The sequence below is a fragment of the Dipteris shenzhenensis genome, chromosome 6 (genome assembly GCF_047967505.1).
Source record: "Dipteris shenzhenensis isolate YYH24624 ecotype China chromosome 6, Dip_SZ_1.0, whole genome shotgun sequence".
NCBI classification, from domain to species: domain Eukaryota; kingdom Viridiplantae; phylum Streptophyta; class Polypodiopsida; order Gleicheniales; family Dipteridaceae; genus Dipteris; species Dipteris shenzhenensis.
Genome location: NC_141601.1, coordinates 47,098,767 through 47,170,855, shown reverse-complemented (window position 1 = coordinate 47,170,855; position 72,089 = coordinate 47,098,767). Strand labels below are relative to the sequence as shown.

Here is a 72,089-nt window from a genome sequence, read left to right as displayed (position 1 = left end):
TAAATGGGAGTGTGGAATTAGACATGGTGTAAATAGAGGTAAAATCTAAACAAAAACCAAGGACAAGGAAAGTGATTTGAAAGAAGACTTGTTATGAATGATCATAGCTACGTACATTCTTCTCTAAAAACACAATTTAGGACATAAGATTGTCAAGAGGATTTGAGGCATTCATATGCAAAAATGGAAAACACAAAATCATGAAAGACCTTGAGCAAAGATTGAGTAGAAGATATGCGGAATGCAACCATAAGAACCGAGCAAGAAAGGAGGCCTGCACAATCCGATGAGCAAGCTTGCAAAATGTATGTCTCCTTTGAGGGAAGAACAAATGAAATCTTGTGGAAGGCATGTAGCAACAAGACATTTCTTTAACATTGCCCATTTGATCTACCGAGAAGAAGCAGCTTTGGGAGACACCCAAAATATTACGAGACACAATCGTCCCTCTGTAGACAAATCTGCAAGGCCTCTGAGATCTCTTCTGTGCATAAGAAAATGCCACTGATTTCTCATGCAAAATAAAAAATGCTACCTCCATGGCACCCTTCCAAATCAAAATGCATTCAGTATCATAATTTGGGCACCTTTACGGAGAAGCAGCCAAGACCATACACACACAAAAGAAGACAGAAATTATATTATAAGTCCGAAGTTGGCTAACTAGTCCTCAGATTGGCCATAAAAATTAAATAAACTGATGGCCTAATCTCATCAATTAATCCACCAAGAAGATAGTACCATGTAGGACTTACTGGTGGAATTTAGGCATATATTTCGCTTCCATGTCACAGCAGACTACATAAATTTCATCAAGAACTACCAAGGAGTTGCCATTGATTCTCTTTTTGTGACAAAACAAAACCAAAAGCATGAAGCAACTCCAAATCATCAGAATTCTTTAACTTATATATGATCCATCAGCATATTTTTGTTCGAGGAGACATGATGGGAATAGCTTCAAGATTTAATACATTGCTAAAGCAATTGGTATGTTATGCATAGTCCTTACTTTTCCTCAATATGTTTTTTCCTGGTGTTTCCAATCCATGCAGGTTTTTGCAATCAGGGCAATTGTATATCCCTCCATTTCCCAAGTCCTCAAAGCACAAAATAAAAAGCCATGAACATCTCCAATAAAGCTGCTTCATGCAGACCCAAATTTGGTCAAGTTCACAAACTGCAATTGAAGCAATTGTTGTGACAACATAATATCGCCAAAATGAAAGGAAATAGGCCTTTCCATGCATTCCCAAAATCTATAATCCATCAACATACGTAGTTACTAATAAGTAACAAAACTCATCCATAACAACAAACTCAAATAACAAATATTAATTCCAAAAAATCCAGTATTCTTTGTTGAAATATGCACAGAATTAAACAGCAAGATCAACTAAGAGCTTGCAAATTTCGGAAAACGTATGTACAATATTGGATTCTGAAGGAAGTATTTCAATAGTATAGCATCCTGTGAAACTCAAGATTCCAAAGGCAGAGCAATACATTCAAATATTGCTATTCACCCACATAAGATCATAAACCCATGACAAGAAGAGCCTAACGTTGAGACACTTGCTGCTAATTTTGTCGCATTCAGCATGGACCAAGATCTTTCAATTATCACATTGAACCTGAAAACAAATACCAACAAATTTCCTGAAACCATCTTATCTCCAGTATATCTTTTTGCTATCATATCAACTCTCAATCTTCAACAATCTCGAGTTAACACAAACATCTCGTAAGAGCTTTTTTCTTACCCAGTCACCTTTGTCTGTTGGATGCCAAACTTTCTTGCAAATTCCACAATACTACCGCAACTTATAGAGCTAAAGAACCAAATAAACAAGGTGAGGTCAACAGCAAATGTAACTTCTTGACACAAATGAAAAGAATTCACGACAGTATAAGAAATTACTCAAACCTTGAAGCAGTATTTGCAGAGAGGTTGATCCTCAGAGGGAGAAGTTTTGTTTTTCAAAGTCTTTTTCACCATAAATTTCTGTCCACAACTAATGCAGATATTCTTCTTCTTTTCATTGCTACAGACACAGACCTGAAGATTCTCCACTAAGTTAGTCATTTGGGGAAAATTTTCCACAGATCTAAAAAATATTTGACAAATAAATAACGAACAGCTGACAGGGCAAAGAAGTACATGTAAAAATCAAACTGTAAATTTCTTAACGGTAGATTTCGATAGTATAGTTCTGGCGTAGCCATCAATAAACATTAGGAGCTATTTCTCCTTTAACGCATTTCAGATTGTCTAAGACCATATGTAAGTTTTGTAAAGCCTAAGTCACAGGACAAAAACCAAAGTAATCAAGCAGGCAACCACACAAACCAAAATTTCAGATGTGGTTTGCAAATTGAAGAACGGAGGAGTGAGAAGTTTGGGTGTAGCTGAATGCAACTAGTATTTTATTGAAAGAGATGCAATCTCTAACCCATTGACAGTCTATATTGCACCGTCTACTTGGCGTTCACTTCAATGCAAGTACATACAAGGCCTGGTTGAAGGTGAGTAAAAATATAGCCACTACTCTTGAATGCATTCACATGCATGCCATGGCTTTGGGTAGTGAGCTCACCAACCATAACTAGGTAGAACCCCAGCTATGGACGACCATTGTTCTTGGTACATGTAAGCCAAGTGGACAATTACATAGCCCATGATGATAATTGGGGGCTCCACTCATCACTTCGGCAAGTCAAGTGGCACTGTCCAGCTACTCTCCAATTAGCAATGTTGCATGCTTTGCACAGCCACTGTGCATGCCTGCCATATGAACTCATCTAGTGTTCATGCCTGCCATGATGGTTGCCCTGTACCCCTTTCAAGATCCATCAGATGACGTCCCCTATGCCCCTTTAGTGCCTCCCCTATGTACCTTTAGTGGTGCGTATGGGCTGTGCTGGCTCCACCAGCAGCTTCAAAGGCCTCCACAGTTCTAGTACACAACTCTTGTCAGGGCAATAGCATGAAGCCTCAGTCAGCCACTAGCCAGCATTCAATCACATCCAACAGGCACACATATCCATCTGCTATCCAAACAAGACAAGGTTTCAACAATAAATTGAATCTCCAGGACCCCTCCACATTGAGCACTAACATTTCATCACTGATAACTTGCTTCAGCAGACAACAGCATCTGATGTGGCTAATCACTTCATATATCAGATGTCTTCCAGCACATTGCACTACTGTTGAATACAAAAAGGAAGAAATAGTAATCTTCTTGCTGCTCAGCCAATGGTAAGGCACAAGGCTCACTCACTCCAGGCCTCCTTGCTGCTGGAACTGCAGCCAATGTGTAGCACTAAGTGAATGAGAACTGCACCCCCAGGGATTATAGGACTGGTATGCCCTAGGAACTGGCTGCAGATTGGGCCAACCCAGTCTGGCCCTTACTAGTCCTGTGGACCTGGCCATACTTCCATCCACCTTCTACTGCCTTCTAGACCTGCTGCAACAGCACCCAACTGCCTACAGCAGTCTGCTGCTGCTCCAGACTTGCCTTCTGGACCTGCTGCAGTAGTACACGACTCCCTACAGCAGTCTCCTGCTGCCTCCTGCCTGCTCCAGCCACCTGGTATATGATGTCCTTGCTGCTGCCCTGCAGCCATCCTTCTATGCAGACATATCTGCTGCTCAAATGGTAGCCTGCATGCTGCCCATGTGGCAGTCCTGCTACTGCCATCAGATCTGTCCCCATTGGCAACCCCCATGGACTCTCTCTTCCACCCCTATGTCCACCTCATTTGGGGGCTCACAGGTTGGGAGGTAACCTATATAATCCCAACACGACATCAGAGTAGTTGCCCACTGTAGAGAGGCTTTTTAATCCAACAACATGGGAAAACTGAGCCATCCAGAGAGAGAATGATTCTCTCTCTGTAAAATGATCTATCAACAAGAGAACTTTTAGCCGAGGGTGAATGGCCAAAAACGCGTTAGTGTTTTCACCAGAAAGCGTGTAGTGCTTTCACGGCCTGGCTTGGAAAGAAACTGACCATCCAAAAATGTCTAGAAGAAATAAGTATTCAAGTGGAGTGGAATGGCTCAACAAAACTTGGAGTGAAGATAGAACACAGACCACTTCAGCATGGATTGAGGTTTGAAGGACCTAGCAACAGCATAGCAAAGTACAAAGAAACAATCATTGTATTCCAAAAAACCACATATTGTTGGCATCAAAGGATAGAGGGAAATAAACCTTAATCATAGGATCTTAGTAAGAGTCTAGCTTAATGCTCATGTTGTAATTTACAATACTCTGCAATGATTATTTGGAATAGAAGGTAAAACCATAGGTTAAACATCAATCACATATTCTTTGGAGTTGCTAACAACGTTGTTAGTGTCATCACAAATGTACAAATGGGCATTAGTGGAAGCAAAGGAGATGAGGCTAAAGGCAAGGACAAATGTGAGAACGAGCTTAGAAGCCATGGATGCTGCATCTAGTGAGTTATTTCAAAACCCCTTGCCATCTAACATAATCCACCTGGGCTGATCTTTTATTTCACCTTACTCTCCTAATTACGAACACCTCTTAATACAAACAATGCCAAAGCATGGTTGCTCCTGATCCACCTTTTGATTGTGCAACATTTATACCATTTTAGTGTGTCAAAACTTTTGAATCAAAAAGTAGACCTACTTCACTTCTGTTAGTGTTTGTAGCAAAATGCTCACCACAACGCCACAATCATCCTCAACACAACAACGCCACTTACAATGCTCACCACAACTCCATAGACTTCCAACCAATTATGGAATCCTTCTTCACTAATTTTCTGAAAAGGTAAGCCTCAACGAAGCAAGTTTTTACAAAGGTGCCCCTATAACATGCAACAATGCAGAATGGCTCTTTCTGCGCAAAGACTGCTTTCAAGTCTACGACACTCAGAGAGGAGCTACATTTAGATAAGATACAATTAAGAGCCTAAGAGAGAGTTTTTGCTTAGTGCTACCCCGGTAGAAATAAGTAGGTTGCAGAAGTGCTAGTCTCCTTGCCTTTGCCCTGTAGGTTGCAGAAGTATCGCCAATGAGTAGAGCAATTTCTTGCTCCACAAGCTAGCCTTGGCAACCTTGCATTAAGGTTTGCAAAGAATTCTGCTACAAGATTTTTTCTAGTGTTTGTTTCCCACATTTTGAGAGCGTGAGATAAAGCAAGAGAGACTCTTTGATATAATGGATTCTCTACTCGAGTATCAAAAGGACCCATGATTCCTAAATGCAAACTGTGTAAAGGACTACACCCAATGTAAGGAGAAAGAAAAAAGAAAAGGGAACCTACTTGTAGCAACGAAACGGAGGATGTGATTGGCATGACAGAAGATCAAGTCCCCTGAATAACGTACTGGCGCCCAACATTGCAAACAAGCTTCAGCTCAGGCCAGGTTAGCTATATTCGTACGTGTGGCCTGCTTACGAGTCCAACAAATTTCTTTTAACAACAAGCAAAGTTCAATCAATAGGATCTGTTGCTCTAGATCTGGCATGTCTCCGAAAAAACTCATTTGGCCCTTGGACATAGAGCTTGTCAGGACAGTGCTGAGCCTCCGATTCAAGTGCATACTCGCTACTAGAAAAATTTTAGTCCTGTGTCTTGCAAGCAAGGACACCCTTTGTAAACCCGACCTTATGATGGAAATGACACCAAAATTTTTAGGACTTGCATATCTCAAGCTTGCGGGACCAGATTTCCCATAGAAAAACTTCAAATTGATCAAATCCGTAAATCAAGGTAGTCTCGTGTCCTCGCGAGTCTCCCCAAGGCATTTAGCCTCCCAAAATGTTGGATTTTGCGCTTGACGGCTAAACCAAAATGAAGCCACTGCTGGAAATATGATCCAATTGCTAGGACTTACTGCCTTAGCTCCATCTTCGACGTGCGGGCAGAAAGGTAGAGACAAGGGGATTATGGGTGCAGGTTCAGATCATCAGGATTCAAAGGGTAGATTAGATTCCTGGCGGTGGAAGGGAGCATAGTAGACGTTGGAGAGGTGCTCACTCCATTTTCCCCCCAAATACGCTCCCTTCAAACCTAGCTCTTTTGAGCTCCTTCCTTGCACTAATCACCTTTTTGAGGTTGATCACGCCCCCCACAACTTTTAAATCCAAATAGTTCAAGTCATAAATCAGGTCCCCTTGATTGACCATCAAGGTCCTTATTGTTAAGCACAAAGGCATGTTAAAAAAAATTTTAAGTGAATGATATTTAATCATTCATAAGACCTACCCAAGATTTAAGAAAGCAAGCAAAAAGGAATCCATTGGAAATGGTGTGGAGGAAGACTACATGAGATAAAGGAGAGAGAGGGAGAGAGAGAGAGAGAGAGGGGGGGGCGGGGGGGTTGGGGGGTAGGGAGAAAAGGTGGAGATGGTGTGTAGAAAGACTTGAGGAGATAAAGGAGAGAGAGAGAGAGAGAGAGAGAAAGAAAGAAAGAAAGAAAATTTATTAAAGGTCCACGGAAGGCCATACATGGCCTATGGGACACAAAATCATCCGAAAGGAAAATACATCATCAACGATGCGCCAACTAGGTGGCCTCATCGTAATACAGCTAAGATGCCAAAAATGGCTACAAAAATCCTAGATACAAAATGAAATGAAATAGAGTACCAAAAATGCCTAGATACAAAATGTAAAATATGAAATATGAGGAACATCGTCTTCCCTAAGGGGTCTGTGATCCAAAGAAATGATGGAAGTCATGGCCATCGACCATGCCTCCTGCCATGAGTGTGAAGATCTGGGAAAGTGTCAAGTGGGCTGCTGGCGGTGCCAAGTCTCCATGGAGCAATCTCCTCCGAAAATCTGCTATCATCCTCCGTCGTCTAGAAATAAAGCGACGGGTACAGCCTCTATGTAAGATCATCCTGCGGTGCTGCCGGATCATGTCATATGTACATCCTCGGGGTGGAACCATCGGTGCTCTCTGGCAAGATGGGCTATCTCTGTGCTCATGGTCTTGCGCCTCGTCCTGCTCCTCATGAATAACCGGTCTCTGGCAGGGATGCAACGGTGCTCTCTGAGGAATCTCTCTCTGTATCTGGTGATCTCCCTGATGAACAACGCTAAGCAATACTGATCCTCATACTCCATAATCCGAGAGAGAGGTCCAAATCCATGCCCAAATAAACAGTGAAATCTGCCACGGATCTCATAATATAAAGGGCATCTGCAAACAAAGTGCTCCTCAGTCTCCACCTCCCCCATAGTGCAACAAGGGCATATCCTAGTCTCTCGCCTGGGTCTATGTCCGGTAGCTGTATGACGCATCCTGCCGGCCTCAACGTCTAATCTGTGGGAAGATACCCTGAGCTGGCCCAAGGCAATCCTGAGTGAGTGCGACATATGAACGCCGATATATCCTGGGGATATGATGAAGCCATCCTCTAAAATCCTGAGAAAATGGTCACGATATGTGGCCATCTTCGTAGGAAGCTCCGTGGGATGAACCCAAGTGCGAAACGTGTGTAGCTGCAACAAATCTGCCCTGATAACCTGACTGAGCTCATGTCGAGTGAGAGGGAGGTGAGGGGCATCTATGCTGTATCGAAATGGTGGCAGCCTATCCATATAGTGCTAGCCACGGTAATCGTGCTCTGCCTGCTGCTGAGTCTCCGAGTGCCCTGATCCTATGCAAGTATGTAACTGACTGAAATGCTGCATCTAGCGCTAGGGGTGTAGCTCCGAACTCTGCGAACGTAATCTGATGCGGTACCGTGGGCTTCGCTCTGATCAATCTGGAGAACATGATGATCTGTAACCTCTCTACTCGTCTCCAATCTGCAACTCTGAGATCTCCTGCCCAAAAGGGGGTTGCAGGTCTCACCAGCGTATCGAAAAGTAAGGACTTCGTGTTAGGATGCTGAAAATGTGACTGTGCACACTGCCTCTCGAGAAGAGCCAAGGCGGCATACCCTCTACTGATCCTATCTCATGCTGCATGCATCATGGTGAAGACTGGACCTCTAAATGTGGCACCCAAATATGTATACTCCCTGACTAGCTCCACCTCCTGCCCATCAAATGTGAAAGAGAACTCGCCTCTCCTATAAACCTGGTATGACGTGTTGAAGACCATGACTTTGTTCTTCCCAAGGTTTACAAACAACCCTCTGTCCTGACAAAAGCTGTGGAGTGCATGGAGATGTGCCTGTAAACCCTGCTGGGAGGAAGAAATAAGAACCACATCATCTGCATAGAGGAGAATTGGTATCGTGGATCCTACCAGTAAAGAACCTGTACCACCTATCGTCTGTATGTACATCTCTAACTCATCGATATAGAGACCAAAGAGTGTCGGAGACAAAGGACACCCCTGCTTCACCCCTATCATACTGCGTACTTCCCTCGACAGCCCCGCCCGCATCCTGACTCTACCTGTGACTCTCTCATACAAGGCCATGATCGCCCATTGAATCTCCCCACTGAATCCCAAGTCACGAAGTCGCTGGAAGAGTCTAAAACGCGGCACAGTGTCAAATGCCTTTCTGAAGTCCACGAAGCAACAATAGAGCCGTTGCTTACGTGACTTCGCCTCCTCAATCAAAGCCCTGAGTGTGAAGATATGATCTAGAGTCGAGTGCTCTGCACGAAATCTTGCCTGCCCTCTAGCTCTCATGCCTGTCGCCTCGGCATGGTCATTTATATGTCCTTCTAGAATGGTCGCATAAATCTTGGCCATGACATGGCCAATCATAATGGTCCTGTAGTTCGACTCCTCCAAAGGATCCCCCGACTTGTGTATGGGTACTATAGTATTTTCTAGCCAACTAGGTGGAAGACCTGTACAAATGGACTCGTTAAAAAGACGGGAGAGGACTGTAGCTAAGACATCAATCCCATGGATTACATACTCCGCTTGCAATCCATCATGGTCCTTAGCTCTCCCAGTCTTCAAACGATGAGCTGCTGCTCGGACACTGCTGGATGAGAATAAGGTAGAGGAGAGAGAGAGAGAGAGTCAACCACTTTAACATCTGCATTCAAGTCCAATGGAGAAGAGAAGCCACATATCAACATATTGTCCAATAAGAAAAATGCACTTCCCAAAATTCTAAAAATGCCTAATTTTTGCTTTGCCCAAATTGCATTGTTGCTAAGGCTACCCCTAGGGCAGGCCAAAAAAGTTACCAATTTATACTAGAAATGTATAAATGCATTCTAACATTAGATTTAACCCTAAACCTTTTGGATTACTATCTATTTTCTATATATATATAATGTAGTGGACTTTCTATTTTAGATATAGATATAACACTAAACCTTTTGGCACCTCATAATTTGTAGCCCTACTTCATCCTTTTGTTTACAACATCATGAAGCTCCTAATGCCTTGACATGGAGGGTGACTGCACTCATGTCACACATGGTGTAGCATGTAACATTCATGTGCATAGCAATGTCCACCTTTAGTGGGCCTAGATGCTAGCTTTTTATTTCTAGCATAAAATTTGGGTCTGATGATTTATAAACAATTTTGTGATCCCTTGTAGGATCCCTTTAAAGTCTAATTTTCTCAAGCTTGAGGTTTTCTTACCAACATTTCATTTACATGACAAGGTTTATGGATACATCCATGATCTCTCAAACAATGGGGTGCCTCAATGTAAAATTTGTGACTCAAATGAAAAAGCTTCTAGTGTGTGGGTGTTTCCTACTTTTGAATAAGATCATGGTAAAACCTATCCGTAAATACTTTCGACTATTGTAGGAGTATTGTTGCCAGTGCAAATTCCAAAGTTTAAGGATAAGAAGTCCTCAGGGAGGTACATGGGTCCTTTAGAAAACTTCAAGGATTAGACATTTTTAGAAATACAAGTTGACATAGGAAATCCTAAATTTGAAACGGCGTTTAAATGCTAAGTTAGTAGGATGGACAAGAGAGGGCACAACTAAAAGAACATACATAATTGACTAAAATACAATAATATTAGTCGGAATGAATTTACATATATAAATTTTCCATAAACATTAGGCTTAGGGTTAGAGAATGGAAACCCTAGTACTATTTTAGCACTCTCAAGTGTTAATTCTTGTTTACATTTCCACATGATGTTGAGATTCCTCCTCAAATCCTTCCCTTAAGATCATTATGAAGTAGGCAAGTCCATTTACATAGTACAAATGGACCCCAAGCACATCCTCAAAACATTAAAAAATAAAAGCCAATGATGTTCATCCAGATCAGAGATTAGTGTATGCAAGAAAGCATAGCATCTAGGTGGTGCAAGGCCCATAGATATATATATATATATATATATATATAGAGAGAGAGAGAGAGAGAGAGAGAGAGAGAACCAGTCTAAAATTTAAAAAAATGCAAGAAGAGTGCCTACTCATTGCAAAAGCAAAATGCCAATAATAGCATTCCAAAATGTCCCATGACATAAACCACTCTACCCAAATGTCCATGTCTTAATTTACTTCCTTATGTATATATAAATCTATAAGTAATGGAATTAATAAAGACCCATCTATTGAACTCACGTGATATGGTTACATATGGTGAGTGACTCCCTCGAGAAAATCCATTCAAAGATTCAAACCTTTGATTTTTTGATTACAGGTCAATTGCAAGGATTGACTCCCCATTTCCCATTCATTAGTTGGGATTTTGAAGTTCCAACAAAAGTGAGATATTTGCAAATTTCTTGCTGAGTCCGATTATGCAATGACGCCCATGTTTTGACGCATGCCACTTTCTATTTTCACTAGCGGTCATTGCGGTGGGGCCGTGATTTTTACCTTATGCAGATCACTTTGGTTGCATTTTGATCCTTGTACGCTCATTCGTGGTTTGTATTGGGTTGTAGTAGATGCTTTATAGGCCATTTGGATGCATTGTGATCCTTGTTGGATGTGCTAATAGGCCCAGATTGCCCTATGGGATGCTTTATTGATGGACGTTTAGCACACAGATGTTATTTTATGCTGAGGGATAGCTTTGACACATTGAAGTTGATGCATTGATAGTACTATGCTCTCTTGGATGAGATTTTTCTGATACATATGCTCATGGACAATGAGGCATTTTGACACTTATTGGCATTGGGATTGCCACATTGTAGTTGGCATTTTCTTTTGGGCCAAATTTGCTCATATGGATGCATAGTATATGTACATGAGTCAAATGCATTTTGATGCTTTGAGCCTTTGAGGTTTGGTGATATTGCCTTCTATTTTGGCATACACATTTGGGTAAAGCTGGTATTTGGTGTGATTTCTCTCTTGCAGATACTAGCATTTGAAATTTTGTTTCATTTGCATCATAGCATCCTCTTCCATGTCTAAAAAGGAGTTTTTTAGCATTAAAAAGTTTGATGGGATAAAATTTTCTGTGCAAAGAACCGATAAGGGATGTGCTTATTCAAAAGAAGCAGATTAAACCCTTGCCAAGGATTGAAGCTAAGCGTGCAGATATGTTTGAGGATGATTGGAATGAGTTGGACGCATTAGCAAATTCTATTGTTAGACTTCACCTTGTAGAGTCAGTTTATTTCACAGTAGTAAATGAGTAGTAATGAGTAGACTGTAAGAAAACAATACAACATCTATGCTCAACAGATAACAGGATCTCGTACACAAGAGAGAAAAGCAGATAGTATGGAGAATCAAAAATTTGATTACTGTAGAACTGATACAATAGATGGCACTACCTCCCAGCCGTGGGCTCCTGTGAGAGAAGCTTCGATGGCATGCTGGAAATAGTAGAGGACAGAGGCTAGATGCTAATGAATCAGGGTTGGTGTAGCCAATGATTAAATGGGCTTCACGGGCTTGCTCTTATATAGCCACCACTAGTAGTCAGTTAGATCCAATTGGGTGACCGACCCAGTCTGCCCAAAACGGCCGACCGGGGGTTGGTCCCGAAATAGGCCACCGACCACACGATAAAACCGGTGCATAAAATAGAGCAACTTACCTACGGTCTCCGTTTGGCCCACAGCCAATCTGGGGCTTCAAACGAGCCCCGCAACCTGAGAGTGGATTGCCCTGGGAAATGCTCTGTCTACCCTCAGTGCGGTCAGTCATGGGATGCCTTCCCACACTTGCATGTAGCCTAGTCGGCAATGTGCCAACTCCATCCAGCCATGAGGCCACACATGGCCCCCATCTATTGTCCAAACTAGGACTTACCGGATAACCGAGCTACTCAAATGCCTTCTCCTCATATGGGGGCTTACAAGTAGAGTTAGCTAGTTCCCACGTAGTTACACGAGAGTGGAGCATTGATATCTAACACCCCCCCTCAATGTCCACCCGCAAGTGAACTTACTTTTTCGGGCCAATGCCAAGTCAATGAAGATGCCTCTCTAGCAAGTCTTTTCCAAGAGCCTTCATGAAGATGTCTGCAGCATTCTCTGTAGTCGGACAGTACACCAAGTCGACCTCTCCATCCATGATGAGCTTGCGTACAAAGTGATATTGAATCTCAATGTGTTTTGTGCGAGCATGGAACACAGGGTTCTTTGCAATTGCCATGCAACTCTGATTGTCACATGATAACTGTGTAGGCTTGTTCTGCACTGCACCCATGTCCCCCAAAATCCTCCTCAACCACACTGCCTCACAAGAAGCAAAACATGCTGATTTGTACTCAGCCTCGGTAGAAGAAAGAGAAATTGTAGGTTGCTTCTTGTTGACCCATGACACAGCTCCAGATCCAAGTGAGAAACAGTAACCTGTCACTGATCTCTTGCTGTCCACATCTCCTGCCCAATCCGAGTCATAGAATCCGGTCAAGATGTTGCCCTTGGTATAAGTGATGCCGTAATCAAGTGTGCCTTTGATGTATTTCAACACCCACATCCCTGCCCTCCAATGGTTCTCCTGAGGCTTATTGGAAAACCTACTTAGTACACCAATCGCAAAGCTGATGTCAGGCCACGTGTTGCACAAGTAAATCAAATTGCCCACAAGCCTTCTGTACTTCGCTTCGTCCACCAGTGGTGATGAATCCTCATTTGAGAGCTTCACATCAACCTCCATAGGGGTGCCAATTGTCTTGCACTCAGCCATGCCAAATGCCTTCAGTATCTCTCCAGCATACTTCAGCTGTGAAATGAAAATCTGTTTTGGCTCTTGCCAAACTTCAATCCCCACAAACAGAAATGCATCAGTCCGAGGTCTGTCATTTCAAACTCTCTTCCTAGCAAATGCTTTATCTGCGAGATCTTCTCTTCATGGTTCCCTGTTATGACAAGGTCGTCCACATAAAGGACCACGATCATACACTTGCCTTCTTCTGTGAAGATATATAAATTTGCATCAGATGGGCTCCTCCTAAACCCGTTTTGCAGAAAGTAGGCATCAATTCGCTGGTACCACACTTATGGGGCTTGTTTTAGCCTGTAAAGTGCCTTCTTTAGTTTACAGACTTTACCTTCTAAACCGGGCCTGGTGGTTGTTCCATGTATACCTCCTCCTTGAGATCTCCATTCAAAAAGGCAGATTTTACATCCATTTAAAACACGGGCCAACTTTCCTGGGTTGCTAAAGCCAAAACACTGCAAATTGTGGTTAGTCAAGCTATGGGGGCAAAAGTATCCTGATAATCAAAACCATGTACCTGTGCGAATCCTTTTGCCATGAGCCAAGCCTTGTACTTATCCAACGTGCCATTGGACTTGTACTTGGTCTTGTACACCCACTTGGTTCCGATTGCCTTGCGTTTTGGTGGTCGATCCACAAGGTCCCAAGTGTTGTTCTTCATTATGGAGCCATAATCCTACTGCATAGCCTTCATCCACCTATCATCACCCTGTGCCTCTTCAAGACACTTGGGTTCATCAGCACGGATCACCTCTGTCATCAAAGTGTAGTTGGCCAAGTGTTCCTGCGCCCTTCTTTGCTCCTCTAATCTCTTGGACCGGTGGTGTTCGGATGGTTCCTCCTCAATGGCTGGAGGTTCTCTGCCGTCCAAAAGCTACTTTACCCACTTCGGGAATGGCCGTTCCCATTGTGATTCTGCAAGCTCTTCTTCCTCTTCTTTATCTTGAATCCTCCCAAGCACTGTTAAGGGAGTTCGGTCTACTATTGGTGATTGTACTGGATGGATATCCTGGTCCTAGTTGTCTGGGAAGGAAGCATCCTCCTCCAATTGATGCGGCTGTTCTGAGAAGACCACATCATGACTTACTATTACCTTCTTAGTAACATGATTATAGAGACGATAACCCTTCGCCTCTTGATTGTAGCCCAAGAAAATACACTTCCGGCTCTTCGGTTCCTATTTGGTTGTGTTAGCATCAGGGACATGCACAAAATAGTCACATCCAAAAACTCTGAAATGTGCAGCTGAAGGTTTCTTACCAGAAAAGGCCTGCAGTGGATCATCCCATTCACAGCCTTTGTGTAGCTACGATCAGAATGTAAATTGCCGTGTTACATGCTTCAGCCCAGAAAGTCTTTGGCAAATCTTTCCCTTTCATCATACTCCTGCCCATTTCACAGATGACGTGCATCTTGCATTCTGCTACTCCATTTTGCTGTGATGTATATGGCAGGGGTTTCTGCCTCTTGATCTCGTGACTTTTGCAGTAACTTTTGAATTCATTTGATGTGAACTCTCCACCTCTGTCTGATCTCAACTTCTTCACCTTCCTCCACGTTTCTTTCTTGACCATTACATGCCATTCTTTGAACTTACTAAAAGCCTCATCTTTAGTCTTCAGGAAGTATATCCATATCCTTCTAGTATAGTCGTCGATCAGTGTCATGAAGTAGTAGGAACCACCCAAAGCTTCCGTCTCCATCTTTCCACAGAGGTCCATGTGAACGAGCTCTAGAGGAGCCTTTGCCCTACTGGCCTCTTTAGGAAAGGGCTGCCGATGCTGCTTGCCCATCATGCAAGCTTCACATACATCAGGCAGATCTGTAATTTCTGGTAGGTTTGCAATCATTCCACTTTTATGCATCTCCTTTAAAGAACTAAGGTTTAGATGACCAAACCTCTCATGCCACAGCTTACTGTTCTTCACATCCGCTCGAGCATTGAAAGCTGAGAGTTCATAGATATTGTTGCGCCATGTACCTATACCAACGACCTTCCCTTGAAGATCCAAAATCTGTGCACCATTCTTATCAAATTGAACTTTGAGGTCCTGATTCGTGATCGCAGAAATGGACAACAAGTTCCTCTTGATATCTGGCACATAAAGAACATCCAACAACTGTTTTACAACATTTGACTCGAGAGCAATCGTACCTTTTCCTTTTGCTGGACATTTTGCATCATTGCCGACTGCTACCAGGATGTCATTCCCTACCGGCTATAGAGAGGTATACCAATCCTTCCGATTGGTCATGTGGCGCGATGCACCATTGTTAATAATCCAAGGTTCATCCACAGGTACATGAACTGCCTCCGTGCAAATCTCCTCAATTGCTACGAACAACTCTATTGGTACTACCTGTGTGCTATTGCTGGACTCTTTCTTTACTCCGTTCTTCTCATCTGCAATCTTCTTCTGGCACTCATTCTGCTTGTGCCTTGCCTTGTTGTAATAGAAGCACTTGATCTTCTTCTTTCTCTTTTTATCATCAGAAGAAGATGGGTTACCAGAGTCCTTACCCTTACCTTTCTTTGATCTAGCATAGAAAGCCGAATCTTCTCTAGTCCTCATCTTTTGATGCATCTCCTCCTCCAGAAGCATCGCGCTGAAATCCTCAAAGTTGAGGGGCAGATTTTTGTTCTGCATATTCAGCGCCATAACAAGACCGGTGTACTTTAGTGGGAGAATCCGTATGCACCTTCGTGCTAGATTCTCACTGGTGATGGTGATGCCAATTGCAGTCATCTGATCGCACAGATTCTTCACCCTGGTGATGAACTTCTCCGCCGATTCAGACTCAGACAGTTTCTTGTTCATGAGTTGAGTCTCCAGATTCTGAATCCGCATCTGATTCGTGGTTTCATACTGATTTTTCAAGACCGTCCATGCCTCCTCCGTTGTGGTGACATGTTGAATTAACGTCATGACGGAATCACTTACACTGCAGACAATAGAACAAAGTGCATCTGCATTTCTTCTTGTCCATGCGAGAATTTCATCTGCAGTTGGTACTATCTGTTGTCCTACCTTGGCTAGATCCGGTCTCGCAACTAGCTTTACGTCCACCCTAGTAGCAGTATCCCAAAGCTCGTATGCACTTAGGATATGCACTTAGGATGGTCTTCATCTTGAACTTCCAGAGTGGATAGTTAGTGCCGTCCAACTCTCCACTTTCGTCGAACGGTGGGATTCACAGTCTTGTGGGTTGGGCCATCTCTCACAATCTGCTCGCAAATAGAAACACACTACCAAATCTTCTTGCTAGAGTCCAGGCTCTGATACCATGTCAGAAAACAATATAACGTCTATGCTCGATAGATAACAGGATCTCGTATGCAAGAGAGAAAAGCAGATAGTATGGAGAATAAAAAATTTGATCACTGTAGAACTAATACAATAGATGGCACTGCCTCCCATCTGTGTATTCCTGTGAGAGAAGCTTCCATGGCATGCTAGAAATAGTAGAAGACGGAGGCTGGATGCTAAGGAATCAGGGTTGCTGTAGCCAGTGGTTAAATGGGCTTCACGGGCTTGCTCTTATATAGCCACCACTAGTAGTTGGTTAGACCCAATTAGGTGACCGACCCAATCCACCCAAAATGGCCGACTGGGGGTCGGTCCTGAAATAGGCGACCGACCACATGATAGAACCGGTGCGCAAATAGAGCAACTCACCTATGGTTTCCATTCGGCCCACAGCCATCTGGGATCATCTGGGGCTTCAAATGAGCCTCGTAACCCGAGAGTGGGCTATCCCGGGAAATGCTCTGTCTACCCTCAGTGCGGTCAGTCATGGGATGCCTTCCCGCACTTGCATATAGCCTAGTTGGCAGTGTGCCAATTCCATCCAGCCATCAGGCCACACATCGCCCCCATCTGGTGTCCAAACCACGACCTACCGGATAACTGAGCTACTCAAATGCCTTCTCCTCATATGGGGGGCTTACAAGTAGAGTTAGCTGGTTCCCACGTAGTTACACGAGAGTGGAGCATTGATATCTAACACAGACTACAGAAGATTTGTGGAAGAAATTGTGTCACTTATGAGAAGGAAACTGCCTCTAATAAAGTTTACCATATGAAGAGGTTGTTTGAGCTACAAATGAAGGAAGGGGTCTCCATTGCTTCTCACTTGAATTAAATCAATATTATTTTCAGTCCAGCTTTAGGCTCAGAAGCTGAATTTGATGCAGAGACTAAGACAATATTCCTCTTATATTCATTGCCATCCTCATGGGATACCTTCTGTACAGTTGTCAGTAACTCTACACTTGGTGGAGTACTAAAGTTTGATGATGTCATGGGTAGCTTGTTGGCCGACGAGATTAGACGAAAGTCTATAGATGGCAACAAGTAGGATGCAGCCTTGAATGTGCAAAGGGGTAGATCACGGTTTAGAGGGAAGTCCCAAGAAAGAGGGAAGTCTCGCAGCAAATCCAAGGCATGGAACCTTGAGTGTTACCACTGTGGCAAGAAGGGCCACATGAAAAAGGATTACTACAAGGTGAAAAGAGAGAAAAATGATAAGAAAAATAATGGAATTGGAAATAAGAAGGAAGAGAGTTCCAGGGAGGACAAAGGAAAAGTGAAGATCAAGGAGATCTATGCAGTCACTTATGATAGTGACAATGACATTCTCTTCATGTCTAGTCTACTTGCAGACTTGCTTACCACTTCAGATGATACATATTCCTAGGATTGGATTTTGGATTTTGGTGCTTCATTCCATGTTACTCCTCATAGGGAATGGTTCTCCACTTATGACAGTGGAAGGATAGGTTGTGTGCATCTTGGAAATAACTATGCATGTGACAGTGTGGGAGCAAGTGATTTAAATTTCTCTTTTGCAAATGGGTCTACATTTGTTTTGAAAAATGTGAGACGTGCCTTAGCTAACCAAGAGTCTCATTTCAGCGGGTCAGCTAGATGATGCTGGTTTTCAAACCACCTTTGGCTTTCAAAGTTGGAAAATTCAGAAGGGCTCTATGGTTTTGACAAGAGGTGCCAAGTGTGGGACATTGTATCCCTTACGTGTATTAGGGGTTTCTGATCATGCTTTTGCAATAACCGAGTAGCCAAGTACTTCTTTGTGGTATTACTAGTTGTGGCACATGAGCTAGAATGGAATGAAACTCTTATACCATTTGGGTTATGTACTGCATTTGAGTTTTTATGACTTTGAATTTTGTGAGCATTGTCTCTATGGGAAGCAGACAAAATCAGCCCATAAAAGAAGGGGAAAGAAAGAGCTTGAAAAGCTTGGGTACATTCACGTATGTGGTCCCATGCCTACATGATCATTAGGTGGGGCTGAATACTATGTGACATCCATTGATGATGCAGCTAGGAAATTGTGGGCTTATGTTATAGCTCTGAAGAGTGATGTGTTCCAGGTATTTCAGAAATGGCTGGGTACAATACTCAAACTCATATATATATGAATGGCATAGAAGATTAGGGTGTTCTGCACCCACCAAAACTTGTGTGGCTCTCTCTTCTGGCTCTCCCTCTCTCTCACCTTCTTTCGTTCTGCTTTTGTTGTTATGGTCTCTCAAGAATTGGTTAGTACATTTGATATGGCCAAGGATGTTGTGATATAGCTGCCAAAAGGTTGAGGATTATGAAAGCTCCAACAAATTTATGATGGTTTTAAGAAGGGCTAGTTAAATGAATCTAGCAAAGGAGGGATATATCTTTACCAATATGTGCCTTTCAATCATTTTTGACATCACACCAATGGTATCAAGGAGAAAATTCCCCTTTTACCTTACTCTCCCTTCTGGGGCTGAATACTTGAACTCAATTTGTCAAAAATCCTATGTGCTCTCACAACATGATTGCTAGTAGCATGATCTTTGTGGTTCTTTGCAAGTGTAGCAAACAATTGGCTTATATTATCTTGTTCATACATGTTCTCTTCTAGTTTCACCTATTAAGAAGAAACCTCACTTCGTAAGTATTGGATCTCAAGTGGAGGAGCTACAATAATACTCTTTTCTTTTTTGTTACTACACTCTAATGCATGCTCTGTACAATTATAAATTGTAAGTAAGGAGATGGATTGCTTGCTCAACAAAAGATGTGGAGTTTCATTTTAGTACATGAGTCAGCTCTTTGAAACTTATCTGGCGCAAAATTTCCCTTCAAGGACCCTGGCAAAACTTTCTCCATTTCCCTTCTCTCGCTATCGGAGAAGAGGTGTGCAATGTTGAATGCTACTACTGTGGTAAAATGGGTCATATGGTTAAAGACTGCTATAAAAAGTAGAATGACATCATGACTAAAAAATTGCAGTAAGGCAATCATGCATCTTCTAGTAGACAGGATGATGACAGAAATGAGCATATGTTTATGGTGCAGCACATGACCAATTCTGTGACAAGTGCCGAAGAAAGCAATGATGTGTGGTATGTTGACTTAGGTGCATCAAACCACATGACAGGTCATGCAGAATGGATGCAGGATGCAAGGAAAATGGAAAGACCAGAATTTGTGGAGACTGGTGATGATACCGCACATCCTATTGTGCAGATTGGTAAAATTCCTTTGTCTATGCAAGATGGATAAAAGAAATACAGACACATATCACCAAGAACCTGGTTTCTGTTGGTCAAATGGTTGAGCAGGGCTTGCAGTCAGATTTAATGCTCATAGATGCTTTGTTGAGGATATGAAAAATAAAGGTTGCTTGATAGCAAAAGGGAAGAAGAAGGGCAGGATGTTTACGTTGGATGCGGACATACCTAAATTGAGTGCAGCAATGTTTGCACATGGGACCGGTGTAGTTGCAGATATTGATATCTGGCATAAACGCATTGGTCATGTTAATGTACAACGACTTAAATTAATGTAGGCCCAATATATTGTTGTAAGATTGCCTAAGTTCAAGGTTGCAGAAATGCATAAGGTATGTGAAGCCTGTCAATTTGGAAAACAGGCAAGGAAACCATTTCCTAGACATGTTCAAGAGAGTAAGAGGCCATTGGAATTAATCCAATCTAATGTGTGGACTACTAAAGCTGCATCTATTGGAGGCTTTCATTATTTTGTCACTTTTATTGATGACTACAGTAGAAAAGTTTGGGTGTATTTTATGAAAAAGAAAAGTGAAGTTTTTGGGCATTTCAAAGCTTTTAAAGCTATGGTTGAAAAAGAAATAGGCCTGCAAATAAAATGCCTAAGGTTAGATGGAGGGAGAGAGTACCTCTTAAATAAGTTTGCAAGTTTCCTATAGGAGCATGGCATAAAGCAGCAATATTCATGCAGTCATACCCCACAGCAAAATGGACTCGCAGAAAGGAAAAACAGGCATATTGGAGAGGTATCTCGTGCCATGCTCAACTAAAAAGACCTACCAGATTATTATTGGGCTGAAGTAGTTGCTACAACAGTCTACATAATGAACAAGACTCCCATTGCAGCAATACATGGCATGATGCCAGAGGAGAGGTATACTGGTAGGAAACCAGATATTTCTCATTTGAAAGTTTTTGGTTGCATTGCCTATGTTCATGTGCCAGATGAGTTGAGATCCAAGTTGGATCCAAAAGCTGAGAAGTGCATCTTTATTGGTTATTCTCTACAGTAGAAAGGGTATAGATGCTATAACCCTTTTACTCGTAAGTTTACAATGAGCAGAGATGTTGTTTTTGATGAGATGAGCAGCTAGAATAAACCAGTAAATGTGATTGATGATGTAGATGTACAAAATGGTAATGCTGCACAGAATTCATAGCAGCAATCACAAAATATTAGTGGACCTGTAGTGTCCTCTAGCAGTGGTTCACATACTTCACCATGGACAGGCAGATTGAGATCAGGAGGATCTCCTCAAAGCAATGCAGACAATGATATGCAAGTATCACAAAAAGGAAAAGAGAAAGTAGATCAGCCCATGGTTGATGTGAATGCAGGTCACTCTTATGTGGATGGTGAATCCAGTGCCTCAGCAGAACAGAGCCTTGATGATGAATTGGGTATTCCTTCTATTGTTACACCTAAAGTAAGGAAGACAAGGGATGTTTTGAGAGCACCTAGTAGTGAGCCTATTTTACGTAGGTCTACTAGAGCTAGGTATCCTGTGGATAGGCTCAAATATGATGGATTTACAGCCATTCACTATGCCTATATGGTCAAAGTGATGCATGAACAAGAACCCACTTCTTTTGAGCAAGCCATGGGAAAAGAAAAATGGGAGAAAGCCATGGATGAAGAAATGGATGCCTTGGAAGCATATGATACATGGGAATTGGTGCCTTTGCCTAAAGACAATAATGCAATTGGTTGCAAGTGGGTTTATAAGGTGAAGCACAATGCAGATGGTTCTGTGAACAGATACAAGGCAAGATTAATTTTCAAGGGGTACGCACAGACATATGGCATTGATTATGAAGAAACATTCAATTCGGTTATAAGGATGGTAACCGTAAGAGCAGTCATTGCTATGGCTGCATCAAAGGGATGGTCTTTACATCAGATGGATGTAAAGAATGCTTTCTTGCATGGTGATTTGCAAGAAGAGGTCTATATGGAGCAGCCACCAGGTTATGTTCATGCTATTCATCCTGAGTTTGTTTGCAGGTTGAACAAAGCCTTGTATGGCTTGAAGCAAGCACCCAGAGCATGGTCTGACAAGATAGGACAGTATCTTGTCACTATTGGCTTTCAGATTTCCAAGGAAGATTTCACTTTATGTGAGAAAAATAGAGAAAGGCATTATGCTACTTGTCATTTATGTTGATGATTTGATCATCACAGGTGATAGTGATGAAGATATCCTTCATGTGAAAATGCTATTGAAGCAGAAGTTTGAGATGAAGGATTTGGGAGAGCTATGTTACTTATTGGGCATTGAGGTGATTAGATCCACAAGTGGGATATGGCTCTTGCAGAGGCAGTATGGATTGGAACATGCTGTCCAAATATGGGATGGCAAGTTGTAAGCCTATTTCAGCTCCTTTGGAGCAGAATGTGAAGTTGAGTGCGGATGCAAATGAGCTTCTAGAAGACCCTACTATGTACAGACGCATAGTAGGAAGTTTGATTTATATGACTATTACCAAGCCAGATTTGAGCTATGCTATTGGGTTGGTAAGTCAGTTTATGTAGGCTCCAAGGAAACTACATTTGGATGCGGCTAGATGCATACTGAGGTATGTGAAGTCCACATTGCAGTATGGACTATTTTATGAGACTGGGGTTTAGATACAGTTGCATGGATACATTGATGCTAATTGGGATGGTAGTATTTCTTATAGATGATCTACAAGTGGATATATGTTCTCTTTTGGGAGTGCTGCAGTCACTTGGAGCAGCAAGAAACAGCCTACAGTTGCCTTGTCGAGCACAGAGGCTGAGTACAAGGGTGCAGCAATGGCTGCATATGAGGCAGCTTGGTTGCATAAGCTACTTTATGATATGCATCAGTCTACAGATGGGCCAGTTGTCATTTATTGTGACAACATGAGCAGTATACACTTGGCAAATAACCCAGTCTATCATGCTAGAACAAAGCACATTGAGGTGCATTATCGCTATGTGTAGGAGAAGGTTCTAGTAGGTTTTATTGATCTAGTTTATGTTAGCTCAGAGGATCAGGTAGCTGACATATTCACAAAGGCATTGGGTGCAAAGAAGCTGCGTAAGTTCAGAGACCTGCTTGGTGTGCAGGAATTGGGATTGAGCTCGAGGGGGAGTGTTGGGATATCGAGCTCCACTCGTGATATGCCAGGGTGACCGTTGTGCATTTATGTCACCGACTTGTTAGCTGCAGATGCGGTTGGTACACCGCCCATGAATAATAGCTAGATGACAGCTATCTTTATGTACTCCAGTTAGTGGCTCAGTTAGTATGCCACCTTAGTTAGCTGAGTTTGGTTTGAGACCCACATATAGGGTTCATCTATTCTTTTGCACTTAGAGTTCTTTTGGCTTTCACAACTAAGAAGAGGAAAATTGTTTTTAGCCTCCACCTTTGTGTATATTCCCCCATTGTGTATGTGAGAAAGCTGCAAGTGAGACTCCTTCCTTCTCTCCCACTCTCTTCACACTTTTATGCTTGCAACAAAGTGGATTAATGATGTTGTAGTTGTGCCACTTCAAATGATTTTGCTCAAATGGAGAATATTAAAGTGTTAATCATTTTTGGAGCTTCAACAATTAGTACTTTGGAAGTTTGGGATTGAACTCTCTTGATAATATAGTGAGAGGACTACATAGAGATTTGGACTTGGGGAAAGGAAGAGGCGTGACTTTTTCTGAAGTACAAGGAGATAAACAAGTTGAATTACATTCAATGCTCCTTCTCTAGAGTGCAGTGTATATAAGAGAGTGTTCAAACCAATATATGTAGTTTGTCGCTCTTTTACTAGTATCGTTCTTGTTCAGATATGGTCTAAAGTAGAGCCATGAATAGTGGTTGGTTTGTCTATGGCTTGTTCCATGTGTTGTGGTGTCATGAAGTTACATAGTTTCATCATGTTGGGTCCTCTTCTTGTATAGTCTATGTTGAACGCTTTTGGTGATTTGTACACATTTACCATCGCTAAAGGCTGCAATACGCTCGAATGAAAGATTGCGAGCATGCATTGTATGCCATCATTGGAGTAGTACTTCTTTCTTGTAAGATGCAGGTCGTCTTTGAAGTACTCGAACATAGGAAGAGATCAAAGAGTACGAAATGATTGAAATGGTTTTTTCCAATGGGCTTTTCTTGCTCCTCCTACTTTCTTGAGCTTCCCAAAAGCTAGAAAGTCTCAGAAAGAAAAATGAAATTGCATTTTGAGCTCACAAGATGAGTCAGAGAGTCCAAGAATAGGGAATGGCAGCACCCATGAGATGATGATTCCATAAGACACACAAATTTTCGTTTTTTTTCTTCAAAAACCACTCCAAAGACTTGCAAAACCATCAACACGCTTCCACAAGGTTCAAATATCACCTGGGTATCTCAAACAAGTAGCCACAAGCTTTCACAAAGCTACAAATGCCACCCACACAGTTGTATGGATGCGAAATGACCTCCCTGCGGCTCAGCTAGACCACCCACAAGTGTCAAATAGACCACTAGGGCTCTAATACCAATTGAGAGTGCTCTCTACAAAAGTGAACGAAAGAGGGTGAGAGAGAGGGAGAGCCAGAAAAGAGCAACACAAGTTTTTGGTGGGTGCAGAACACCCTAATCTTCTATGCCATCCATATATATATGTGTTTTGAAACCATAATTTCCCTCCTCGAAGTCCTCCCTACAATAATGATCTCTAGGGGGGAAATCCTGAAACCAATCCACCACATCAAGGCAGGCATAAGATATCTCCAACCAAAATACCTCGAATACACTTCCCTTCAAAGCGCCACACCTTCCCTCATCAAAATAGAGTCATCCATCCGATTGGCAAAATAGCCACATGCAAAAATTCCAACATCAAAATAGAGTCCCCCGTCTAACTACTCATCTACAATGATAGTGAGTATGGTGAAATTGATCACAAGCCACGAAGACACACCTGCCAAAGCACCTCTAAACACCATGTGCATGCCACATGTGGACGAATAGATTCGTCACAAATATGAGAGCTACCAAAGAATACCCTATAAAATAATTTACCTTATCCAAGAAAAACCTCACTAATGCCTTCCCCCTATGTCAAGCCAAAAAAGAAATCATATGGTAGAGTGGCTTAGCTTGTAGGAGGGATGGAGATGATACATGAGTATCACCATGGTCTACAATATATCAGCTGAATTAAAACTATCAGTGTTTGCTGAACAAAGCACAAGAAAAGAGGAGAAAAAGCATGAGCGAAGCCCAAGAATGTGAATATGTACCTACAAAATGGTGATTGTCAGGTGCATTCTTAAACTTTTAAGCAACAAAGACACATAACACAGCTATTTCTAACTTGAGTGAAGATCCTTCTCACTAAATCTGCAAGTCGTTAGCCCTAGGATTCTCCTCTATGTCCATATCGTACTCTCAAATGCCATGCAAATACTTTGTATAGATCACCATCTCAACCATGTAAAGAATCTTATGTTTTGGACAATCCTTCCAAAGCTGTGTGTGAAGCCTTCTTTCCTTGCTTTGTCCTTCTCTTCAAGAGTCAAGGAGGCCTTTGGCCAAGCCATACTGCCAAAGGGGATACTTTTCATCACCCAATACTTACAGTTGTTTAGCCTACTTGTAAAATACTTTGTGGCAATATACTTACAATTGCTTGGCTTACTTGGCTTGACTATTGGCTTGTGGCATTGCTCCTTTTTGCACAAATTTCCTCTAGAAAGTTAATTTCTTTGGGAATTTTGTAGTGAGTTCTAGGACATACAAATCCACTAGGCTGCCCCTTACATCTCACAATTTGGTGTAATCTCTATTGTGTCATCCAATGTTTTTGCATACTTACCATTTTTATTATGTCATTCAAGTCAGATTTGTAATCCTTGACTTGAATGAACTATGGAAAGGGCTCAAGAAATTTCATTACAACTCCTCATATTTTATTAGTATACTCTGCTATTGATAAATTCCTCTACCTAAGGTCTTGGTTATCATCCCATGCTCTTGAAGCCTCGTCTAGAGGTAGAAATTGTCTAGTTTAAAACTTTCCAACATGACTAGAGCCATATTGTCATTTTTCTACTTCATCCAACACCTATCTATATCTTTAGTAAATATATTGTGTAGCCTCTTCGATCATCACTATCTTGTCATGAGCTTCACAAATGGCAAATGGCTTGTCCCATTTGTGAATCCATATTTGGATGATGTTTGAGTTTTTATTTGCCATTCTATCAATATCTTCAATGAACATTTATGTGGCATCTCAAATCATCATTGTTGTTCACTAATGGCAAATGCCTTGTCCCACTTTGGAATCCATACTTTAATGATGTCGAAATTTTTGTCAACCATTCTACCCGTGTTTTAGGCCTATAATTTGCCTAGAGGGTCTATCAATCAAGGAGTGAATGGATTTCCATAGCCCTTGCCCCTCATTTGCATGCAACTTTTGTGCCATTAATTGCTCTAAGATCCCGCAAACTTTTGATTCTAGCATTTGACAAACTGAGTTCATGTGCCATGGGACATGATACCTACTAATTGGGCTAAACACTCCATACTATGGGGTTCACATCTTCACCTTCATATCTAATTGGTCATTTCTTTCCATATGCCCCTAGGTTTGACTTTGACCTATGTTGGTTGGTTTGTAATGGGTCTTTTTTTAAAACTCAGCTAAAACCAAAAACTTATCTAGTTCTCCTATACTAGGGAAATCTGTGCAAACTTGATAGTCAAAAGCTACCTCAATCTATGCTAAACGAATAACTATTTGCCTTTCCCTAAATTAGGGACTAAGTGCAAACCAAATTATTGTAAATATTGAAATTGTAGCTTGAATAATAAATAATTCCCAAACCTCAAACAAAGATGATTTAACAAAGGTAGGGAGCCCTAGTCAAAACTCTTATGCAATAGCAATGTTCTTTGCCCTTTCCTATCTCTCTCTCAATATCTTCAAGCTCTATCTTGTCTAAACCCATGTAGTAATGGGGTACTTAGGCTTTGCCTGTATGGGATGAATAAAGATAAAAGGTCAAGTTGCCAAGAATAATTTCCTTGTATTGTTTGTCTCAACATGAACACACAATACTATTAATTTCAAACTACTAGCAATACTAAAAATGAAATCCAACCCATCTAACGATGCGTATTCACTTTGGATGGTAGATGGGAGTCTCATTTCAATGTGGGACCAAGTCTTATAGTTGAAATTACTGCTATTACATATCCAAGACCACATGGAGAAAACACTAGGCTAGCTCATGCAAATGTAGCACTTGAAATGACATTGCACTCTAGAAAAATTCCAAGATGGATTGGTAGAAGCACATTTACAAATTTGAATTTGGTGGTGTCCATTATATTCTTCGAGATGAGAAGGATTTTCCTTGGCATCCTTTGATTTTTTTAATATGGAGATTCATTAAACTCAAGAATCTGAGAAGAAAAGGAGGTCGTGCAAGAAGCTCTTTCTAATGATACAACTTCAAATTGATCCGAATGGGACAACTTAGGTGCTCGGTGCACAACTTCTTATGGGTAGGATCAAATGGCCTGAGAAACACTAGAGGCAAGGTTAGTTGATAGACGATCATCCTATCCCTGGCATTGTAATCCAAAGATGCAAGTTAGATCCCTTTTTGGTGAGTTGGTAGTGCAAGGTCTCATCTTAGGCACAAAGCCCTAGAAGCTTGTGCTCTAGAGAGGGCTTCTCATGCCCACTCCAAACACAAGAGGCCAATGGTAACAATCTCATTGGTGGACCTTCTCAACGGCCCATCTTAGTAGGAAGTGCTTACCATTGATGAGGAGCCTAGATAGGGTTTGGCAATGTCCATCGACGAAGGGACCATTGCGGGCCCAATGTCAGCATCAAGGAGTGGGAGAATGGCTGAGTTATGAACCTCCATAGAAAGAAGTGTGTGGTTGACATTGAAAGAAAGAGAGGACGTCTATGGAAAGAGGTGTGTGACACAAAACAAAAGTTGAAGGAATGTGATGCACAATTTTTTTATTTTTTATACTGAAAGAATGTGATGCACAATTAGCCACAAAACATGTGACTTCATCATGTGTTGCACTCTTCATCATGTGTTGCACTCTACACTAAGTTCCAAGCAACAGCGATAGTAGAGTGATGTCATGTGAATGCCTTGAACGCACAAGGTATTAGAATCTCTTCAATTGCTTGAAGAAAGCTCTGTCTTATAGATCAATACCCACACAATTTTAAAAGGCAACAAGAACCCAAGAATCTTGACTTGGTCCAACAACTAGTAAACTCAAAGAGATCCACTAGCACAATTGCACCGAATGAACCAAGGTAATACAAGCTCTTCAATTGCTTCAAGAAAGCCCTTTGTCTTGGTAGATGAGTTCCCACATAATTTGAAAAGGCAACAAGAACCCAAGAATCTTGACTGGCTCCAGGGACTAGTACTCTCAAACAATTAGAGTGTGTTCTTACACCAATCCAAAGAGGGTTGCGTCCATTTATCAACCTGCATTAAGTTCCTTCAACAAGCAACGTTAAAAGTTAGCTCCAACACTCCATGTGACCCTCTAAGAACAAAGGAATTGATGAAGTCCTCCTGACATGTGAATACCTTAGTAAAGTGTGCCTAGATTTGGAGCTCGAATGTTTGCCTTAAGTATCCCAATTTTCAACTATGCATGTGCAATCCCCATGGACTATCATCTTATAGGATTGAGCATTTGACCCACGATGACAACTACAAAATTTAAAGCTCAATTAGAGTAAGGTGACCATGGAGAAGAATATGGTCTACAAATTGGTAGAGCAGGGACCTATTAATATGACTTTTCAAACACCCCTTCGCGAGAAGGTGAGTATCATCGAAACTCAACTCTAGCAGTTTAAAGCAAGGTCCCAGCATTGATCCACAAACACCTTGTTCAATTTGAGTATGCTAGAAGCCCTCTAGCCAGCAGGGTGGGTGTTAGCAGCAATCAAGCAAGTGAAAAGAGTGGGGAAAGGATCGTCAACATAATTGTAAAGCCTAAGTATACGAGAAGCGCAATCAAAATTTTTCCCTTTTTTCAAACAAAATTAATTGAAGGAGCAGTCAAGCCCCAACCAAGCCAAACCTAAAACACTATAGCAAGGCAATGTTTAAAAAAAGAATTTGCGAAGCAAAGACAAATCCACATTTGTCCTGTTTCTACCTGTGTAAATGAAACGATCTGGAAAGTACATATGTGGACTGTGTATGATCTCTGATATGAAAAAATGTCTGTGTATAGGGTAGGCCACACCCTTAACACAACATGTTGCTTTGTCTCCTCAACTTGTGCAAATCAGTGGGAAGTTTTTCAAAGAGGCATTTCTTCCTGATCAACAACACATCTACCAGAAATCCACCACAAACACAAAAGTAACTATCACCCTTATAAAAATGTGTAAGCCACCATCACCCTTGTCATGAAAAGATAAAATTCAAAAATGTTGATGCTCCTTGCCGTAGAAAATTTAAAGATGCGACCACGTTATCCCACCTTGTCATAAGTGAAAAGTTTTGATACAGCCTTCACAGTTGATATTATACATAAGGTCAATTTCACATGCTTTGTTACACATGCACATAGCCCATCAAACCTATAGCTATCGCAACAGCAATCAGCATCTCGCTTCTCAAGAAATATCTGACCGCCAGCATACATCATCGTCATCATCTATGATATAAACATGAACGTCTAGGGGAAGGAAGCACTAAGGAACGTATTTTACAGAATATCCAAACAGCGAACCTATGCTGAACACATATTGGAGCATATACACACTCAGGGAAGATATTCTAGGGCATCTAAAACACAAAACTATGGTGATCGGATGTCAGTCACGATCCCACTTGTTCACTCCTGCTTGTCAATGGAACATAACGAACAGATGATGCAGACCACTTTTTTAAAGTGCCATCCTGCTGTTTGTCAATAATCTGCAAATCCTGGAAAAAATCACCCACAGGGATAACCATGCGGCCTCCAGGTTTCAGCTGTTGAAGCAATGCCTCAGGAATCTGAGAGGCAGCAGCACCCACATGGATGGCATCATAAGGAGCTTCATCTGGCCACCCATACCTACCATCTGCAAACCAGTGGAGAGCTCACGTTCATTTTCTGCTTTGAATTTCATGATCAGCACCTGCCTCGTTTCCTCGTTACTGTACACCAGGACTACTCTTAACATATAAAAGTGCTTGTCGGATTGTACTGACCTGCGACATGAAATGAAATCCGCCCAGTTTGTAAAAGATCCTCTGCTTTGCTTGCCTTCACATTCTCTATTGACTTCTCCACAAGTTCGGGTATATGCTCTACACCCACTGCAAGCCCTTGCTCCCCGCCCATAAGTCCAAAACACGCTGTCAAGTACCCGGTTCCTGGTTCGTTTTGGTTTCGTTTGTTAGTTTTTTTTGGTGGGAAGCCAAGTGTTAATGCAAGCAAATATCGAGGCATAGGGGTCGTAAGATAATCGTATGATATCCACAGAAGACTATGTGTGAAGGGACAACAGAAAAGCAAACAGAACTTGCCTGAGCCAACATCCAGAGAACGCATGCCAGGTTGCAGATGGTCCTTCAGCAATTCAAGGCAAAGACCGTGCATGTGAGGAGCAGAAATAGTGGCGTTGTAACCTATTGGCATGGGACTATCCATGTAGGCAACTCCTTCTTGAGGGACAAATAGTCCTCTATCAACCTGCTCCATGACATCCTTAACCTTCTTCGACTTTATCACCCCACCATGCTGCAGCGATTCTACCAAAGATTTATTATCGTTTGACCGGCCTCTCCAAAAGTACTGAGCCATTGAAAGAACCGTGATCGTCAGGAAAGAGCCCTCCTAATCCATACCCAACAGTGTCTAAAATAGTCTCAGAGAATCTAAAAGGCGTCTAGCGTTTGATATTCCCTTAATGAGGCCAGAAAACAAGGACCCAATTTGAAAAAAAGACCCACTTCGAAAAAGGATCCGTATTGAAAAAGAGAGAAGTCATGCGAGGAGGAACCTCCATTCTGCGCAATAAAGCAGGGCGGGGCGAGCAAGGGCGGTCAAAATGCAGGCGCGGAACCGAGGAAGGAAGGCGAAAGCCACAGAGACCAGGAACGGCAATTCTTGAGCAAAGTCCAGCAGCAGGCACGGCTATCTGCATAGCATGGAAGACGTGAGAAAGTTCAAAAGACAAGGCGTGTGCAAGCACTATGTAGTTGAAGTCGGCTTGGCATGCCACGTGCAAGTTGAACTCAGCTTTCTTGAATGTTCCTCACCACTACAAGAAGTCCCCAATTTCACGATACAGCAAAATAGATTTGAGCACCATTCTAAAGGCAATATCTTTAAGCAGACAGTATCGTGGGATGAAGTGAAAATTTGGGTTCTTCTTGATTCTACTCTCTAAACATAGTTGTGTATGCTCTAAACATTCCTCGTTTCACTTCTTGTTGGCCTCCCCTTGTGGAAGGGAAGGTCTTACTAAGTGGTTTCCAACCATGTGTCTGCTCTTTTAATATGCAATCACATCTCGCTAGCGCCACACACTCCCTCTCAAAGTAAGAAGTTGCTAGCCTCAGCTTTCTTCTTTTCCTCAACCCTTTGCAAGTGCTCACATCCAACAGTACCTCTGTCTTGCTCCTCCCTCCCCAATGGCTATCCGATCCCCTTTGGTAAGATCTCCCGCGGACCGGTTTGAAAGGCAAAAATGTTCGGTTTCCCCCCCTAGAAATTCCCAATTTGTGATTGGTGTGTTGAGTGGAACATCAATGGATTGCATAGCAAAAGAGATGGTTCGTGTGGTACTCGTGCGCATCCTTGGAGAGACTTCAATGTTCTGGTGCATGGCGGCTTTTGGTGATCGGTGTATTCTATAGTCCGCCTTTCAATTGGTGGTGTTTGATGGCGGAGGTTCTTGTGTTCTGGTGTGTCTTGTCTAATGGCGGCTTGTTCTCTATAGTGTTTGGTGTATTCCATAGTCCATCTTTTGATCCGTGGCATTTTCCTCCTGAGAGGGTTCAGTGCATGGCGAATCAGGTGTTTGGTGTATCCCATAGTGCACCTTTTTTATTGGTATTCCTTGATGGACAAGTTTCTTGTGTTCTGTGGATAGTGTTAGCCAAGTTTGGCTTCTTCTGATCGGATGGCAGATTATTCCAGTGGGGTGCTTTGGTGTTATAGTCAGGATTTAAGAGGCATAGTGCCTGAACACTTGCTCATCATTTGGTGTAGCGTTGTGTTTGTAACATCGTATTATTTATTTCATAGTTCCTTCCTTTCTTATTTCATACTTCGTACTTCATTGCCTTTGCAACATGGGTTACATTCCCTCGACTTAGTACACAAGGCACATGTAATCGACAAATTTGCATTACACGTGCTAGAGTACGTGGACAAAATGCAAGACATACTACATGGAATAATTGACATAGATCACACACAAAACCTGGCATGCATGTATAACCATAGTTGTGGCACCCATGACCACAAAAACAAACTTGTAGGGCAAGCAAGGATACATCACCAAAACACAATGTCAAGTCTACCCAATGTGAATTCCCTTGTTAGCATGGGAAATCAAGGGGATCTCGTTGAAGAGATGTCATGGAGCATTGTTTTCACTATCGCTTGGGGTTCCCTCGACCATCGACTCTTTGCTTGGACATCACCCAAGCTCAAAATCATGCTTACGAGATGGCTTAATGCCGAAAGCTAGAGTATCTATGAGGCGGGAGCCTAGGGTGTCAGCAGTAGCATCAATATCATTGGTGTGCCTATCATCGGAGGCTAGGCTGTGAACACCAACAGGGCCACTCATCTACGTGACCATGGGTTACCCACTCATGTTAAGATCAAAGTATCTAGGAGTTAGATGCAATGGGTGTTTGATGTGAAGGTTTGTACGGGGCTATAAATGAATCACACCAAACAAAAAATAATATGCTACTGACACCTACGGGGATGATTGAGGAAGCCAAAACCATCGATTACCACAAAGAGTGTGATCATGTGTAGTCCATGCCCACTTCCTTGATACATAGTGACCCATGACACATAGTGCTAGGGCAGTACTTGCTGTCACGCAACATCCTCTCACAAGACACTTTTCCATTGTTACTCCTCACATCATTAGCGCCATACCGGACATACAAATTTGCCACTTTGCAAGTCCTTTGCACTAATACCCTTGGAGATAGTTTGTGGAAGTGGGGCTGGCCAAAATCTCTCATGTAATAGCCCAACATTCCAAGAAATGTATGCAAATTCTTTTGTTTCAAACTCCTACACATTATCATACCCCTGACTAGATGATTCTTAAGATCATTTATGTTGTCAGTTGATGGAACTGACTTGTGTATTCTATATGTCCTCATATTCTAGGCACATAGAAGAATTTTCTTTATGTTTGCTCTTTTGGCAGAACAGGACTTGTTGCTATTTTTGAGGATGATCAGTGCATTGTCAGAGATAGAGAAAGGCTTGCTAGATTCTCACTACATGAATCCTTCATCATGGTTTGCATAAGTTCGATACCCATGACAACAGCAAGCAAAGTGCTTGTATGGCAATCATTATGCTAGATTTGGTCACATAAACTATGGAGTTTGCAGCTTCTATGAAATAGTATGACTACATTGGAGACCCCTCTAAATATTTCCTAGTGTAGGGACATTTGTGTCCCATTAAATACAAAAATGATTAGAATTCCCATTTTTCATGGGTGGGCACACCACTTTACCCAATGATGCAGCAATTGATTTTTGAAAGTTCACATGCAGGCCAGTAGCGAATCCATACAATGATAAATCACATATAAGTTACAAGATATCCTTCTCAGCATTCTTAGGAGTAAAGAAGGAATCACCAGCATAAGCTTGTGCAACCCTGGGCTTTTTTCCATGAATCTTCAAACCATGCAAGGTATTTGTAGGCACAAGATGATCTATCTATTAAAGCATCGGATGATTGTTGCATACAACAATGCACAAAGAGGGCATCCTTGACGTACCGAACGATGGAGAGTCCACTGATATAAAAAATGTCCCTAAACAGAGTGTAGGCAGCTCTACTGATACTATAAAGCCAGTAAATAACATGCTTCATTTTTTCACCAAATCCCATACATCACAAGGTTTGCAAAAGAAATTTCCATTGCATAGTATCAAATGTTTTAGCAATGTCTACTTGTAGCAAAAGTTCATTGATCGTGATCCTTTGTCTATCTCTTTTTGTCTATGTCACAAACAAAGATCCAGACATACACACATCTCATATGCTTAGTTATTTACTAAAATCTAACAACAACATCTATTCTTGGGTAGATATGTTGGGATTGATACTTGTGACGTTTTTAGGACATGCCTATTTCCCTTACAAGCATTCCTAAATCATACATTTTACCTTGATCATGGAATATACATGTTACGGATGAACTTCATGAAAACAATTTGCTGCTCATGTTGTATTTCAAAGACTTGCTTGCCCTCTACATAGCTATTGCCAAAGGCCGTGCATGCAATGATGTAAACTTCTTATCTCTTTGTGTACATCAATCTCTTTAAATCCAGATGCCTCTTACTCAATTTGAGCTTCCCAACCATACAATATTGATGTTGTAAATGCTGTGATGGTAGGAGTCATACCCTAGATGCAATAATTTCACAATCGGTTAGGAACCTTCTTTTCTTTAATCTAACAAAAGTGCAACTTCTCAGTTGAAATACTGACATTTGTACCAGAACCCACCTTCAGCTTCTCATCAAAGCATGCTGGGATCACAATCCGATGATGTTGAGCCCATTTCTCCCCTTCAAAAGAGGCCACCCCTTGCCCAATAAGTCATTTGTATTAGGTCTTCCCTCAAGCTTTGGGTAGTGCCTAAATTTGTTGGATAGCATCTCCTGAGCATGTCAAGTTCTATCATAGAAGTTGAACTCCTTTTAGAACATTGATTGGCAACATTGCACTCCCTTGCCCTTCCTTCAAGGATCAAAAATCATGTTGACAATTTTACACTATGCTATCTCCAATCGGTGCTTACCTACTATACTTCCTCCAAGGTTCAAAAATTTACCGATGCATCACGATCTATCAATCATATATGTGCACCCACAACATTGGTAGAAACGATTGTCCATATCATGATAAGGAGTAGCTCCGCAATAAAAACACTAAAGCCTATGAGCATTTCAACAAAGTGAGAGTAAAGGCCATGGTTGTTGTGGAAGAAAAATGTGATGCCAGCATCATTCTTCTATTCCATAAAGACATGTGCTCTACATTCTTCTATTCCATAAAGACATCTACTCTAGTGATGGTGTTTGGGAGGGGCCAAACCATGGTCTTCAGAGCGTTAAGCAAAAGTTCTCCTTCTTGTAGCCCCAAGTTGCATGACACATTGCTCTCGTGACATTTACACCAAATTGAGCACTCATGACACACTTTTTTCCTTTTTGCAATCGTGACATTTACACAAAATTGAGCACTATGGCACTTTTTTCTTTCTTTAGCTTTCTTTGCACTTTAATGAGCTTCCTAGCTTCTAGCTAAATATGCAATCTTGTTTTATCCACTAGAATCACAAAATGTGGCTAATTCTACTCTTAGCATTGCAAAATTTGCTTGAGGCTAGTCATGTTAAGACACCCAAAATCGGAAGATGGATTTAATAATATGTCTCTCTTTTGTAAGAGGGTTTCTTTTTATGAAATATGTGGAATAAAAGGTCACTTTTTATCCAAACAAAAGAAGCATAATTATTATCATCAATAGATGGATGTTGCAAATGGCCATAGCTAATGCAGATGGATTCACAAGAGAGAGAGAGAGAGAGAGAGAGAGAGAGAGAGAGAGAGAGAGAGAGAGAGAGATGTTCTTCCTGGACTGCAATCTTTGTAACTTGAAGCACCATTTTAGAGCTATCTTGGATAAATTGGAGCAAGCCAATGCAAGCGCAATTTCTAGGCTGAGACAAGGCAGGGTATGGAACGTCTTTGAAGGTTCAGATTAAGTTACATCGACTTTTGTACCACAAGTAGCCAATTAATATTTTCCAAGCACAAGATTCTCGAGATAAAAGCTATTCTTTTTGAAGCCAATGTTCTCGCAGGGCTAGTTGTAAACATCTCAATCCATCTTACCATGACCTAGATCAAATGATTCAACCAAAGTCATATCTTCAAACACAATTCATGGAGTCATGTGAAGTGTGATGAGAGCACCAAAAATCCCACCTTGCAATTGTCAACACAAATCAAGGTTTGTTGTCCTGAAGCAAACAAAAAATGAAAATTGGTACAATCTAGACACAAATCAATGACAACATAAGACTGATTCAATGAAGTAGCACCTTAGGACACTATTCAGCACATAATTGAAACTATGTTTTAACCAAAATGCCAGACTACCGACTGACAAGGAGATCCAATTAGACGCTATAGACTATTTTTTACAATGGTAATTGTAGATATTGAACCATCTAAATGCTTAGTTAAGAAATAGATCCTGTTTCAATGGATTTTGAGTCTTAAAGGTGAAAGCACGTAAGCAAGAGAGCAAGGAGTGTAGGGAGGCAAGTTTCCAAAGGAGCTACAAGGATCAAAATTTTAAGCTCGGCTAGATTTTTAGGGAAATCAATAGGGCAATCTTAATTTTTCTCATACACTTAGGTCAATTCAATCTAGTCATCATAACTTAGCTTAACCTCATTGATTTGTAATGGAGGGGAGGGATCTAATTAATTGAGTTCTATATGGGGACATTTAACCTCATTGACTCATGGAGGAGGGGAGGAACCTAATCAATGAATTTTCATTAAAATTTCTCTAGGGGGACATATGGGAGCACATACAAAAAGGTGTTACAAAATGTTATTCTGTCGATACGAGAAAGCTCAGCTTATATGCCCCCTAGAGAACTTTAAATCAAAATTCTTATTATAAAGAAATATTTGCTTATATACAAAAATCTTAGCTTATATAAAAAAAGCTATTACAAAATGTGTTTTATCGACAAAAGAAACCAACTCAGCTAGTGAGCTAGGTACCCAAAAATGCTCACTTGACACTCTGCTCAGCTGGTGAGCTACCTAACTTTTCTAAAAACTACATCTCATTTTGATTGCGCCTGACATCACAAAAACTCACACAAGATCATTTTTGTAGCTTGGTCAACCTAGCGATACGGCCCATATAGAATCCACAAATAAACATCATCGGTGTAGGACTCAAATGCAATTCACAAGTGGACTGAATCAGGCACGTTGCCTATCCAATTAAGGCCCATTAGCATATGAGCCAATCTACGATCGTGGGAGATAGCTAGGAATAAGTACACAATCAATTGAAGGTGGGACATAGCCAGAGGGTGGAGACAAGGGTGGAGCAAGAGGAGGGTGGAGCTATGTGAATTCGACAAGGGTGGTAGAGATGAGGGTAGAGTAGTGTGAAGTAAACAAGCATGGTGGAGATAAGGGTGGGAGATGATGGAGTAGGAGACGAGGGTGGGAGATGATGGACCAAGATACGAGGGTGGGAGACGAGTGTGGAGTTGTGTGAAGTCGACAAGGGTGGTAGAGACAAGGGTAGACCAGCATGAAGTCAACAAAGATGGTGGAGATGAGGATGGGAGATGAGGTGAAGCAATGTGAAGTCGACGAGGGTACATGGCACTTAAACATCTAGTACTCATTGAGCCACCTCAACGAGCTTGTCATCCTTCTAGTTAAACTATTTTGATCAAATTGCCAATAATTAGCTACTAGCAATAGCAATTATCTTCTTGCTGTCTTCAAAAGGGGCATCATAAGAAAATTTTCCCAATGTGACACTTCATTTTCACGAGGGGAAAGCACAAAACCTCCCACTACAAATGCAATGTCCAGTCTAGTATCTATCATAGTATACATAAGACTCCCAACCGATGATGCATAAGGAACCTTGGCCATCATGACCCTCTCTTCATATGATTTGGAACTATCTGCCTGACTCAATTTCACATATGGAGGCAATGGATTACTTACTACCTTCCCCCCCTCGACCGCCTTTAAAGAGAGCATTGCAAACTTTGTTGACCAAATGGTCATTCCATTATGGAAGCCAGATGGCTATAGAAGCCCAGTGGCTATTTAAAAGCCTCATGTATAAAAAGCAACAACATTAATTCTAATCAAGCTTTGAGGGCCACCACTTAATCCTTACCACACCATCATTTCGCTCTCCGCTCCATCATTATTATAAGTCTCCATTTCCTGCCTATTGAATGCTAGCATGGTGGCAAATTGATGACCAACCTGGTGATGTTTCTTTCCAAGTAGTTAAATTAGTTTAGTTTATGAGTAGCTAAATTAGTTTAGTTTCATTTCTAGGTTATAAGTCTCCATGTCCTGCCTATTGAATGCTAGCATGGTGGCAATTAATGACCATCCCAATGGTGTTGTGTTTCCAAGTAGTTAAATTAGTTTAGTTTACAAGTAGTTAAATTAGTTTAGTTTAATTTTTGGGCCCTCCGCTCCATCATTATTATAAGTCTCCATGTCCTACCTATTGACTTCTTGCACATGGCAATCAAAATAATTGATGACCAGCCTTGCAAATCCTTTTGGATGTACAAACACAAGGCTGATTTTGCCTATTGTGCTGACTACAATGACTATGTACAATTTCATTTCTTAATTTAGTACACCTTTCGTATTATAAGATTACTCCTTGTTGTACAACGATATCTTTTGTTTCATAGTAGTATTTCAGACTGCATTTTGATGTATCTACGGCAATCCATTGTGATGAAGATTGTGATGAAGCTATTGAATTGATTTGTTTACTGTGGATGAATCTAAGTCTATTAAATTTTTATCCATTTTATTTCCACATTCATTTACAAAGCACTCCCAGTGCAAGAACCAACAGTGTGGTGGTTTTGATGAAATGCATTTTCCTTGGTTTAGCAACTACAAGAACTAGTGTGGTGGTTGTTCTTTAGGATCACTTGGGTCGTTCTTTAGGATAGCAACTTTTTTGCAGGTGTTTTCTCATCTCATGTCATGAGACTATGATTTTGCCAATTGTGCTGACTAAATTGTTGTTGCTATGCAATAATTTAGTAGACCTTTTGTAATATTACATTACACCTTTTCACTATACAGCTATGTCTTCTGTCATAGTAGAATTTTAGATTGCATTTTAGGATTTACTGCAACTAGATTTAAAAAGACGAGAAAACAATATAGTTCTTGGAGCAAGATTGGTTTAGGAATAATTGCAACAGCAGCTTTGAAAACCACTTTCCTTGGTTTCGGATTGACTGCAACCAGTGCGTTGGTTCAAGACCACCGCAAGACCAGCGCGGTGGTGCTCATAGAGTTAGTAACCACAAAATGCATGACGCATGTCGAGCTCAAAAAACTAGCCCATCATACAATGCGTTTCATTGTTGGTGCAAGATCAATGCAGTGGTGCTCATAGAGTTAGTAACTGCTGCAAAAATGCATGACGCATGTCAAGCTCAAAACACCAGCCCAGTATATAGCGCATTTCATTGTTGGTACAAGACCAGCACGCTGGTGCAAGACAAGCACTAAATTAGCACTAGCGTGAGAGTGTTACTAGGGCCACAGTGACGCATGTCCTGCTCTACTATGTTCAGCACAGTTGCACAAGGAGTTTTGATAGAATGTGGTGATGACAAGGACCGTAGATTACACATATAGTAAATGCATGCAGTGCTACGTGGCGACCATTGAACACAGAATTGCAACAGATTGTGTGTCATTATTGCGCTAGTTTTGCAATCATTCACCAGAAAAAATGTTGCAAGAGCATGTGCCCGCCTCAAATTGAAAATCGCACCTTGCAGCGCATCGCTCTACGACACCAAAATTGCCCCAAAAATAGTTCTACGAATGGCCCGACCCAATCGTGCATCGACCCATCATCACTTTCACACTGAATGGCATCTCTAACCACGTCATCATGTTCACGAACATGATCCAACGCAATCTGTCGCTGTCTCATGATTTGCAATTTGCAACACACACAAGAGCATGGTATTCTTTCATTCAACCACTCCAAGCTACCATGCCGGGGACTATCACTAGATGCCATGAACTGCATCCAAACACAATGCCATATCAATTTAATAACTTGAGGAGCAAGTGGATAGAATTTTAACTCAAAACCTTTGTTTTGCCCGTATGATTGCCAGAAATAACTAGTTAAGCACTGGTATATTCGTCAGTATAGGCGACGGGTTATCTGTTAGAGTATACCGGTGATCATATACCAGTTCTTTACAGGTTATTTCCAGCTGATATACCGAGCCCTATACTGGCGAATGACAGAAAAAAGGCCAAAAAAGCCATGAACCCTCGCCGCCTCTTTTTGTTCTTCTTCATCGCCTTGCTTCCCCTTCCCTTCCCTTGCCTCCATTGCCTCCAACTCCCTTTCCTCCCTTGCCTCCCTTGCTTGAGTCTTGCTTCCATATTTCCCTACTCTCTCCTAGCTCATTATTTTGAAGGTGAGGATGTTTTTGGGCTTCTACTCAAGCTCAAGCTCAAGGTAAGCGTACCACTCACTTCCCTTCCTATTGCTAGTCTAATTTCTTCTCTTTATGCAAGAAATTTGGAATCTAATTCATTTTCCATGCATGCATGAAGGGAAAACGTTTTTGGGAGGGAAAGAGGTGAATGTACCTTGGGTAGAGGGGGTTGGTGGTCCTTGCCTCTTGCTTCAAGAAGAGCTCCTTTGACTCCTCCCTCCTTTGCTCCTCTCTAAATGAGTGGTGCTTTTTGTTTTTTGTAGGCTTTAAGATCATCTACTAAACCAAAACTCCAAGTAAGATCCTCAAACCCTTGTCTTGCTTTGATGTTTTGGTTATTTAATGCATTATGAGCTTCCTTGATTTATATGCATATGTGCTTTTGTTTGATTTTATTTTTCATTCATTGCATGTATGTGCATGTAGCCTCTTCCCTCTTGCATAATGCATTGCATAATGCGATTGCAAAATGCATATGCATAATGAAAATGCATTATGCATATGCATTTCCCTCTTCCCTCTTCCTTCTTCCCTTCCCTCTTCCCTCTTCCCTTCCCCTTCCTCTTTCCCATCTCCATAATGCAATATGCATATGTATATGCATTATCCATGTGTGTTATGCATATGCATATGCATTATCCATATGCATTTCCCCTATCCCCCGTTCCCTCTTCCCTCTTCCTTCTTCCCTCTTTCCTTCCCCTCTCATATGCATTTACCCTATCCCCTATCCCCTCCCATAATGCAATATGCATAATGCATATGCATTATGAATATGCATAATGCATATGATAATGCATGCATAATGCATACATATGCATATGCATTTCCCCTATCCCCTTCCCTATTCCCTCTTCCTTCTTCCCTCTTCCCTTCCCCTACCATATGCATTTATCCTATCCCCTATCCACTCCCATAATGCAATATGCATTATGAATTTCCCCTATCCCCTTCCGTCTTCCCTTCGCTCTTCCCTCTTCCCCTTTCCCTTCCCCTCCCATATGCATTTCCCATATCCCCTTCCCTCTTCCCTCTTCCTTCTTCCCTCCCCTCTTTCCTCTTCCCTTCCTCTTCCCTCTTCCCCTTGCCCTTTGCCTCCCATATGTATTTCCCCTATCCCCTATCCGCTATCCCCTCCCATAATGCAATATGCATATGCATTTCCCCCATACCCTTCCCTCTTCCCTCTTCCTTCTTCCCTTCCCTCTTACCTCTTCCCTTCCCCTTCCCCTTCCCTCTTTGATCTTCCCATATCCTCTACCCCCTATCCTCCTCCCTCTTCCCTTCCCCTTCCTCTTTCCCTCACCCTAATGCATATGGTGTTTTTCATGTTGTGTGTTTTGTAGGCTCTCTCCACTCCTACTTTCAATCCAGGTATGCCTCTTCCCCTATCCCCTCTTCATTCCTATTGTGTGTTTTCATTCATTTGTCAAGTTAAAATCATTCCACCTCATCATGCCTTGAGCATGGCAGGTGACGTGGGCAAGAGTAGATTAATTTAGATTTCCCCCTGCCCAATGTATTTCCCTCTGGGTATATGCATTATGCATATACGCATTCCTGTTATGTGTATATGCATTATGCATATTGTGTTATGCTTTGCCCTCCCCTAAACTCTTCCCCTATCCATACCATCTCCCCTCTTCCCTCCCCTTATCTCCTCATATGTGTGAGATGGAAGGTTTGTACGGAGGGGACAGAGTTGCTATATGAGGAGAGAGGCCTAAACCCATGATGGAGGTCCCCATGTTCCTATAGCATCCCTCCCATCTTTCTATGGCATGCCTTCTCTCATATGCACATGAGATTAAAGGGATGTACGGAGGGTTGTTACACAAAGATAGAGACATGCATCAACATGGCCGTGTGATGCAAGTCCCCATCTTTTTGTAGCAACCTTCTCCCTAAACCTTAATTTAACCTCTTGCTATAATGTAATGTTTTAATCCTCCCTCTTCATGCTTTATTGAATGCAAGGTTTTTATATGTCCTGTATGCAATGTACAAATGGAATACTCCCTCTTTTTATCCATAGTCATGGTTATAGGCATCTTGCTTGTGGGTTTTGTTTCATGCCTCATCAACAAGCTCCTTTGTACCGCATGTCAACATCCTGTGGACCACTAGTCGTAGGCGCGCCTTGCACTGAGGACCACCCCCGCCTCATCTCGAGGAGATCCAGAGAATCCGCCACACCAATCCCTACGTGGAGAGAGAGCTCTACGCATGCCATCGAGATAGTGACTGTATAGGCTCCTAGTTGGGTAGTTGTACATTGTAATTGCATAGTGCCCATTTTGTACTTCTAAACCCCTTTTTGAACTACCTAAAGACTATATCATGGGGTTTAGGCATGTTTTTGTGAAAATCAAATATCATAAAGTAATGTTTTGTTGTTTTTGAAGTGCACTCCGTCATGCATGTTGCATCTTACATATCTTCTTACAATTTTGTTATGCAATTTAGTTTATGTTGATCATGACCCATGTAGGTATGTCTTCCCCAGCTCATTCCATCTCCTCGTCACAGAGCATTGCATCATGAGCATCTCAGATGAGCCCGATGTAGGTTGCCGAGTTCATCTCTCGCAGTTTTCACCCGAGCAGATGCAGGAGGCTATGCGTACTATGTAGGCGAGGGAGATGGGCTCCTTCTGCTCTCCTTTTGTCTCGCCATCTGTTACGAGCCAGGATCGCGGTGAGGCCTCATCTGTATCTCGTACCCATCGCAGGAGTCGTGAGTCGAGAAGGGGAACCTCCCCGCCCACATCACCAAGAGGGACGATGTTATTGTATACCTCGGTGTTCCTTGGGCGAGGACTGCTCACCACCGTCACGTCAACGTTTAGAGGATAGTCCCCATTCTACATTGCCACAAGTCCGTGCCACAAAATGTTGTGGCGAGCCTGGTACGCTCTCCCCTTTTCTAGACGTGATTGCCTCCATCCCTGTCTCTAGACTTGCATCACCTCAGCCTCCTCCGGATGTCTCGCCCACAGCATACTGGGTGGAATACTCCTATTGCCACACCACCAGAGACACCATGGGGTGCACAGACTCAGATGCCTAAAGCATCTCAGGCTGCCACTCTGTGTGCTTGCATACCTCGTGGTTTGCCATGCGATGTGGATGAGTCTAGATGGATCATTGAGGATGACAAAGGCTCTATTGTCATCTCCCGCATGCACCAGCTTATGCATGTGCAGTTTTCACACAGAATCTTCAAGGATTGGCACAAGCAGCCTGAGCATAAAAAGGATTACATCATTGATGTGCTACACAAGGGGTTTCCAGTGGAGGATCTAGATGCACAATTCGACCGTCGATGGATGCTAGAGCTCATGAAACTTCACATGAGCCACCGCAAATTAGAGATTCGAATGCAGTGAGGGCGAGACTTAAAAAGACTGTAGGTGTTGAAAAGGAAGATTGGAGCTTTGCCAAAAAGGAGTTGCAAGACAATCCCCACAAGTTCGAGCAACAACGGCCAGCAGCAATAGCACGATAGGAGAGCCACAAGGCATCTCATCTCGGTAGCGGCGGCAAGGGGCATTTCCATGCTGAATTTGTAAGTCTATATATTCTTTTCAATAGCATGTGTTTATCAAGTTTTAAGTTATAATGTAATGTCACTAACATATGAAATGATATTCTTTTTTTGTAGATGAGCATGATTGGCAGAGAGCCCGAACCTATCGAGTACAAATATGCACATAGTCTTGGTGCCAAGAATCTATACGAGATGTTGGACCGATAGGGCATAGCGGTGGATTAGTCGAAGTATGGCGGTTCTGAGATTGAAGAGGTGGACACGGTGGGGGAAGATAGTTAGGATATCATGGCCATCTTTTTTGGGCCTCTAGCGTGTTGTCATGGCAATGGCCATCTTTTTCTACATGTACATATACTTTTTTGTACTCCATTGTAACTATAGTTTTCATTTGCCTTACATTGAGGCTTAAATATAACAAAATCATGTATTTTCTTGTCTATTTCTTTCCTCTACGTCTAGTCTCTTGTCTACTTCTTGTCTCTACACTGTACTATAATGATTGATTGAAAATAACAGATTAGCAAATACACAGAAACATAATTAGAATGGGGCATAATGGGGCATCGGCCTTGAATGTTATAGTCGTCGTTATATACGTTGGTATCGTTATATACATTTGTATAAGCGCTAGTATCCATGATGGTATCAACACCGGTTAACCATTGACTATATCAGCGCTTATATCGATGGCATGGTACCGAGGCAAATATCGACGAATATACCAGCTTAAATACGATTACTCACATTTCTTTTTTAATGTATTTTTCGACAAAAAATATGCTGAAAACCGGCCATTCTGTAGTAGTGTTTATCCTTGGCTACCATACATGTTTCCATCTCATGCTTCATTGTAGCAATCTTATTTTCCCATGCAACACTTAATTTCTATAATGATACACCATGTTAGCCTCTAGAAGCTTTGTAATCTTTGCATGCATTTCATTTTGTAGCTCCTTTTTTATTTCACCTCTGATATGAGCTTGCATTTCACCCTTCAACTTTGCATACAATCCTACATACATTTCTGCCAACCTTCTGTCCATCGTTGCTTTTGATTGTGTCTGCATTTCCTGTAGAATTTCCTCCCACATGATGCGAATCTCTGCCCTTATCAGCTTATACATCTTTTTTATGTATTGCTTCATCAATCATCTTGGAAGTTTTTCCAAGTCTCTTTAACCCTGGAGAAGTGGTCATTCCCTGCATTTTCTCACATAAAATTTCATCTTTCATTAGGGGAGAAATGGGGTCTCGAAAGGGCCTCATAAGGAATGGATTAAGAAATGGATTAGTCCTAATGAACAGGCCAAGGTAGGTCCCAAAAAGTCCTAACCCCCCCTCACCTAGGTGGGTTAAGCCCAAAAGTGACCCCACCTCTTACATCTCTTACACAATTCTTACTCTTAGGTGGGAACTAGCAAATTCAAAATTCAAAATTTGAAATTTGAATTCCCTCCCTTCTTCTCTCTCCTCCCTCCCTCCCTCCCCCTCCCCCTCCCTCCCCCCCCTCCTCACTCCCTCCTCCCCCTCCCTCCTCCTCCCTATCCCCCTCCTCACTCCCTCCTCCCCCTTCCTCCTCCTCCCCCTCCCTCCCTCCCTCCCTCCTCCATGCCTGCTCCTCCTCCCCTCCCTCTCCCTCCCTCCTCCACGCTTGCCTCCCTCCCTCTTTCATGCTTGCTCCTCCTCCCCTCCCCTTCCCTCCTCCTCCATGCCTACTCCTCCTCCCCCCTCCCTCCTGCTCCTCCCTCCTGCCTCCCTCCTCCTCCACGCCTACTCCTCCTCACCCTCCACACCTCTGTTGGTCCGCCCCCCTTCCCTCCTCTTCAACTACTGGTCCTCCCTCCCCCATCCCTCTCCCTCCTCGCCCTCTTCCTGTGTGCTGCTCCTTCAAGCTTGCTTCTCCACACCTTCTCCTTCTCTACACTCCTTTATTCATGGCACCTTGAGGACGTCTCCAACAAGTACCAGGTTCACTTAGAGTTGGAGGTTGAATATGCAAGCACACGTAGTCTCGGATTGAGGAGAGCTTCCAAAATCCACAGTCTTTGTTCGCAAGGAAAGAAGCATCTCGGCCTTTGGGTAGAAGGATCCTTGTATCCTTTAGATCCTACCAACCAAAAGAGCCCTCCTTTCCATACAATGCATGAGCTAGTTTGGTTTGTTGGAAATGGACATGCGGGGTTGCTTGGTTATTGCAATTGGTTAAACAATGCTCAGTTAATGGGGCTATGCAAGCAAGTGAGATGCACAGAGCCCAAGCAGAGATGCTAGCACATTTAGGAAATAGCACCATTGTTGCAATGCATAACTCTATGCAGGATCTTCAAAGGAAGAACTAGGATCTTCATGATAAAGCCAAAGCATTGGACTTGGAGTGACATAAATTAGAAGAGTCACTTTGTAAGCTAGCTGAGTCTGATCTATATACAATCAAGTTCGATGAGCCATAGAGAAGGAATGAGAGAAGGAAGAAGAATGAGTGCAAAAGATGAAAGAAACACCTTTGGAATTGAAGGATAGGAAAAGAAGGTACTTACATAACATGGATGCCCATTGGTGGTCCTAGAAAGAGGAGATTCTGGGCTACAGGGTTGGTTATCAAATGTTCCAATAAAATTACACTCTTTTGTGCTACACTATTTGTGACTAAGTTTTTCTTGTGTTCTTCTTTAGGAACTTCATGAAAGATGTGATGGGAAGAACGGACGGGGATGATCTTGATTGTTTATATGCTCTAGCTAGTTTATTGAAGTCAAGTGATGTCATTGGGATACTAAGGGACCCAAGACACAACCGCCTACATGTGCAAGTTGCTGAAGAGGTGATGAAGGACTTCAAGGATATTGTGGATGCAAAGGATATGCTTGCAGCTTGTGATACTATTGGTGTAAGTCGTGAAGCTTACACATTTGTTTTCAAAATTTTCAAGTCTACTATTTTGGGAAAGTATAAGAAATCTACAGTGCCCCTACCCACACCTTGGTCTATGAGATGCACACGGCGAGAAACAAACCAATGTGTAAGAGAAATGCTTGGAGGGTACCATTGCGTAAGGGGCACAATGACCTGGAAGAGTAAAAAGAAATCTATGAATGCTTTCAACAATGTCTACTTAGATGTTGAGAAACTGCAATAAGCAATGGTCAAATTCTATGGCATGAGAGAAGATGGTAAGAGAAATCCATTATAACATTGCACTTTACTTAGTTCATTTCCTATATCATGTTTATCCTAATGATTTCTCTCTTTTGTTGTATAGATTGCAATGGAAAGCTCATATTTGTTATTAAACTGGATGATGCTCAATTGGTGAAAGAACACAAGTTAGAGAGAGTGAGCATTTGCATTATGAATAAAGCCTTAGCCTTTGTTCAAGGGAATGAAGTAGAGCAAGATTTCTAAGTGCAATTAGAGAAAGATATATGGTGGCTTGTAGCATTTGAGACTCTGAAAGAGTGCCATGAGACATTGAAGTGGGTTCTAGATAGAACATGAATCCCATCGACGATCTGAAGACAAGAGGAAGGGCAAACATTAACAGTCGATGGCCATGGAACATTTCGAGCTGAATGGCATCTTGCTAGTAATTTGAAAACCCTCAACTGCTTGCATGGTTGTGATACGGGGGAAAATGCAATGAACACATGTCTTTATTACATGTGTTTGCAACATAAGCAAAAGGCTCGCTTATAATGGGGGAATAGCATTCTATCTTGCAACTAAACATAAGCTCCAAATCACGACAAGAAGGATCCAAAGTGGGATCCCATCTTGCCCATCCCACTTGAGAGAGTACACATATGTACTTTACATGCAGAACTATGCGTACTTGATAAGTTATTGTATTTGCATCTTGTTTATGCTTGGAATTTAATTCCGCAAGAAGTATCCACACAGTGCATTGTAGAAGCTGAGAAGTTTGTTGTCAAAGATGGGATTCCATGGAGGGCATGTCAAACTTAAGGAGGATAAGAAAATGTCTGGGGCAACACAGAATCTTCCTGTAAAAGTGTCCATGGGTGGAGGGAAGGCAAGGAGATTCTTGTCGAACCACAATCTCAATAAAGACAAACATACATTGTCTCAAAGCAATTTGGGTTAGGAATACTGGAAAGCATTGTGTGAATGCACGACCAATAAGGCTTCTCATCCTCAAGTAGCAACTTTGAGAGCTAAAGTATGAACAAAGGTAGATGCATTAATAAAATTGCTTCGCCAAGTTCAAATCGATGAGATGTATTATGAAAGGATCAGGATGGCTATGAAAGAGTTTATGCGATTAATGGTGAAAGCATGGGGGGAGTCGCACACTATGCATTAGATGGTAATCTTGGCACCATCATAATATTGAGCACTTACTTTATAAATAGTTTTTGTTGCTGAAATGATTCTCATCATGTTTGCAGCATATTCTCTACACACATGGACCATGGTTTGACAAAATTGGGGCCCTTTGTCCATTTGGAATACACAAGGCATGGAGAAGTCGCACTATGGAGCCAAGGTAGCCTACTTCAAGAACTCAAGGCATGGTGGTGGTGTCACTTGCAGGCAATGCATTGCATGAGATGTTCGACTAGTTTTTTAGATGTTTACTAGGAAGGACTTTGAAGTTTGAAAAGGCAAAGGCATGAGAACTTGCAAAAGCAGTTCAAATTGTATCAAAGAATAGAAGGCATAGTGCTTGGAAAGCATCCATAGGGAGTCAAGGAGTCATATGTTGGTTGCAAGCTAGAGTGAGAGAAGGGAGCAGATGGGTCCAACCAGCAACAGAAGTTATGGTGTAATTGTATACAAATATGAAATAAATATATTGCTTATTTTGACCATAATTTGTGTACTCACTCTTTAATATCTTGCTTATTTTGACCACAATTTTTGTACTCTCTTGAAGTCCAAGGTTTGTGTGAGGTAACGACTTTGGGGAAGGTGGGGACATGGTGAAGGAGAGGGAAGAGAAGGGAGGGTCGCAGGGCAGGGAAAGGTAGCAAGGGTGGGGGGAGGTGGGGTTGGGGGCTATGGGGAAGGGCGATGGGTGTGGGCAGGGCAAGCAGGGGGGAGGGCAACGGGGGGGGAGGGCAATGAGGGTGGGGGGGTTGGAGGGGCGGGGGGCACGATGACACCCTAAATGTAATTAAAAGGGGTGTCAAAACATGATGGGCCTATATTAAATGTTAAAAAAAACCCTAACTCTGATTATTCAATGGCACAAGTGAAGAACACTACTAGACCCATAGGATGCCACCTCCACCCTTCCTCCTCTAGCTCCACCACCTCCATGGCATCTGCGCACACAAACACTGCTAGACCCACAGGACACAGCCTCCACCCTTTCTCCTCTAGCTCTACCACCTCCATGGCATCTGTGCACACGAACCTATCCAAGTTCGGTGGCACCTCATCAATCTCTTGTGAGCCCTCCCCTGACTCTCATGAGCCCTCTTCCAAGTCCTGTGAGCCCACTCCCCAGTCTGGTGAGCCTTCTCCTCCTCTCGAGTCTCGTGAGCCCACTCCCCAGTCTCGTGAACCCACTCCCAAGCCCCAAGAGCATGAGCTTTCCCCTCAGCCTTCCCCTCCCCATGAGAGCACTCCCCCGATCGAGCAAAATATATTTGAGAACCTCCCTTCCCCTCAGCCTTCCCCTCCCCATGAGAGGACTCCCCCGCACAAGCAAAATGTATTCGATAACCTCCCTGATATAGAGAGGCTTCTAGATAGGGACCGACAGACTGCTAGAAGGAGCACAATCTTCCCTCTCCTAGTGATAGAGCCCATCGTGGAAATGGTAGTTGTGCCCATAAAGAGGGTAAAGCAGATGCCGAGAAGGACAAAGCTCAAGACATCCGTGAGAGGGGGATTCGAAGGAGGATCAATGCAGAGAAGAGCAATGCAAGAAATTTAAGGCAGACAGGAGGCCATGGAACCATGTTTGGGTACTTGTAAAGCCTCCAACAAGAGTCAGGAAGCCATATAGAGAAAAGCCAGGAGCCCCAACCCTAAGGGAGATCAAACAGATGCAGAAGGCCACCGACAACCTAATCCTGTGTGCTCCCTTCCAACGTATGGTACGAGAGATAGCATAGGGGTACAAGGATGATGTGCAATTTAGCACAGGAGCTATGGTGGCGCTCCAAGTGGCTGCAGAGAGCAAGTGACCAAGCAAGTGACCACTGCTCTGTTCAAGGACGCCAACTTGTGTGCCATCCACGCAAAGTGCATCACGGTCATGGACAAGGACATGGCTCTGGCAGAGTGGCTACAGAGTGACCCAACCTTGAAGCCCTAGATTCTCTTGCAGCCCACTCTTAGGACTTAGACCACCCCCTACCCTTGAAGGCACTATCTTGTATCCGAGGCCCAAGGGCTGACCTTTTTTAATAAAATATATCCACATTCTCTACACTATCGCATTGTTGTGAATTATCCATGTTTATGACTGAAATTACTATTCATTTTAAGGTAACTTTTGAATTTTGTCAAATCCTGAAGGAATTTTACCGTGGCGGAGAAGAGAAAAGTGTCTGAGATGTCGCTAGGACCCTAGAAAGCCTTGCCAAAATGCCCAAATTTGTGCCGTGGTAGGTTTTAGGCTTTCTAGGCTCCTAGCGACATCCTGGGTACTTTTCCCTTTTCTGCCATGGTGAAATTCCACCAGGATTTGACAAAAATGAACTTTCCATACTCAAAATTGGTGAAAATGATACTAAAGTGGCTAGAAATGCATTAAATTAACACAATTAAAAGGATGGAGAAAATATATCATCGACTTAAACAAAATACAATGGAATGAATATTATGAATTCATGATGAGCAACGATGACTTACAACAAATAATAAAGACATGTGGTCATTGAAATATCCATTGTAATATATGTTTATATATACAAAAGGCCTCACAAGCTATCTTTCTTCTTGGCTAGTTCGAGTACATTGAGAATAGGGGTCTTTGAATCCCCTAGTGGATTCCTAAATATAAACCTAGCTGCAACATCACTAACATCCTCCTCTCATGCTGCCAAAGAATAGGGGTCTTTGAATCCCCTAGTGGATTCCTAGATATAAACCTAGCCACAACAGCACTAACATCCTCCTCTACTACTGCCAAAGACATAGTTGTTGCCGTCGATGCCCTACCATGAATGTTCAATCCAAAGGCATTGATAGCAGCCAGGCGGTGTACTAAAATCACATTGTCAGCATTCTGAGTAATGTTGAAGTATCCCGATACCGCGGGACAATGCCTTGCAGTTTAGCAGTTCTGAAGGACCTCGAGGAGAAAATTTGTCATGGAAGACCATGATGTGCTTTGCGACTTTGCCAAGGTAATGGGCCAAAGAATGATCTCACCCAAATGGACTGCAAACATTACCCCATCGAGATGAGAATTCATCAAGCTCAAACACATCCTGCAACAATTCAACAAACATTAGAAGACCGACAAAACAAATTATACCGAAAGAACATCAAAATAAAAAATAATTTTAAACTTGCCACTACAGCATCGTCGGCTCCAATAGAGGCACAAAAGAGGGATGAGGAGAGGGACAGAGCAGCATCAACAGAGGCACAGGAGAGGGATAGAGCAACTCCAACAGAGGCACAAAAAAGGGAGATGGAGAAGGACAAAGCAGCACCAACAGAGGCACAAGAGAGGGAGAGGGTGGGGAGGGAGAGAGAGAGAGAGAGAGAGAGAGAGAGAGAGAGAGAGAGAGAGAGGAGCTACAACAAGCAGGCCAGAGTAGGAGGGAGTAGAGAAAGAGGGGGAAGAAGGGAAATGCATGGGAGGCATTTCAAAAATGGAGGGATTTGGGAGGCTGTTGGACCAGAATAGTGGGGGGCAGAGGCCCAAGAAAGAGGGAGGGGAGAAGAAAAATTCGCCACAAGGGCCCTACCATCCCATTGAATGCAGATTTGGGCTCATGTGGGGGAGGTGCACCTAGTAGGAGAGTCGAACATGGGTTAAGAGGGGGGGGATGGTTTGGGTGGTCCCTAGTGTAAGGGGAGCAACTAATAGGGGCTCTTTGCAGGCCTACTACCCACCCTCCACCTCAACATACCATTGCCCCACACCTTCTAGCACTCATTAGTACACCTGAAATCCCTCTCTAATCCCTTGAAATTAGGAAACAGTAATTGGAGGCCCTTTTGAGACCCCATTTCTCCCCTAATGGGTGCTTTCACCGGTGTGTGGTATTCAGCCTCCTTGGAGGCATCTAGATTAGAGAGAGAGAGAGAGAGAGAGAGAGAGATTTTGTAAAAAGGAGGAGAATGAAAAAGACTACATGTGTGTAATTGCAATATTGATTCCAATAGAAGTGTTACTATATATTTCTAGTTTTAATGTGATTTTGTAACAAAGCATGGCAAGGCATCAATCATCCTTGGTTAGAATTATCTATCAGCATATATCGATACACAACATTTCTTGAAGTAAGAAATCATTGAACTTTTCAAAGGATGCTTTTATTTCAAAATGCCTATTTCATAGATCTCTTGAAAGTTAATTAGTCTTTGAAATTATCAGTTTCTTGAATGAAAGAATGAGATGTTTTAATAGATTTTTTTTGAGTTTGTAAATGATATACGTACTATAACATTTTAAACTTTATAAAAATGTGTAAAATAAACCTTTTTGTCAACAATGGGATGTTGATTTTCAATTTTTTTTAAAAACCCATTTTTTGCAATGTTTGAAGGGAAACTTTAAAAGAAAGGTTTGCAATCACCCCAGTAATATGCAAATATGTTTGTGTTAGAAGAATTCAAAGAGACAATCCTTAAGGAACTAGGTGAGATTACCCAATTTATGAGCAAAATGGGATATTTTTCCCTTTTGAAAGTTCATGCAATGAACAAAAGGTGGACACCATTAGCTTGAAACCATGAGACAATGACTGAGTGGCACATGTGTCCTTGGGGTGTCCTCGGATGAAGTTACTCAAAATCTAGCAATCATTAGTTTGTTTCCAAGAGTACAATTCAAAGTTTCTTGTCGTGATTTGAGATTTAAAAACTAGATGCCATTTGGATAGTCTTTCCCCCACTTTTTTCATAGAGGATCACTTACTTAGTCGTGTTAGCTCTTATAAAATAGCCATTGCATCAATTTCAACCCATTTCCGATTAGGTAATTTAATTTTAATTGAACACCAGCTTTTTAATCCCAGCCACTTTTTGAAACTGGCTTCCAAGTCAATGTTGTGTGAAAATAAACCCATTATAATATTGTTTCCACAGCCAACTTCACATGGATGAAGATATTTTCTTGCCAACTTCAACTTTCCAGAATAGAATGTTCTTGTATGAACATGCGATTGCTGGTCCGTTTTGAGGCCACACCCACCTAGTTCATTGTACTAGATTTTCTTTTGTCTCATAGACCTTTCATGGTCTCTCAAAGACTTTAAAAATCTTCTTTCTTTCTTTCTTTCTTAAACATAATACTTTCGCTCAAAAAATGAAAAAAAAAATCCTAACGTTGAAGATTTCATCATTTTGCCTCTCTCTCTCTCTCTCTCTCTCTCTCTCTCTCTCTCTCTCTCTCTCTCTCCCCCCCTATGTGTGTGCATGTGCATGTGCGTGTGCATGTGTTTGTTATTTTGAAACTATGATTCGATATAAGGTGGATCTCTTTCAAGGATCGATAAGGCACACGTGGTATCATGTGGGGGAGTTGCTTGTTTCAATTAATGTGGCTCACTCCACCAAGATTTGAAGCACTTCGCTGAAATTGTATAAAGCCAACAAAATTGTGGGTCAATTGCTTAGTTCATGTCCACCCCCCTAGCACTTGATTTCGTAATCGTCATGCCTTTCAAGAACTTCATCGAGTTTTTGGCCTACCAAGGCACCTCCCTAGCAATGATTTCCCCTAAAAAACACATTCTTGGCTTAAATTTTAATTATGAACATTTAGTTAACTCTAGCTCCTTTCTTCTCTTTTTAGCTAAACCATCTAGACTCTCTCCAATGGGGGAATTGAAGCTTCACAACTTGTTTTATTGTATAAATATTATAATAATAACTTCTATCACTTGTAATGTGATGAGATTTGAAAAAGACTTGAATTATTTTCGGTCTAAATTAACTTTGAAGCTAGATTCTTTCACGAAGTTTCTATTTTTCATTGTTTTATTGATTTGATCATGGACTTTAATAAAATTTAGACGTCAAGTTTCTATTTTTCAATTGTTTTCATTATTTTATTATGTCGTATAATAAATTTTCGATGACATTATAATGGCTTGAATATGTCAAAAAGACTTCCTTCCTTGAGTGTCCTCCAACAACAAATGATGGAGAGAGAGAGAGAGAGAGAGAGAGAGAGAGAGAGAGGTATTGACTTTTCAAGTTTGCACATGCATGTGTCGAAACCTCCCGGCCCTCCTCTTTTTCCCCATGGTGATTAAGAGTTGAATAAAACCAACTTGGGGGCCCTATTTTTGGCCTGCCCTTAGCCTTAGCAAAGGTTGTGCTTTGGCAAAACTAAAATAGGGGAGTTTTTAAATTTCATAAATTCCAGATTTGTCTCATTGGCCTTAGTTAAAGCTGTAAGCCCAATAAATGAGGCAATTATGCACAACTAACTATTTTGGGTTTCTCTCTCTCTCTCTTAGCTTCAGTCACTCCACCACTTGTCCCTAGCTCACCCACCCTTCGCCTCCAGATTCTCTCTCTTAGCTTCCCTCACTCCACCACTTGTGCTAGCTCACCCAGATTCTCTCTCTTAGCTTCCCTCACTCCACCAAGTCTAGTCTCTCTCTTTCTCTCACTCCACCACTAATCCCTACCCCCCCTTTCTCCTCCCCATTTATTTTGGGCAGGCCTATGAATGACATGCGTCATTGATCTTTTTTCACTTGTTTGTCTTAATCCGTCCGAAAAACTTTGATCTTTTTTCACTTGTTTGTCTTGAATCTGTCCGAAAAACTTTCTTGCTTGAGTGTCCACAGTCCGATGACCGGAGACGCAGGGTGTGATGATTACCTACGAGACGAGTATCTGGCTGCACAAGCATACCTACGGGAGCCGGAAGTGCTGCGAGTGATCGATATCTATGCTACGTGCACAGGCCGAGGAGAGGCCGTAGTGCTGAGGGATTTCTGGGAGCTCCAGGAGCTATCCGCGGGGGTGGGCTATGCAGCCATTTCGCACACCTACGGCGTGGAGGTGTATGAAGTGTTCGATTGCAGGTGCACAACCAGGCTTGGCACAGCTGATCAATATGTGCAGGAAGAGGACATGGTGGCTAGCCGTGCAGATTGCAGCAGGAGGAAGACGACTCCTCCGCCACGCTGCTCCATGAAGGAGCCTTGCCCGCACCAAACTCCTGGGCCTCTCACTGATCAGCGCAACAGAGTGGTGAAAGATATCTTGAATATGTGCGACATCCTGAGAGCAGCAGGGGTGGAGTATGCTTGGCATGATGGGGTTTGCATTGCGCAGCATGATGAAGAGGAGGTGAAAGCCACAATCAAATGCATGGGATGGATCTACTATGAGGCGGAGGAGAGCATCGTCTTTCTACACTATGTGGGCAGGCCTATGGCACCCATCGCGCCGCGAGGATCCTCAGTATACGAGACTACTTGCCGTTGGCACACCAGGGTATGGACAATACAGGAAGCCGCCCTCTCCAGAACCAGACGATATTGTGTTCGTGTGTGCAGCACGGGAGACCTCTTGAGTTTCATGATCAGCACAGGAGAATCAAGGCATTGCTGCGATGAATCCGAGTTTAAGCGCCAGGTTCAGGATTTCGAGCACAAAATCAGTCTCTGGTATAGGGAGGACTCTTCCACAATCGATGTTATCTCAGAGAAAACCCTCTACGATCTCCTCAACGACCAGCTGCTGCCCGCTTTAGAAGCTCTCCAGTCTGAGGCTTTAAGACTGAACATCAGATCTGAGTCGTCCACTTCGTGGAGCAGTGGCTTAAGTGTGTCCAAAATCTGTCAGGATTTCTATCTTACATAACCCACGACCATTACAATATGTATTTCCGGTTGGGACTGTGGGAGTGCAGTTTACGACAGAGCAAGCACATGGGCGACCGGATCAACAGCATTCTGGGGCTGGCGGGGGTGAACGACTTGGTCGTACCCAAGGACGACCTTCAAAATATGGAAGCTTGGACGATCGAATTCTTCCAGAGAGTAGAAGTAGAGCCTGGATTGGCCGTGGCTGTGTTCTGTGTAAACAATCATCTCATCCAAGAGCATGACCTGCAATACATAAGGCATTCGTGGGTGCCTGTTCTATGGAGACCCCTAGAAGTGGAGGACGATCCCGAGTTGGAGAACGAGAAGGGCATGCAATACGAAGTGCAGGAAAATGGAACGTTGATGATCCGAGGCAAACTAAGGTCTGTGCCAGTGCAGTTTACTATGAAGATTGAAGATCACGAAGCACCACCATTCAAATCACAACCTGATGTTCCCTTAGCCGATTTGCTGCCTCATATCACGTTGATACAAGACAAAGACGATGATCAATATCGACTGACCATGAATCTAACCTTAAGACCACACCTCTCAGGCTTCTCTAGCAGAGCAACCCTCTCTCTAGCACCACCTCCTCATGATGATTGCTCCATGGGTATGGCGGCCCTCCCCATTTGGAAGTCTGAGCAGGAGGGTCATCAACAATGCCTGAATATTGGTGGACATTTTGTGGGCATTGCGGAGGGTCAGAGCTTCAATGCTTGCTTGATCTTCCCCTTGGACTCTAACAACCACAGGGAATCAGATCGCCCTACTCTCATAGTTCACCATCCTTCAGGATCAGCAGCCACAAACCATGTCTTCAAGCTTGGAGCCTTTCGTATGTCTATGCCTTTCGTACGCATCGCAATGTCTTCTTCTGCCCATTCCATCAACATTGAGGAGCTTGTATTACTTTAACCGAACTGTGATTTCTTTACCACTCAACATTTCCAAAAAATTATTTCTTCTGCGTACTATGACATATGCTACTGATTAGTGTGGTTTTGAGGTTGTTGGTAGAAGATGCTTTATGTGAGGTTTAGCCTTCTCATCTACATCTATTTCTTGTTCGCTTTTGAATCGGAATTTGCAATCCAAATCCTCCATTCGTTTTATGCTGACACATGGTGGATGCACACACCCTTTGTAGCTAGGTTCCATAGGAATGTGTGTTGGATATGATATAAATTGGTCATCATATAGCATAGTATCTTGACCTTGGTGGGCTTGAAATAGGGCTAGGATTCTATTATGAAGTGTAGTGATTCCACTTGGGTTGTTGACTAAGTGTGAGTGCTCGGTGATATGAAGTGTGGGTGGATTGGGACGTGGGACGAGCGCACAGAAATTAGATTTGATGCCAAGTTTGCTCCTGCCTGATACAGTCTTGAGACATGTTGTTCTAATCACTATTGTTCTTCTAGATAATCTTGTGGTATGGCAGCCGGTTGTTTTCCCTTGTGTTGCTTGGCCGTGTTGAGCTGCTCCTTCAGGATGAGATTCTCTTCCTTAAGATTAGCATTATTGATCCAAAGTTTGGCCATCTCTTCTGTTATTTTCTGCATTGTTTCAGTGGCCTCGATTATCATGTGATCCGATTTTTCTGCTTGTTGCGTTGCAGGTGTCAGTGCTTCTGCCTTGTCGATATAGGCCTTCTAAAGAGCCTCCAAAGTTTCATTTAGATCGTTATTTTCTTCTTTGGCATCCCCGAGCTTCTAACATAGATCTTCATTTTCCTCAACGAGGTGTGCTTGTTGAATCTGATGCTCTTGGACCAACGCTGTGATCCTTCTTTTGAGCTTTTTAACAACCCTGTTCCTGTTGGTATTCTAGTCTGCAACCGCCTATAACTCTTGATAAGCTTGGTCCTTTTGCTACATGGCTGCTTGTAAATCTACTACGTGCTTCCAATGTGCCTCATTCTCTGCTTCTTTGTCTGCTTGCACCTTTTATGCGACCTCTGCGCGCGCTTTATGAAAAATGATTTGAGCAGTCTGGGCCTGGAGCATTGTCATATGTGTTTGTGTCATCTCAGCTTGCCCATGAATCAGCTGCTCTCGCCGTTGAAAGATATTTTCATTGACTTTGGTGATCGTTCATTGAAGCATGACAAACCTTCCTCCACTTGGACCACTCCTTTGGGATTGCGATGTAGTTCCTGGAGATAATTCAAATGGTTGTCAAAGATGTGCTGCCGCACCATTTCCATGGGTTGAACTGGGTTAAACATGGGTGGTGGCGGGTGTTGATACTGCAGTGGTGGAGGTTGATCTTCAAACTCAAACTCAACCTCTTGTTGCATGGGAGGTTGTGGAGGTGGTACCGGTGGTGGTTGGGCCGCGTGTGTAGTAGATGTTGCGTCCTCTGTATCAGTATGTGTCCTTGAAGAACTAGGCTCTGTAGGTGGTGCTGATTGTTGAGGTTCCACATATCCATTTTACTCCGTTTGATTGCACTTCTCTATTCACGCATTGTTCTGATGGACTTCGATGGTGAGTTAGTTCCTCCATCTCCTGATCAAGATTAGTTGCAAATTGCAAAACTTGTTCTTCTGACATGCCCCTCAATGTTGGCGGTTGTTGCTGTTGCTCTTCTTGTACTGGATCTGGTTGCTGCACCTATTCTTTTGGTTGAACTTCTTGAGGTTCTTCTTCTTGTGCTTGGAGTTGAGGATCCCATTGCTACCTCTCCCTTTGTGTTTGTTGAGCTCTGGTTTCTCGTTGTGGTTGATGGCGCTTTCTGGCTTCTTCCATATCCTCTTGGTGTTTCTTTTCTAAAATTTATCACCTTCTTCGCCTCTTTTCGTCTCTCTTGTCTTCTGCCTCCTTTGATTGGCGTTCATCATCTCTCTTCTTCCTTGCCACTTCTGTTCGTGTCGCTTCTCTTCCGGCCCGTTCCTTCCTTTGCCCTTCTGATAGTCTTGTGTTCATGGAAGCAAGCCTCGCAGCCATCCTGGCTGGTTGAGGACGTTGGGGAGCCTCTCCCTCCACACTGTCTTCGTTTCGCGCAGTAGCCATTGCGACAATATTTGTATTAGGGAGTCGTGGGAATTTCCCATCCTACTATCATGATAATCCATGGATTATGGAATTTTCCTTGGTGCCCATTGCATACATGTACTATTTCCTCTTAAAAATCTCTACCCAATTTGAGATCGTTTCGGTTTGTTAATCAATATCTCGAGCATGACCCCTGTACTTGGGCCGAATGATTGTGTTGTCGCCAGGTGTAGGATCAATGGCAAGCACCTAGCTGGTTTGATACGCTTGGTCCTCGTGATTTCATGGAAGTAGATTACATTTTTGTGCTTTTTCTTATCAATATTCACATTGATTAAATCATGAACATCCTTCTTTAGGTACTTAAGTCTATTTGAACTTCTCACTAATCACCGAGAAATCCTTCCCACTGTGTGTACTGTAACATTTAGTTTCAACCATTCGACCCCATTTCGATCTCTTATATGTCTTATGTATGTCCTATGGGATACGAATTGACAGACTCGTTGCAAATCCAGTTGGCATGGCAGATGTTTGGTTATCGGACCTAGTCCCATGGCTCTGAGATGAGGCTACACTGTCGGATCATGAAGTGCCCTTAAACATTCAGGAGTAGGATAGATCAAACGGCACCTCTCTCAATGGTCACGACGGTATGTGAAGTAGGTTATAGGCACAATGGACAATGTGTTCAGTCAATTGGCTCATCCATTCTACACCGAGGATTGATTCATGTTTGAATACAAATGTTGATTGTCGTTCGTCCCAGCCTTTGATGCGTTCTCGCTTGGTGAATCTCTTCTTGTACCCGGCTTGTTGCAAGATAGAATCAGTATCATTGGGTATTTGATGAGGGGGTAGCTGCCTTATGACGAGGATTCCATTGGTGTTTTCATACTCTTGTAGATTTGCCTCTTCCGATAACCTTAGGGAAACATCAAGATCATCGAGAGCTATGGGCGGAACGAAGAGAAATTCTGGTACTATTGGTTCGGGGTTCCGTTTGGGGGTTTCGTCACCCATGATGACAGAACGGTGGAACGGGCGAGGGAAAAGTGGTTTTGGATGATCCAGAAGTGATTTGGAAGCTTTTGGGAGGTTCAAGGCAAGTTTTGATGTTTGATGTAGCAGTCACACAGGCTCGTGGGGCCACAAAATAAATAGTCTTGCCCATTTTACAGAGTGGCCGTCTGTTGGCCACACATGAGACTCTGTAAATTTTGTGGTCTCCAAGGTTGTTAGTTGCTAGTCCCTTCACTTGGGTGCCCTTTTATGCTCTCCCCCATGATTTTCTTGCCTCATCTTGTCCTTCCAAAGTGTGGCCCCGTGTTGGGTTCTAGCCATCTGGTTGCTCTATTTCAAGCAAGCTTTGGTGATGATATTCAGCTTCAAAACAATTGGTTGATGATCTCCAAGCATTTTGTTGACATTCTAGACATTTTTTTTATGGTGGCCACGTGTTGGAGTTAGGTGTCCTAGAAGACTTTTTTCATGCCCTATTGTGGTCAATCAGGGTGAGCTCTACTGTGTGATGCTTCCCCATCAATATTGCAATGTTCTTGAACCCTGCATTTTGGTGGCCATGTGTCAGCTTTGGTCACCTTAGTGGCTTCCTTTGGGGTGCTAGTCATCCTGATCCATGCTAGGACAACTAGGTCAATTTACTTAGGCCTTTCCTTGCTGTTTTGGCATAGTAATCTTTGGTGGCCACGTGTGGTCACCCCCTTGGGTGCTTGGTTAGGAGGAGACTAGCTTGCCTGTGGGTCCTCTGGCACTTGTAATCCTTGCCTAGGGAGGGTTTTCATTTTTCGAGCAAAAACCCCCGAGCGACGAGCGGACAAAAGATGGGAGGGGTCAAAATATATAGGCTCAAGTCATTTTTGGGGAGCAAAAAATTCCAAATTATTTCAAGGAATATGTGAGTAAATATGAAACATTGATAAATAGATATAGATATAAATATACCTTTATATAATATACATATATAATGTCCAAGTGGTGACTTATTTTATGACTTTCAAAAATCCTTTCTTTTTCTTTCACCATTCCTTGGATCATGAAATTTTGAGCAAATATCCTCTTTACAGTTCCTCGGGATGACCTAAGAAAAATAAATAGTACCTTTTTAATAGACCCTCTAAGTGTATTTTGCCAGAGGAATATGGTTTGAAGAGCTTGCCCCAACCCTATTCCGTCGGCGAAATACCCTTGGAGAGCCTACGCAGAAGGGGTCATAACTTTTGCTCCTTAGCTCAGATTGAGGAGCTGTAAAAAGGAAAAATGTTCAAAATTTAATGATCTATGCAATGGTAGGCTTAAAATTATACTTTTGATAGCTATAAAAGAGAAAAATTAAAAATTTCAAGATGTATATGAGAGTTACAACTTCTCCCTAATTCATATTATGGTAGGAAGGAGTTCAGTAGAGACCACATTTCCTCAAAAGTACTTAGGTTGCCATCCTTACAACAGAGGTGAAGGTTTTCTCATAATCAATGCCATATGTCTGTGCATATCCTTTGGCAACCAACCTTGCCTTATACTTGCTCACAGACCCATCAGCATTGTGCTTTCACTTTATAAACCCACTTGCATCCAATTGCCTTCTTATCATGAGGCAAAGGCAACAAATCCCAAGTGTGGTTTACATTCAAGGTTGCCATCTCTTCATCCATGGCTGCCTCCCAATTTTTATGCCCAACTACATCCTCAAAACATGTGGGCTCTGGTTCTTCTAGAACCTTGACCTTACAAGCATAGTGATGGGCTGAAAACCCATCATATCTTAGCCTATCAATTGGATACTTCACACGTGTGGACCTGCGTACACCTGCATCACCTCTTAAAGCATGCCTACTTTTCCTTGCACCAGGAGTAACAAATGAAGGAATCCCAAGTTCCTCATCAAGGCTCATTTAGAGCCACTAGACACTCCATCAACATGAGAGTGACCAACAGAAACATCAAATACATGAGCATGATCCACCTTCTCCTTTCCTTTGCTTGATACCTGCGTACCACCATCTGGGCTGCCATGAGACAATCCACTAGATCGTAATCTCCCTGTCCATGCATTGGATCCATTATTAGAGGACTCGCTAGGTCCACTCAAACTTTGTGATTGATGCTCTACATTTACAGCAACATTATTTTTTCATGTATGTGCATCTTCTGACACTTTTGTTGATCCATACCAACAACTCATTTCATCAAAGATAACATCTCTGCTCACTAGCATCCTACGAGTGGAAGGGTTATAACAGTGATACCCTTTCTGTTGTGGAGAATAACCAATGAAGATGCATTTTTCAGCCTTTGGATCCAGCTTAGTTCTCCTCTCATCAAGAACATGAACATAAGCTATGCAACCAAATACTTTCAAATGAGAAATATTAGGTTTTTTGCCTGTATACTTTTCTTTAGGTGTCATACCATGGACAGCTGCAGTGGGGGTTCTGTTTCATAATATAAACAACAGTTGCTACTGCTTCAGCCCAAAAATAATCAGTCATCCTTTCTTCATTTAGAATCGCACGTGCTACTTCAGCAATATGTCTATTCTTCCTTTTAGCAACCCCATTCTGCTGAGGGGTAGATCTGCATGACTAATTTCTTTGAATTTCGGCCTCTTTTAGAAAATCATTGAATTCATTTGAGAAATACTCTCCCCCTCCATTAGATCTCAGCATTTTATGTGCATGTCCTTCTCCTTTTCAACCATATTCCTAAAGTTTTTGAAGTGGCTGAACACTTCACTTTTATGCTTCATGAAATAGACACACACCTTCCTAGTGTGATCATCAATAAAGCTCACATAATAATGGGATCCACGAATTGAAGTTGTTTTGGTTGTCCACACATTTGAGTGAATCACTTCCAAAATGCTTTCACTTACTTCATCATTTTGTGGAAATGCATGTTTGGCTTGCTTGCCCATTTGGCATGCTTCACATACCTTTTGCACTCCATCCACTCCTAATTTAGGAAAACCTACAACAACTTTCTATGTTTGCATAGATTTCAGCCTTTGCAAATTCACGTGCCCAATGCGCATGTGCCACATCTCAATATCTGCAATGACAGCTCTTCCATACGCAAACATAGCAGCTTCGACCTCAAGCATATCAACATCCAAGGTAAACATTCTACCATTTATGTTTCCTTTTTGGCACTGATCTTTTAGATCCTTAACAAAACATCCATCAGGGTTAAATGTGACCTACAAACCCTGCTCAACCATTTGGCTAACAGAAACCAAGTTCTTGGTGATATTTGGAACATGAAGTACATATGCCAACAAGTACTTCCTTTTGCCATCTTGCATAGCCAGTGGCACTCTACCAACCTATACAATTAGATGTGCAGTATCATCACATGTTTCAACATAACTAGGTTTGTCCAAATTTTTGACATCACTAAACCACTCACCATGACTAGTCATGTTGTTAGAAGCAACTGAATCAACATACCAAACATATGATGAGTCATGGAGTTAAGCATATGATAATGCATCACAAAAACATGCTCATTTCTGTCATCACCTTGCCTACTGGATGATGCATAGTTGCTTTGCTGCAACTTCCCAATTTTTATGTCACTCTATTTTTTATAGTAGTTCTTCTCCTTATGTCTAGGCTTCCCACAATAGAAGCACTCTGTGTTACTATCTACCTATTGGTTCCTTTGCCATGAACCCATCCTCTTTGGCTCCCCCTGCCTCTAGAATTACCATGTCCTCCTCCATAGGACTAGTTTTCCGATTGTTGTTGCTGTTGGTTCTGGTTTCCTAAAGGGCCTCTTCCTCTACCTCTACCCCTACCTCTTCCTCTGAGTAAAATAAAGATTCTTGAGAACTGCCTTTGGATGAACCACCATTCCTTTGCTCTTCACTCAACAAGAGAGCAATAAGTTCTTGAAAATCAAGAAAAGTTTCACGAACTCCAATAGATTGAACTTGCGTGCAAAGTGGAGCCCCCATCCGATAAGTACTTGTTTGAATAACACACCTAGGACCGTGTTTTTTTATGGTTGTGCATGACACTAAGGCCAAAAACAGTGTTTTATGCTTGATCGACAATGCAAAGCAGATCCGATGGGCACAATACTTTGCATACACCTTCAACTAGGTGGAATTGACTTACATGCAAAGTGGTGCACCCATCCCATAAGTACTTGATCAGATAACATACCTAGCAGCGTGTTGTTTTACGGATGTGCATGACACTAGAGCAAAAATAGTATTTAATGCTCGATCAACCATGCAAAGGATATCCGATGGGCACAACACTTTTCCTACGGCTCAACCTAGGTGGTATTGAAATTTTGTCAAAGAGGCACACCCATTCGATAAGTACTTGGGCATAATCCTTCCCAAGACCATTCAAGGTTATAGAAACTAAGTCATCATCATCAATAGGTGCTCCAATTGAGCTAAGATAATCTACAAGGCCTTTTACCTTCATGGAATAGTCATTTACATTCATATTGTTCCATTGCACATTATGCAACTCTTGCTTGAGCTGCATCTTCCGCATAGTGGTATTGGTGCTATATAGCTTCACCAAAGTATCCCATGCCTCCTTAGGCGTCGTTGCATCTTGTATGTGCACAACTATGGAGTGTGAAACACTAACAGACAACCAATATATGCTCCTGGCATTTTCATGCCACTCTTTGATTGCCTTCAATTCTGCATCAGTGGGATTTTGACCCAATATAGGTTCCTGCTCAACACCATTGATGAACTCCCATACTCCCTTTCCCATAAGGAAGTTTGTCATCTGAATTTCCATGCTTGGAAGTTATCTTTGTCAAGCTTCTCTCACTGACAATTGTAGATAGATTCTCATACATTTTGCAAAGTGAAAATCTGCAACAACCACCTAAAAAATACAACTCATGCCTCACAAGGACAAACAGCAACACTTCTACAACACTAATAATTCTACCTCACAAGGGCAGTGGTAAGCAACCACTAGTCACTTCAAGTGAAAAAAATGCATAAACACAGTAACCCAAAACTGGCTTGCATTTTTCAAAATCTCTGTACTGGGGGCACATAGCAACCTTTCTATTGTGTATTCGCACACAAGCAAAAATTAGGCATACACAGTCAAAACGACCACTTTTGCTGAGTGCCTCTTGGAACTTTGCGATGTCAAAATAGACCCCAAAATGCAATTTTTTGCGATAGAAACTACTATGCTCATGTGTTTCACAATAGAGGGTTCCTAGAGGTGATGTCCAAATTACAAAAGACCTTAAAAGTTCTACTTATGGAACGGAGGTCCCAATAAATCCATCTATTGGTGGAGTTAAATCCAGGAGATTCTTATCATAGCCAGATAGGAAAAAAAATATTGACAGGTAATTAAATTATTTATGGAGAGTGAAGTATGGCCTTTGGAAGAATGTGCTCAAAACAATCAATGTTTAGGAGGCAAATGGGCTTGTAAGAAATGTAAAAGCAGATGTATGGAATTTGTTAGACAAGCTATTCTTTTTTTGTAACAAACAAAGGTGGAGCAAAAAACATCAACGTGCATTTGAAGAGGAAGTCAAGACTTTTGGAAAATCTATGAAAGAAGCTTCAACAGCTTGGAACATCACACACTACTTGGTAAGAAATCCTCTATTTATCCTTACATGCATCTCCTAGATTTACTATTTATACAATAGAAATTTACACCATCTTTTCTATGAATGCAGCACATAATTTATAATCATCTCCCCTATTTTGAAAAGAAATATGGTTGCCTTTCAATTTGTTCCAACCCAAGGCATGGAGATATCTCATTACACTACAAGGAATGCATTCTTCCAACATACAACACATTTTGGAGGAGCCTAAAAGGCAAATAGTCTCAAAGAAGTTTTTCAGTGGTTCTATCATGGTATAATACAACGGCTACAAGTGAATAAAAAAGTAGCAAACTCACAAGTTACATTGGCATTCAATATAGCTCAAAGGCAAAGAAGAAGACATATACTTGACAACTCAACTATGGCACAGAAACATACTAAATGGAGGCACTCTAATATTTTTAAAAATGATAAGTGGTCTAATAGAGTTTAGCACCAATGTTTGATATGTAATGATGTATTTTTTGCATTAGTAATACATGAAATTTCACACAACATTGTACAATATTCAAGTCATTACACTATTCTCATAATGTACAAATCCTTCTCTCTTTCCTTTTCTTTCAAATCCATCTCTTTTTCTTGCAAATCCTTGGCCTGGTCTTCAATTTGCATGGCCTTGTCACCTAGTAAAAGTAGCTCCCTAAACCTTACAAGATGGTTCTTCCCATGAAGTTCTAAGCCCTTAGGACTTGTAGTGCCACTTGAAAGTGCATGTGCGGTGTATGCTAAATCATATATAGACCTAGAGAAAATCTTGCTAGGATAATACCCAAAAATGTTGTAAGCTACAATCTTTCTTACTAGAATAATCATGTCCTTTTGAGAGTTGATTGGGTTGATTTTCAATAACCAAACAGCCATCTCCCCATTGTTAATCAAGTGTCGGTGAAAAATCAAAATTGGTGCAACAAAAAGCATCTTTTTGTAGCGGTAGAGGCCAGAAAGCTTGCCAAAACCTCGCACTCTCCTCCCAGACCCCCTCAAAAGATATGATTCATCTTCAATATAGAGCTATAAAAATTAAAAAAAAAAAAGCTTTGGAAAATTTACCAAATATGAGGGAAAGATACACCACATAATCACACCACTACTACTCACCTTCAAGTTCTCGCCTGCTTCTAGACTCTTGTTCATACAAATGGATATGCTTTCCTCTAAAGAGGGCCTCACAAATCCAGAACTTGGTTGCTCCTCCTTGCAAAGATCATAAAATTTTAATTCCTTTTTAACCTTCCTAAATGTCTCATCATCCATCTCATTGGTCTCACCATATTTCACGGCCTCTTGAAAGCATATGGATAAAATTTCCTCTGAGTCAAAGTTCTCTTCTAACCATAGGAAGGGGTCATTGCGATCAATCAAAATAAGATGTACTTGACATGCATGGGCAATCATATCAAGTGCATAATGTTCTCTCAAGTCAAACAGTATATGAATCTCATACAAGAATACATATCCTCCCCTCCAATATTGATACTTGGAAGCAAAGGAACAGCATCACTGCAATTCTCTATGCCCAACCGCTCAAGACTCATTGGTTGTCCTTAGTGCCATCAGGTCGAGTGCAATAGCTTCCTCTCTCTCTCTCTCTCTCTCTCTCTCTCTCTCTCTCTCTATCAAGGTTGATCTCATCTTCTTCATCATGCTCCACAACCTTGGCCTCCTTAGCCTCCTCTTGATCTGGAACCTCTTCCTTTGCTACTTCTTGCTCCTCTTGCATAACATCATTATCATCACTCCATTGAAAGTTCCAAATGCTAGACTTTCCTCCAAAAGTCTACAATTCCTATTGTGCATACTGCACTTCACCTTCATATGCTCTGGGAAGAAATGATACCTTTGGTTCACACCATAACCTAAGCCCAAATCCTTTATATGAACTAAAGACCTATTATATGTTGCCACCTTGCCTTGCCCTATGAGCTTGTGGAACTCAATTCTTCATCCAAAAGATCCTTGTGTTGATCAACATCTTAAAAAAAACAATTCTTTATTGAACATGTCATAGAAAACATGGAAGTCCTCTTTAGCATTGCACTTGTGGAGGAAGTCAAATAAAAGTTTATCACAATTTTTTCCAGCGTCTCATGAGTCAACAACCTCAAGTCCATTGGATCTTTTGGAATTATGTGCAACTGGCTACTGTAACATCCTTTGCCTCTTCTCTACAGGGTTGGTTCTCTACTAATGGCACTAGAAGAAAAGTTTACACATCTTTTTTGAACTATCTTCACCTCCTCACCTTGACTTGGTAAAGGATAAAACACAAGTTCACAATTAAGATTGCAATGAACTTGTAGTAAACATTACAGATTCTAGAGTTGTGCCAAAGATGACAGTCAGATGCCGAATTCACGAATTGTGCCAAATAATTCAACTTGGACAATTCAACTGCCTTTCAAACTCTCTAATCACATTCTTTGGCACAATTCTCCAATTGTCATACAACAAACCTCAAGCATAAGAATTTTGCCTCCAGATTCAAAGTGAAAGGAGAACAAGATCCGAACACACAATGGAAACCCCATCAAGTAGAAGAATTGAGCTCGAGAGCACATATCTAGAAATTGAGCCAAAGAATGTGATTTGGATATTTCATCTATCTTTCAAACTCCCAAATCGCATTCTTTTGCACAATTCTCCAATTGCCATATAATATACTTTAAATATAAGAATTTCTACTCCAGATCCGAACTCAAAGGTAAACAAGATTAGAACATACAATGGAAAACCCCCCAAGTAGACAAATTGAAACCATTGAGCATATGTCTTGGAAATATGCCAAAGAATGCAATTTGGCTAGTTGAACTGCGATTCAACCTCCCAAATCGCATTCTTTAGCACAATTCTTAAAACCTAAAAGTACAAACTACTTCAAACGTAAACTTATCTTCTTGAGATCTAAATTTAGTCAATTGGATGAAGCAGTTTGTCATATCTATACCTGACTCTCTTCAAGGTCTCCATGTCATTTACCACTAATGTCATCTTGTGTACATGAGCAACAACTAACATTCCAGCCGGCTCCTGCATTGTAAGGATTGTAGTCCTTTGCCATCTATAATCAAGGCTTGAGTTGTCACAAATTTGATTAATAAGTCTTTGGAAGGTTGCCTTGGGATACCAAATCCCATGGCTTTTTGATCCTTCCTAATCTCTCTCAGCACATACACCTTTTGTGTGAACCTTCTTTTCTTCTATCTTTCAAGCATATGCATGGATTTTCCCTTTCTTTGATGAGCTCCTTTGAGGTTTGAAGAGGAGCTTCTTGCAGCCTTTGCAATACCAGGGCCCTTTCTCGGCACCCTAGTGTAGCTTTATCTGTGCTGTCCATGATAAAGGCTTCTAATATACCACTTGCACAATGAAGTAGATATTTTCTTTATCGGATTTTGACATTCAATTTAACAAAAAGAGACTGTCAATGTAACCAACATTGAGAATGTGCAAAAGAATAATGATAATTAAAATTGTGCCAAAGAATGTGATATGCACAGTTCAAATCAATCCCAATAGCCCATATCGTGTTCTTTGGCACAATTCTATGAGGAGACCAAGCATATCATTTCATGGAAAAAATGGAAGTAAAAAACTCTTGGAGAAGGGATGGGAAAAAAATCCATGCAATCTTTGGCACAAATCCTGAATGTGTTCTTTGAGTGCATCTAAGTGATGTCTGTAATCTCTTTTTCAGCATTTACAAAGCAAAGCTTCAAGAATATTATCACTGGCGGTACACTTGCTTGACCCATGCTTCTCTGGGATCACAAGAGACCCAATAACATCTACCAAGAGCCTTGCATAATGGTTTAGATATTGCAACTTTAACGTGGTCACTCTTATCTTCTTCCCCTATCACGCGGAATAAGCAATTGTTATCTTCTTTCCATATCAATCTAAGGATTATACCCTTAATGGAGTCAATGTATACTAATGTCTGGAACTGTATTTTAGCAATCATTGGAACCTTATTGTAATTGACCTTTATCAAAGGCAATGTATTTGAATGAACTCCATCTATGGAACACACAAGGAGCTTGATTTTTATGTATTCTTTTTGAAAGTGAATTGAAAATTTGAATGATTATTCTAGACAATAGCTAATTATTAAAGAACTCTTGCAAACATTTGGAAATATTGTTTAATATGTTGGATCACTATCCCTAAATAAAGATGTGTTAAACACTGTAATTATTTGATAAAAAGGTAAGCACTTTTTTGTCTTAACATGATTGTTTCCTCCCACCTACATAAATTGTAGCTTCCCTAACATTGGCATGTTTTGTAGGTGCCACAACTCTTGTGGATGGAGAACCTTAATCCATGCAAAGTACATGTTGGATACATATTTCATGGAGACGTCTCCCAAACAGGTAAATTGCAAGTCTACAATAAACAACAAGACTTTTATAGAAGCCATGAGAAGGGAGATCTTTTATTTTGATTTGCTTACAACTCCAAGAGGACAACTACCAGTGATAATATGTGTCAGCTTAAAGAAGTCTTGCTACATGAGCATAAGTTGCTAACTTATGCTCATGTAGCACCACCCCTTGATACAACTTGTGCTTCTAGTTCTAGAGTACAGCATGAGAAGCCTATTGCTTCTACTTCTAGAGTACATCATCAAGAGAAATTGATAGAGTTGGATGATGAGGTGGAGGAGATCATACATGCAGAGGTTGAAGCCACAGAGTCTATTGCTAGTGAGCCCATCTGTGATGAGCCTTTGCTAGGTTCAGTTTTGAGGAGGATCATGTTGGTAGAGCTCCTATTTTTAGAATGGAGGACAGAGTCTTTGAGGAGGAAGCCAAACTTTGAGTCTAAATAGCCACATATACTACTATTGGTGATCCCATCCTTGATGAGCCTTTGATAGATTCATTTTTTGGGGAGGATCCTATTTCCAGCTCCTATTCTAGGCATGGAGCACAGTTCCTTTCAAGAGGAAGCCAAACTTGAGGACATAGATCGTTTTGAGGAGGTAGCTCTAGTTGAGAATGTAGTCACACTTGAGGAGGCAGCCATAGTTGAGGGAGTAGCCACTACTTTGAATGAGGATTCCCATGGGGAAGGTTCATCAATGCCGCATCCACCTCCCATAGCATCTGCATTGTAGGACATTAGAGAATAAGTGTTTCAATCACTCAATTTTGTGAATTTTACTTAGATGTATACAATTAAACATACCTCACATTGTGGATGGAGATTTTATACGATACATGTATCGAGTTATTCATTTTGAGTAATAGAGTCCCTTTAGGGATGCTTTTCCATTCAATAGTGCTTTCTCTTCTATGGAAGACCTATTACAATTCATGGTTAGAAGTCATCTGTCACAAATGTATTAAAAACTCATTTACCTTTTTCTAGTAAAGAGTGAAAGAAAAATCATTAAAATTTTTGCCTTCAATCTCTATAAGGATTTCATTTTGTAATTGTGCTAGTGTACAGCAGAGACTTTCTAATATAACACCAAGTTGAAGTCCATTTCATTTTGTAATTGTGCTAGTGTAAAGCAGGGACTTTTTGATATAACACCAAGCTGAAGTCCATATTCATTAATCTTAATTTCCAATGGTTTGTTTTGAGAACCAAAGGAGATAATGTATTGATCCATTGGAACTAATTTGTTCCCAATCATTCTGGTGCTTTTAAAATATAAAGAGAGTATAAAATTGTAACTCGCAATCATGCTCTTTGTTGAAAGTGTATTGTGCAATATTTTACGATCAACTTTATCATGTGTTAACTTATCCCACCCATCATCCAAGAAGTCAATATTTCCATTGGTTCCAATTGCTATGTAGGTGAGCATTGTTTTGCATACCTTCATTAAATACATGTTAAAAATATCAACTAAATTATAATTGGCATGCAAACATTGATCTTCACTATTCTTGTAGCAATACTAGGCTGTAAAGATTGTTGAGCTTCTGCAAATAGCTTGGACCTATATGTTTCTGTCACAACACACTGGGAAACTGGCCTAACCATAGAATTTCACGTTGGAAGAGCTTGTATTATTAGCAATCCATGAGTGTGTCCATTGTCCATCAGCCTATACTGATTGTCCAAAAAGATTATACATGTCTGAGTTAATTGAGTTGCACATCTACCTTGGTACTGTAATTCTCCGATTGCTCCATGCAAGATGTCTATGAAGCCCAAAATGCACTCCATTGGTCGCCATTCTTAATATGAGGATGGATATAGATCTAAAATTAAAAAAATAAACAGATGTTCCAACATAAGGAGCAAAACTTACAATTGGGCCTATGTTGTGGAAGATAGTGTGGGTGCTCGTACAACACAAGTTCTTTGTGCATATATACATGGTGGATCAATATTTCCTTTGCACATTTGCTCCCATCTACTATGCGGAAATTTTTGTGCATATATACGTGGTGGAGCACATCGTCTTCCATGGATGCCACATGGAAGGGATTCTTAGATACAAAATCAGAGACTATCCCAGTACAAGCTACTAGTCTTCATAGATAGGGCAACAAGCTTGATAGGAGGATTGTATCTAAGGTCCCCCTCGAAAGTTGGGGGGACTATGTACATGTTTTTGTTATTATATAATTGATCATGTTGTAGACCATCCCAACCAATTGTTTTAGTTAAAATTATTTGAATTCTAAAGTGATTGTCTTAAACCATCACAATGATCCCGGTGGTAGCAATATCATGCAACGCGTAACACTAGTTATGTGGTT

General features: G+C 41.7%; 1 protein-coding gene, 1 long non-coding RNA gene and 1 pseudogene across 3 annotated transcripts; 1 reads left to right on the top strand and 2 right to left on the bottom strand.

The window, feature by feature from the left end:
* Window positions 1-471: 471 nt before the first annotated feature.
* LOC147901251 (uncharacterized) lies at window positions 472-5,486 on the bottom strand. Of its 2 annotated transcripts, none has more exons than XR_015541217.1 (5): window positions 5,310-5,486; window positions 1,928-2,059; window positions 1,764-1,832; window positions 1,566-1,634; window positions 472-1,100 (listed from the first exon to the last, which is right to left on the bottom strand). It is a non-coding gene; the product is annotated as an uncharacterized LOC147901251 (long non-coding RNA). The 2 variants fall into 2 exon arrangements; XR_015541216.1 differs by having other exon boundaries at window positions 1,928-2,045.
* Window positions 5,487-29,130: 23,644 nt separating this feature from the next.
* LOC147901250 (protein-L-isoaspartate O-methyltransferase-like) lies at window positions 29,131-30,999 on the bottom strand. The gene is made up of 4 exons (XM_087375582.1): window positions 30,673-30,999; window positions 30,197-30,464; window positions 29,879-30,043; window positions 29,131-29,748 (listed from the first exon to the last, which is right to left on the bottom strand). Exons 1-4 carry the CDS (start codon window positions 30,814-30,816, stop codon window positions 29,501-29,503), a joined length of 825 nt encoding a protein of 274 aa, XP_087231708.1. The 5' UTR covers window positions 30,817-30,999; the 3' UTR covers window positions 29,131-29,500.
* Window positions 31,000-54,479: 23,480 nt separating this feature from the next.
* Window positions 54,480-56,649, top strand: LOC147901249 (uncharacterized; annotated as a pseudogene).
* The last annotated feature ends 15,440 nt before the right edge of the window (window positions 56,650-72,089 follow it).

Coding starts and splice junctions, on each gene's coding strand:
- LOC147901250 (XM_087375582.1), bottom strand. CDS start 30,816: ATGCAGATAGCCGTGCCTGCTGCTGGACTTTGCTCAAGAATTGCCGTT. Junction 30,044..30,196: donor TTCTCTGGATGTTGGCTCAG/GCAAGTTCTGTT, acceptor AAAACGAACCAG/GAACCGGGTACTTGACAGCG. Junction 29,749..29,878: donor GATTTCATTTCATGTCGCAG/GTCAGTACAATC, acceptor ACTGGTTTGCAG/ATGGTAGGTATGGGTGGCCA.